The 71,668-nt window shown below is 47.2% G+C and overlaps 7 non-coding genes across 7 annotated transcripts; 5 read left to right on the plus strand and 2 right to left on the minus strand.

Annotated features, from left to right (window-relative positions):
* Window positions 1-6,422: 6,422 nt before the first annotated feature.
* On the minus strand, window positions 6,423-6,496 carry trnai-aau (transfer RNA isoleucine (anticodon AAU)). Its single transcript has one exon. It is a non-coding gene; the product is annotated as a tRNA-Ile (tRNA).
* Window positions 6,497-17,718: 11,222 nt separating this feature from the next.
* trnaq-uug (transfer RNA glutamine (anticodon UUG)) lies at window positions 17,719-17,790 on the plus strand. Its single transcript has one exon. It is a non-coding gene; the product is annotated as a tRNA-Gln (tRNA).
* A 4,665-nt stretch (window positions 17,791-22,455) lies between these two features.
* trnaq-uug (transfer RNA glutamine (anticodon UUG)) lies at window positions 22,456-22,527 on the plus strand. The gene has a single exon. It is a non-coding gene; the product is annotated as a tRNA-Gln (tRNA).
* A 606-nt stretch (window positions 22,528-23,133) lies between these two features.
* Window positions 23,134-23,205, plus strand: trnaq-uug (transfer RNA glutamine (anticodon UUG)). Its single transcript has one exon. It is a non-coding gene; the product is annotated as a tRNA-Gln (tRNA).
* Window positions 23,206-23,811: 606 nt separating this feature from the next.
* Window positions 23,812-23,883, plus strand: trnaq-uug (transfer RNA glutamine (anticodon UUG)). The gene has a single exon. It is a non-coding gene; the product is annotated as a tRNA-Gln (tRNA).
* Window positions 23,884-24,489: 606 nt separating this feature from the next.
* trnaq-uug (transfer RNA glutamine (anticodon UUG)) lies at window positions 24,490-24,561 on the plus strand. The gene has a single exon. It is a non-coding gene; the product is annotated as a tRNA-Gln (tRNA).
* Window positions 24,562-58,849: 34,288 nt separating this feature from the next.
* On the minus strand, window positions 58,850-58,924 carry trnan-guu (transfer RNA asparagine (anticodon GUU)). Its single transcript has one exon. It is a non-coding gene; the product is annotated as a tRNA-Asn (tRNA).
* Between the last annotated feature and the right edge of the window lie 12,744 nt (window positions 58,925-71,668).

The raw sequence follows: 71,668 nt of genomic DNA on the forward strand, positions 1-71,668 counted from the left end.
CTGTGAGATGTCAAACCGAGGCTGTTGCTCTGTGTGTCTGTTTCTCTCTGTGTGTCTTTATCTGTCTCTTTTTCTCTGTCTCTCTTTGTCTCTTTCTCTCTCTATGTCCGTCTCTTCTGACTCATTCTCACTCTGTTCACAGCTGGACTGTTGCTCTGACAGATTCTGTATCTGTTAGTTCCTCATTAATATAGTTGTGAGTATCCTCGCCTATCACGCAGTATACTGGTGTTCAATTCACCGACGGGGAGAACGCTTTTGAACATCCCCAATTTTAAACCTTTGGGCAGCTCCTTAAAATGCTCCTTTTTGAAGAGAAAATAGTTAACTAAATGAATTTTAAAAGATGTACTGGCATATGAAGAAATGTATAACAACTTCCTGCACCATTTCCTCCCTTTTGCGTGGGGCACGGAGGAGGGAGAGAGTGACAGAGAAAATGAGATTAACAAGGTTACGCACAAAAAGCTGAGGTTTGGGACTATGCACGACTGCTCTTTCAAAGAGACAGCACAGGCACGAAGGGCCGAATGGCCTCCCACGGTGCTGAAAGCATCCATCAATCCATGAAACTCAGATGGATATCAGAGACATACACACACAAAGAGAGCACACACACATGCCTGTGTCTGTGTGTGTTTGAGCATTTGTCCCAAGCACTGCATAACTACTTCCTCTACCAGGTCCGTGATATTATAGCGGTGAGTATTCAATTCCCCGACTGCTTCTCTCTGTCTGTGTGTCTCAGACTCTCTCTCTCTCTCTGACTCTCTGTGGTCTCTTAGTTCCTCACTCAGTGGCCTACTGAGCAGTAAGTAATAGGGGACACAGATTTAAGGTTTTGTCCAAGAGATACAGGGGGGATGTGAGGAAAAGCTTTCATATGCAGTGAGTGGTGAGGACCTGGAACTCGCTGCCGATGGAAGTGTTGGAAGTGGAGACACTCAATGTTGTCAAGGGGAGACTTGATAGGCACTTGGGGGAAATAAACTTGCAGGGCTACGGGGATAGAGCGGGGGAATGGAACTGACTGGATTGCTCTACAGATTGCCTGCACAGACTCGATGGGCCGAATGGCCTCCTTCTGTGCCGTGTGACTCTGTGATTCTATGACTCTATTACCTGCATTTGTAGACTGCGGTTCTTTCCTGTGATGTTCTTACTACAGCTCATGGAGCAGAGTTCCCGTAGTGTAGTGGTTTTCACATTTGCCTAACACGCAAAAGGTGACTTGGCCTGGAGGGTGTTGCACGGAGCAGTCCCGTGCAATATGGTTTTAAATAGGTTCACGGACTCCCAGGCCGCCTGCCTTTTCTGCGGCCTGGAGGAGTCCGTGTTTCATGTCTTTATGGAGTGTGAGAGGGTGCAGCCCCTCTTTCACTATTTGAAGGGTCTGCTCCTCGATGTTTGGCTGCACTACAGTCTCACGCTCCTGATCTTTGGTCACCCGGTGCGGAGGGGAGCGGGCAGATCGGAGGACCTCCTCATAGAACTGCTCCTGGGCCTGGCCAAACTTCCATCAATTGGTCCAGGCAGCGGGCGGTCGAGGGGGTCATTCGGCCCAATTGCCTGCCTCTCTTCCACGGCCATGTTCGCACCCGGGTGGCCCTGGAGATGGAGCATGCTTGAGTCCTTCCGTGACCGGTGGGCGCCACGGGGAAGGAGTGCATTATTTTAGTTACAGTCTATTTGTTTATGTACTCATCAAAAGAGTACACGCGAAAGGTCCCGTTAGAAACCAGGCAGAAACATTTTGTAAAATATTCCCCATTAAAATTGAATTAATATCAAAAAGTTGAATTAATTTTGTGATTAAATATGAATAAAATAAAATATCTCATAAAACACATGTATTTTCTCTGTACAATTCTGGACCATCAGCAGCAGTAGAATTGTATTCAACCACAATCTGTAGCCTCCTGGCCTGGCAGATCCCTCACTCTACCATTACCGTCAAACCAGGGGACCAAACCTGGTTCAATGAGATGTGTGGAAGAGCAGGCCAGGAGCGGCACCAGGCGCACCTAAAAATGAGACCATTCCAAACTGGTGAAGCTGGATATGGAACCAAGGCGGGCCAATGCAGCTGAGATACAGATTATCCAGGATCTAATTGAATGAAGGAAAAGGGCTGAGGGGCTGAATGGCCTCCTCATGTTCCTATTAGTCTGTCACCATTAAGAAAATGTTACGAAATGTCTTTCTCGGATCCCAGTGGATGATCTCATACTCACCGACATTGTACCCAGTGCTACAGTTTATCCCATGATCTTGCAGCCAAAATACACATTTTGAAAACCTGAAACTACATCTCGGGGTGGGCTTGAACCACGAACTTTTTGTTTAATACCCAAACGCGCTAACCGATTGCACCACAGACACGTATAGTCAGAGTTAGTACAACATATACTAAAGCCGGAGTTTACCGAGATAAAGCCTCAGGTCACCAAGCGCAAGACTCTGTTTACTTCCCCAAATTAAAGAAATGTAACATTCATTGTCGGAACATGGAAATAGTCGCTGAAAGAAAATCCGTTTAACAAATTGATTTGAAAACCCGCTTTGAGCCATTAGATCAGTTGATCAACCAATGGTGACGGTGAGATATTAACATGGTGTCTGGGTTTCTCACAACTGTTGGAATCTTCCCACGAGTTATTTTGCTGTTGTATTTGTTCATCAATGTGATATACACGTGGTCGCTTCACTGTGTGCCCCGGGAACCAGATACACCAGAGCACAGGCCAATGATGGGACTCTGCCCTGTCTGCGGGTCAGTAACACATTTGTGTGGGGCTCAGCAACATTCTGGGTGAGATCAGCACACTGAGCGCAGTCCGGGAACGGATCCTGATCACACCCTGCTCTGAGTGGCTGCACTGTGTCAGAACATCAGTACAGGCCGGATATGAAGCCTGGGCCCTTCCTAATCTTGGGATTCAGTGACACACTGCTTGAGATGGAGTAACACACCACAGGCCGGGGATGGAGCCTGGGCCCTTCCTAATCTGTGGGATTCAGTGACACACTGCTTGAGATGGAGTAACACACCACAGGCCGGGGATGGGGCCTGGGCCCTTCCTACTCTGTGGGGCTCAGTAACACACTGCTTGAGATGGAGTAACACACCACAGGCCGGGAATGGAGCCTGGGCTTTCCCTGTGCTTTGTGGAGCTCAGTACAACACCGGTTGCAATAAACTAACAAGCCTAAGGCCGAGGAAGGAAACTGATCACATTCTGTGGTGTGGGGCTCAGTAGCGCACTGGGTAAGATCTGAAAACTCTGCTCACAAGCGGAGTCCCTGGGTCGGAGCCATCCAGCTGCCTCCCTGCAACAGACCGGGAGCAGGGACTGAGGTTGTTGTTTCAATGTTTTAAGCTGATTTCACAGGCGATCCCCAGCTCTGAATCCCCCAGCAGAGAATTCAAGGAGAGTTTGATGTAAATGAGATTCAACAACAGGATCCGAACATTACTCCTTGATTCGGGACTCTGCTGTCTCTCCAGCATCTCGCTGCTGAAGATTGATTTTGATATAATTTCACCTTGTCTCGGGATCAGTGCGGCTCAGTGAGACTTCGGCCCGCCCAGCACCGAGAGAGACAACATCCAGAGAAAAACACAGGAGGCAATCCTGCACTTGGTGCCGTGCTTTCGCGGACACGTCTGTTGTGTTCTCCTCTAAAAAATAGAACTTTGTCCGAACAGTTTGCCTCGCGCGGAAAGATCAGGGTGCGTTGTATGGTGGCAATTCAAGCAGCCCCAAAACGCACTGTTCCCTGACCGGGTATCAAACCCGGGCCACGGCGGTGAAAGCGCCGAATCCTAACCACTAGACCACCATGGAAGCTGCAGCCAGCCGCCTGGCAGCAAGCACATCAACGCAGCTTTTCATGCCTGCTCCTTTGCAATTCAGATCCTTTCGCGCCAGGCAAACTGTTCAGACAAAATGATATTTTTTACATGAGAACACAAAAGACGTGTTCGCGAAAGCTCGGCACCAAGTGCGGGTAGGCATCCACTTGAAATCGATTTCCTTCAGTGTTTTTCTCTGGATGTTGTCTCTCTCGGTGCTGGGCGAACAATTCATTGATGCATTTGTCCTGAACTGAAGCCTTTTGCCCATCTCGCGTGGTCAGAGCTGCTCTGTCTGTCTATTACCTGCCTGTGACCCTTATCGGCAACATGCCGCCTGTTCAACTTTCAACAGCAAACCCAGAAAGACAAATGAACAGAAAGATGTGTCTCTCAGCCCCGGTGGCAAAGGATGTTAATCCAAATATATCCCCCGTGAGAGTCTGTGTGCATTGGCTTCCTTATAAAGTTTGTATTGGAAATGTGCGGGAAAAGCGTAAAATTATGAAAACATGCTGATGGCCAGTACGGGGATCGAACCCGCGACCTTGGTGTTATTAGCACCACGCTCTCACCAACTGAACCAACGGGCCACAACGCTCCCGTTAACGAGGCTCGAACCCAGGCTGGGAGATTGTCTTTCAGCCTCACACTGGGTGACCGAGTTACTGCACAAACATTGAACACACCACATCGCTTAAACATTGTTAACTGTTCGTATATACAACTGGGCAGAGTGTAAATCCAAAGTAACAGAAAGACAGCTCTATGGTCTAACAAACCTCATTCTAAAATTTATTATCGCACCACAGCCCCTCCCACAAACACTGTCCCGGTATAAAAGCAGACGGCGGGACCCCGACTGAATTCAAACCTGCAGCGGACGGTTGGAGCAGGATCCAGCATGTCCGATGTGGTTTCACTCCCATTCGTTTGGGAAACGCGGCATCAGGAGCGTAAAATTTCTCCTCATTCGCTCCTCTTGTACTGAAGGAGACAGAAAGTAACTAAAACCTGCCGAAACCCAGGATCGAACCAGGGACCGCTCTCCCAACTGAGATATTTTGGCTTCACATCAAATGCAGTATTCTGTCGTTCTTTTGGAGGATTTTCTATCCCCGGGTGGAATTGCCACTCTCGCTCATTCCTCACTTCGGGCAATGTGACCCGACCAGATCTCGGAGCTCAGGTTGTGTTAATGTAAAGCTGCAGTGTTGATAAAGATACAAAGCTGACACAGCACGGGGGACCTCACCGTGTTGGACACAGCGTGAAATGCAATGACATGTTCAAATAAAGTTACAGAGCACAACACATGTGTAAAATTCCCTGTTCTTTTCTCCACACTGATGGGTTGTGAAGGGAGAGACGGGCCGAAGTCTCACTGAGCCGCACTGATCACGAGCCAAATCAAGTTCAATCTTCAGCTGCAGGTATGGTGCTGAGCCCCACACAGAAGTGAAAATGCCCGTGGTTCTTAGCTCCTCACACAGTGGGCTACTGAGCAATACAGGAAGGGCTAATGAACATCTTAATGCTCAAGTTATCACGGGCCACGGACTCTCTGATTCCAGGCTTGCACACGTTGGTAAGTTTCAAAATTTGCATTTTTCACACTGGCAATGAATTAATCGATAGCCGTGCTTGTGATAAGCTAAGTTTGTTAGGGAGATGCAGTGGGCAAGAAGATACATGGAAGACTGATAAAAACCGTGACTGCCCTGACACTGTGAGCTGCATGTTAAACATTGGCAACATTTAAAGTCAGCCAGTCTAAATTTGACAGAAATCAATTCCTGCTGACTTTGAAACAGCACACATTTTACAGAAATCAGGGATGTGTATTTTGTATCGCTGTATGAAGAGTGACGTTGAGCAGCGGTGTGGAAAATTGAATCAGGGGCGGAGCATTGTTCCGTAAGGGTGCGTTGCATGGTGGCAATTTAAACAGCCCCAAAACGCACTGTTACCCTGACCGGGAATCGAACCCGGGCCGCGGTAGTGAGAGCCCCGAATCCTAACTACTAGACCACCAGAGAAGCTGCAGCTAGTCTCCTGCCAGCAAGCACATCAACGCAGCTTTTCATGCCTGCTCCTTTGCAATTCAGATCCTTTTGCGCCAGGCAAACTATTCGGACAAAATTATATATTTTACATGAGAACACAACAGATGTGTTCGCGAAAGCACGGCACCAAGTACGGGTAGGCATCCACTTGAAATCGATTTCCTCCTGTGTTTTTCTCTGGTTGTTGTCTCTCTCGGTGCTGGGTGAACAATTCATTGATGCATTTGTTCTGAACTGAAGCCTTTTGCCCATCTCGCGTGGTCAGAGCCTCTCTGTCTGTCTATTATCTGCCTGTGACCCTTATCGGCAACAGGCCGCCTGTTCAACTTTCAACAGCAAACCCAGACAGACAAATGAACAGAAAGATGTGTCTCTCAGCCCCGGTGGCAAAGGATGTTAATCGAAATATATCCCCCGTGAGAGTCTGTGTGCATTGGCTTCCTTATAAAGTTTGTATTGAAAATGTGCGGGAAAAGCGTAAAATTATGAAAACATCCTGATGGCCCGTACGGGGATCGAACCCGTGACCTTGGCGTTATTAGCACCACGCTCTCACCAACTGAGCTAACCGGCCACAACGCTCCCATTGGCCAGGCTCGAACCCAGGCTGGGAGATTGTCTTTCAGGCTCACACTGGGTGACCGAGTTACTGCACAAACATTGAACACACCACTGTAAGGATTCTGGGGGCTTCGTTTAAACTGGTTTAAGGTAATCTACCTGGCCAGCAGTCTTTTTGCTGCTGCACTCTAAACCAATTTACAAACAGCGTTTTCGAATCGCTACCCCTTCTTTAGTTCTGAGTGGAGGAACTTATAATTAATGATATTAACGGAACACGTGGTTTGGATGAGAGAAAAAAATATCAATCTTTATTAACTAAAAGAAACTACAATCACAATATCAAACTATCCCACACGAACACAGTCAAATTGTAAAACTATATATCAAGGGGCTACACACGGCAAAAACGAGGGATACAATGGCTACAATGTATTTAAACAACCTTAGCAATTCCCTTAAATCACTATCCCCCCTTTAACACCTGCTAGGTTGCCTTGTGTGGAGTCAGAAACTCTGCCGACATGTGGTCCAGCGAAGAGAGAGAGAGCTCACCTATGGTCCCAGGAAGTCAAGAGCCAAGAGCCAAAAGAGCGAGCTGGCTGCTCAGCCCTTTTTTAATACCTGGTGAGCCCCTCACATCCTGCCTTGCAAGGGCTGTGTGCAAAATTAACCCCAAAGCTGTGATAGGCTAACTCAAAGTGGTTAGATTGAGTTAATGTGATTTTCAGAGCTCCCTTTGCTGAAACAAAAGGGAGATACATCTGCTCTATAGTCCAGTACTGGGTGATTGGAAACCCATTCAAGATACAAAGAGTCTCTTCTGCAGTTTAGGTGTATCCACTCGATATACAAACAAATGCTAATAGCATTCAATTGCTTTATAAACAAAGCAATGTCCTTTGTCTTCATTGAACCTTACCTCCAGACACAGAAAGCTGCATTCCAAACCTCTTTTGTCATTCGGCCATGTGGTGTGACAGCCATTTTATCCCTGGAAATTTAAAAGCACAACGCCCAGGGATACTTTAATCAAAAAACATGAATCTTCAGAACTGTAAATTATTGCGAATTCTTACAGTCCGCCCTTGGATACTTGCAGCTTGCTTGTAGTATCCTCTTGAAGAAATGAGCAATGATTTCTGACGCCCCACAAACAACCATCCCCTGTATTTACCTAATAGCTATTTGCCACTGATCCCCGTCCCGTCTATTCCCCTTAAATTCAAGAAAAAAAACCATGGTACGGTAGGCATCTTACAGATACTTCAGTTTTCACTAAGGGGTCTCATACCCCTACACACTTGTAAAATTATACAGTGTAAACCAAATTTACAATCACCTTTTTTTTTTACATCATAAGTTATTACAAAATGTTGCAATCTTAGTTACACAATGTACTCAAAAATTATCGCAAGCACGGAGAGGGTCCTACGCCTCTGCTCAACTTGGAGTTGTCACAAACTGGTCCCAAGCACGGAGAGGACCTCATGCTTCTGCTCAACTTGGGGCTGCAACATAAAATACAAAAAATCATTAAACAACATGCTTATGAAACCCGATCATCACGGGCCGATGATGGGTCGCGAAATTCGAGTGGGTATTGCTCCTCCCACTCGGGCAGTAAAAGTACCTTCCACCCCCCTTTGATCAGCTTAAACTTTAAAACAGGCAGAATGGATTTAGCGACCAGCCTGCTCCGACAGCCCCGAGCCGTTCCCTTGTCCTTTTGTGGAGGTGGGGTACCCCTCACGTTTAAAAATACCTTCCACAGACCGAGACCGGGGAGTATGGGATCTCATGACTCCCAGTCCCTCCCCCTCCCGTCTTCCCTCAACTGGCTGCAGAAAATGATGGGTGCCTGTGTGGCTGCACTCTCTGGCCCCACACTGATCCGGCCACCCACTCATCCTTCCCAGCCACACTTATCCTCTTTGCCCATGGGCCCCCGGGTGAGTTCCTCCCTCGCCCGACCGCACCCACGTGACTCTTGGGTCTCCCCCTCCTCTATACAATCATTCCTGGGCCATCACCACCCACCCCCGAGGAACGCGTCCCTATGACCAGGCGCCCGCGCTTCCCCATCGTGACTCCTCAACAGCGAGGTCTCCCGCACGTGAACTTCGGTCAGGATGGTGCTGGGTTGGGGGCCGTGCCCCACCCAGCTGGGGCCATCTCCTCCCCGTAGGAGGAGTAGGCAAGTTCCTCCAGACTCTGTCCGGTTTTTCCCGAAGATCGCTGTGGGGTCTCCTGGATTCGTCCAGTGGCGAGGTGATCCCCAACATTCCGTATCTTCATTCGATGTCCAGCTCGGGCTGGGCAAACATGGCTGCTTCATTTTCCCATCTCCTGCAAAAACTTGAAAGGGACATGGAGCCAGGTCTCACTGACCTGCTGCCTTAGGTGGAGACATGGTCGGGTCCCTCGACCTCGGACCAAAAATACAAACATTTGGCACACATGTAAACTTAAACTCTTTGCTTAAACTTAAAACTAGTTAAATCAACAAAACTTAAAATACCTTAAAAGCACGCTATATACACACACATAGCTATAAATACAAATGCCGCCCGTCTCCGGACGGCCAGTCTAATCTCTGGCACTGTCGCAGATTCCTGCTGGCTGCAGCGAAGCTGGACTGCCTCCTGGCTCTGGTCCCTCGCAGCTTATGGCTGTTGAGTGGGGACCCCTGTTCTTTGGCTTCTCCCTGGCTCGGTAAACCGCCTTAAACACTGTAAAGTGCGTGACCATGCTTTCTTAGGCTGGGGCACCCGCTGAGACCTTCTGAGGGGTGTCTCTATGGGGGAAACTTTGGCTGGCGGACCCTGAGCTTGGGTCTCAGCCCCAGCTGGCTGGGAACCTTCTCCCCCATGTCCAAATAGCCCACACTGTATAATGTACCTGGCAGCCTGCCGGTGCAAATCCCTCTCTGGGTTTGTCTACTCTTCCCTGCCCACTCCTGTGCTGGGGGCAGGTATACTCTCACCACCCGCTGCTGGTGGCTGGAAATTTTCCTCCCCATGTTTAAAACCTGGTGTCAGCTCCTTCCCTTTGTCTCCTACCACCCCATTGTCCACCCCTCCTTGCTGCCAGAGCTCCTCAAAACCCGGAGCTGTGGGCTGCTGTCTTGGGATCTCTAATTCCCTAGCCAGCCTTTCCCTGGGTGATGCCTGTGGGGCGGTTTGATTTGGGCTGCCAGTAAAATCCAGCTGACCTGCCTTTGGGCTGATCACGCAAATCATTCCCCTTGCTGCCTTTAAAGCCACGTTAAGACTTTCTATCTCTGCCCTACAGGGGCCATGATCTGCTTCACCAAACCTGGCATTCTCTTCCCGCAGTCTCATCTCACTGTCCCTCGCCTCTGTGACTTCCTGCACAAGGCGCTCTATAAATGCCTGGCATTTCGTGACCTCTAGTGTGAGGCGTGCATTCTCTTCCCGCACCCTCAAACCACTAGCTCTGGCCTCTTTAAACTCCTCCTGCTCTCCCATCACACACTTCCTAACCCAGCCACCTATACCCCGATAGGTGAGCCGACACGCTGCTGCTAACATTCGCAGGGCTACCCACATACTGAAAACAACGAGAGAAACAAGAGCTGATGCTTTCACCAGATCCAGACCACTTATTAAATCAAAAACTGCCTCCACTCCTACCTGGCTCGCCATTGTAAGGATTCCGGGGGCTTCTTTTAAACTGGTTTAAGGTAATCTACCTGGCCAGCAGTCTTTTTGCTGCTGCACTCTAAACCAATTTACAAACAGCGGTTTCGAATCGCGACCCCTCCTTTAGTTCTGAGTGGAGGAACTTATAATTAATGATATTAAAACGGAACAAGTGGTTTGGATGAGAGAACAAAAATCAAACTTTATTAACTAAAAGAAACTACAATCACAATATCAAACTATCCCACACGAACACAGTCAAATTGTAAAACTATATATCAAGGGGGTACTCACGGCATAAACGAGGGATACAATGGCTACAATGTATTTAAACAATCTTAGCAATTCCCTTAAATCACCATCCCCCCTTAACTCCTGCTAGGTTGCCTTGTGTGGAGTCAGAAACTCTGCCGACATGTGGTCCAGCGAAGAGAAAGAGAGAGAGAGAGAGAGCTCACCTATCGTCCCAGGAAGTCAAGAGCCAAGAGTCAAGAGAGCGAGCTGGCTGCTCAGCCTTTTTTTATACCTGGTGAGCCCCTCACATCCTGCCTTACAAGGGCTGTGTGCAAAATTAACCCCAAAGCTGTGATAGGCTAACTCAAAGTGGTTAGATTGAGTTAATGTGATTTTCAGAGCTCCCTTTGCTGAAACAAAAGGGAGATACATCTGCTCTATAGTCCAGTACTGGGTGATTGGAAACCCATTCAAGATACAAAGAGTCTCTTCTGCAGTTTAGGTGTATCCACTCGATATACAAACAAATGCTAATAGCATTCAATTGCTTTATAAACAAAGCAATGTCCTTTGTCTTCATTGAACCTTACTTCCAGACACAGAAAGCTGCATTCCAAACCTCTATTGTCATTCGGCCATGTGGTGTGACAGCCATTTTATCCCTGGAAATTTAAAAAGCACATTGCCCAGGGATACTTTAATCAAAAAAACATGAATCTTCAGAACTGTAAATTATTGCGAATTCTTACAAGAGGCTGAGCCTATCATCTGATGACGAGAACAATAAATCAACCGTCATTGATTCAGGCAGCAAGCGGTCCAGTAACCGTGGTTGGTATGCAGATGCCAAGCTCGTATGTCCCAAATTTCCAGCAGCTGGGACAACAAGAATTCAGGTTCTACCGAGATTTGAACTCGGATCGATGGATCATAAAATCCAGAGTGCTCACCATTGCACTATGGAACCGTTGCTGAAAAGTTTTTTAGATTCTTTTCTCAAAATCAACAACATTACCGTCTCCACCATTATACGTTGTCTCGGCCTGGTCTCATCCTTAACTTCAGCTTGCCCACTTGCCCCTCTGCTAAGCCTCGGTTCTGAGCAAGTCACACAGCTGCCTTGATGGCTATCGGTTCACAAATCTCTGCTTCTTTTTCACACTGCTCATAGCAGCTTGTATTGCAGTCCTGCCAGGAAAAATGAGTATAATCTTTGCAAGGCACTGCTGCACGAATGAAAAGCTATTGTTAACTTTTTTCGAGAATACGAAGTGCAATGCCTACGTTTCAAGCAGCACTGCTTTCAATTTCAACAATTATGCCAGCTGAATGCAGCTTGCAAAGAAAATGTTGAGCAATCTGCTTTGCAGTCAAACGAAGCACTGGACAACACACATCTTTCTGCCCCGCTTATTTGGAACTGGGAATGAGAGGTTCAGCCTATCATCTCATGTCGAGAACAATAAATCAACCGTCAATGATTCAGGCAGCAAACGGTCCAGTAACCGTGGTTGGTATGCAGATGCCAAGCTTGTACTGTAAGTGTTGGGGGCTTCTTTAAGCTAGTTTAAAGTACTTTTCCTGGTCTTGCAGCCTTTGCCTGCACCAGACCAATTCCAATAAAACCAATTTTAAAACAGTGGTTCCGAATTGCTACCCCTCCTTTAGTTCTGAGTGGAGGAACTTATAATGAATGATATTAAAACGGAACATGTCGTTTGGATGAGAGAAAAAAATCAAGTTTTATTAACGAAGTAAACTACAATCCAAAGAATAAATTATATCACACGAACACATTAATTACATTAAAACTATATAACAGGGGGGTTGCAGACGGCGAAAACAATGGATAAAATAACTACAATGTTATTTAAACAAGCTTAGCAATTACCCTCAAATCACCACCCCAAACTCCTGCTAGGTTACCTTGTTGAGGAGTCAGAACACCCAGCTCACCTTTGGTGCAGCGAAGTAAGAGAGAGAGATAGCTTCTCAGCCGCTATCTTTATACCTGGTGAGGCCCCTGCTGTTCTGCCTTGCAAGGGCTGTGAGCAAAATTCCCCACCCAAAGGGTCCAATACACAAGAGAAAGCTGTGATTGGCAAACTCAAAGCGGTTAGACAGGGTTAATGTGTCTTCCGGAGCTCCCTGGGCTGAAACAAAAGAATGCAACAGCCCTATTGTCCAGTGCTGGGTGATTTAAAACCCATTCAATTGTTAAACATTTCCCATTCAAGGTACAAAAGTATCTTTTGCAGTTTAGATGTATCCACTCGATATACAAACAAATGCTAATAGCATTCAATTGCTTTGTAAACAAAGCATTGTCCTTTGTCTTCAGCCATGTGGTGACCGCCAATTTTATCCCTGGAAATTTATAAGCACAACGCCCAGGGATTCTTTAATCAAAAAAAATTGATCTTGAGAACTGTAAATTATTGCGAATTCTTACAGTCCGCCCTTGGATACTTCCATCTTGCTTGTAGTATCCTCTTGAAGAAATGAGCAATAATTTCTGACCCCTCACAAACAACCATCCCCTATATTTACCTAATAGCTATATGCCACTGATCCCCGTCCCATCTATTCCCCTTAAATTCAAGAAAAAAAACCATGGTACGGTAGGCATCTTACAGATACTTCAGATTTCAATAAGGGGTCTCATAACCCTACACGCTTGTAAAATTATACAAGGTAAACCAAATTTACAATCACTTTTTACATCATAACTTATTACAAAATGTGGCAATCTTAGTTACACAATGTACTCAAAATGATCCCAAGCACGGAGAGGGTCCCCCGCCTCTGCTCAACTTGGAGTTGTCACAAAACTGGTCCCAAGCATGGAGAGGATCCGACGCCTCTGCTCAACTTGGGGCTGCAACACAAAATACAAAAAATCATTAAACAACATGCTTAAATGAACCCCGATCACGTGCCGATGACGGGTCGCAAAATTCGAGTGGGTATTGCTCCTCCCCCTTTGATCATCTTAAACTTTAAAACAGGCAGAATGGATTTACCGACCAACCTGCTCCGCCAGCCGCGAACCGTTCCCTTGTCCCTTTGTGGAGGCGGGGTACCCCTCATGTTTAAAATTACCTTGGCACAGACCGAGACCGGGGAGTATGGGATCTCATGACTCCCAGTCCCTCCCCCTCCTGTCTTCCCTCGACTGGCTGCAGAAAATGATGGGTGCCTGTGTGGCGGCTCTCCCTGGCCACACACTGATCCGGCCACCCACTCATCCTTCCCAGCCACACTTATCCTCTTTGCCCGTGGGCCGCTGGGTGAGTTCCTCCCTCCCCCGACCGCACCAACACGACTCTTGGGTCTCCCCCTCCTCTATACGATCTTTCCCGGGTCATCACCACTCACCCCCGAGGAACGCGTCCCTATCACAAGGCGCCCGCGCTTCCCCATCGTGACTCCTCAACAGTGAGGTCTCCCGCAAGTGAGCTTCGGTTTGGATAGTGCTGGGTTGGGGGCAGTGCCCCACCCAGCTGGGGCCATCTCCTCCCCGTAGGAGGAGTAGGCAAATTCCTCCGACTCTGTCCGGTTTTTCCCGAAGACCGCTGCGGGGTCTCCTGGATTCGTCCAGTGGCGAGGTGATCCCCAACATTCCGTATCTTCATTCGATGTCCAGCTTGGGCTGGGCGAACATGGCTGCTTCATTTTCCCATCTCCTGCAAAAACTTGAAAGGGACATGGAGCCAGGTCTCACTGACCTGCTGCCTTAGGTGGAGACATGGTCGGGTCCCTCGGCCTCGGACCAAAAATACTAATATTTGGCACACATGTAAAATTAAACTCTTTGCACTTTAACTTAAAACTAGTTATATCAACAAAACTTTAAAATACACCTTAAATGCACGCTATATACACACACATAGCTATAATACAAATGCCGCCCGTCTCCGGACAGCCAGGCTAATCTCTGGCACTGTCGCAGATTGCTGCTGGCTGCAGCGAAGCTGGACTGCCTCCTGTCTCTGGTCCCCCGCAGCTTATGGCTGTTGAGTGGGGACCCCTGTTCTTTGGCTTCTCCCTGGTTCGGGAGACCGCCTTAAACACTGTAAAGTGGGTGACCATGCTTTCTTAGGCTGGGGCACCCGCTGAGACCTCCTGAGGAGTGTCTCTATGGGGGAAACTTTGGTTGGCGGACCCTGAGATTGGGTCACAGCCCCAGCTGGCTGGGAACCTTCTCTCCCATGTCCTAATAGCCCGCATTGTATAATGTACCTGTCAGCCTGCCGGTGCAAGTCTCTCTCTGGGATTGTCTGCTTTTCCCTGGAAACAAGTCACAGTTCCTGTTTTTGTAGGCTGTGAGCTTCAACTTGCATGGACAGCAAACTCATTTTCCCTCACCCAGGTGGCTTTAACTGGGGATTTTGGACCTGCCTTTTTCCTGGGGCCAAAACTATCCCCTGTATGCCTCCCTTGTCCCGGATTTCTGCTGCTGGGCCTGCTCTACAGGGGTCCCAGAACTCTCCTTTCCTGTTCCCTGGCTTAAACAGCTTACTCTGAATATGAATGGCTCCTCCCCCCACACAAGCCACAGTGCTTGCCTGTGAACTCGAACTTGCTGTGGGCTGAGGATTCCTATTCTCAGGCTCACTTCTCACGGGCGGACCGTACCTCCATTGTTGGAGGAGGTACACTGGTCCTTGTCCCCACCTGCCTAGCGGGACCTGCTGGTATTCTCCTACCACCCCATTGTCCACCCCTCCTCGCTGCCAGGGCTCCTCAGAACTCGGAGCTGTGGGCTGCGGTCTTGGGATCTCTAAATCCCTATCCAGCCCCGTTATGGATGCTGCCTGTGGGATGGTTTCACTAAACCTTTGGGCGCAGGCCAGCAGATAAGCTGTCCTTACTTCCCTAAACCTTTCCTCCTGCTCTTTTACTTCTGAGATGAGGCGGGCATCCTCTTCCCGCAGTCTCATCTCACTTTCCCTGGTCTCAGTGACTTCCTGCACCAGGCGCTCTATAAATGCCTGGCATGTCTCAAACTGGGACTCCCGATTCTTGGCCTCTTTAATCTCCTCCTGCTCTCCCATCTCACCCTTCCTAGCCCAGCCACCTATACCCCGATAGGTCAGCTTACACACTGCCACTACCTTCCACAGGGCTGCCCACAGACTGAAAGCAAGAAAGACAATAACTGATGCTTTCTCTCGATCCAGACCACTCATCATATCAAAAACGGCCTGCAGTCCTGCCCGCGGTCACCATTGTAAGGGTTGGGGCTTCTTTAAACTGGTTTAAAGTAATTTTCCTGGTCTTGCAGCCTATGCCTGCACTCAGACCAACTCCAATAAAACCAATTTTAAAACAGCGGTTTCGAATCGCTACCCCACCTTCCAGCTCTGACTGCAGGGCTTATAATTATTGATATTAAAACAGACACGTAGTTTGGATGAGAGAAAAAAATCAAGTTTTATTAACTAAAAGAAACTATAATCAAAATATCAAACTATACCACACAAACACAGTAATTACAGTAAAACTATATAACAGGGGGTTGCAGACGGCGAAAGCGAGGGATACAATGGCTACAATGTTATTTAAACAATCTTAGCAATTCCCTTAAATCACCACCCCTTAAATCCTGCTAGGTTGCCTTGTTGAGGAGTCAGAAACTCTGCTCGCCTGTGATCCAGCGAAGTAAGAGGCCAGATAGCTTCTCAGCCGCTATCTTTATACCTGGTCAGGTCCTGCCGTTCTGCCCTGCAAGGGCTGTGTGCAAAATTCCCCGCCCAAAGAGTCCAATACACAAGAGAAAGCTGTGATTGGCTAACTCAAAGTGGTTAGACTGGTTAATGTGTCTTCCGGAGCTCCCTGGGCTGAAACAAAAGAGAATGCAACAGCCCTATTGTCCAGAATGCTAAGTGATTTAGAGCCATTCAATTGTTAAACGTTTCCCATTCAAGGTACAAAAGTCTCTTCTGCAGTTTAGATGTATCCACTTGATATACAAACAAATGCTAATAGCATTCAATTGCTTTGTAAACAAAGCATTGTCCTTTGTCTTCGGCCATGTGGTGACAGCCATTTTTATCCCTGGAAATTTAAATGCACAACGCCCAGGGATTCCTTAATCAAAAAAATTGATCTTCAGAACTGTAAATTATTGCGAATTCTTACACAATGATGGTTGATTTATTGTTCTCGACATCAGATGATAGGCTCAACCTCACATTCCCATTTCCAAATAAACGGGGCAGAAAGATGTGTGTTGTCCAGTGCTTCGTTTGACTGCACAGCAGATTGCTCAACATTTTCTTTGCAAGCTGCATTCGGCTGGCATAATTGTTGAAATTGAAAGCAGTGCTTCTCGAAACGTAGACATTGCACTTCGTATTCTCGAAAAAAGTTAACAATTGCTCATCTTTTGTGCAGCAGTGCCTTGCAAAGATTATTCACATTTTACCTGGCAGGACTGCAATACAAGCTGCTATGAGCAGTGTGAAAAAGAAACAGAGATTTGTGAACCGATAGCCATCAAGGCAGCTGTGTGATTTACTTAGAACCGAGTCTTAGCAGAGGGGCAAGTGGGCAAGCTGAAGTTAAGGATGAGACCAGGCCGAGACAAAGAAAAATGGTGGAGATGGTAATGTTGTTGATTTTGAGAAAAGAATCTAGGGAACTGTTTAGCAAAGGTTCCATGGTGTAATGGTAAGCACTCTGGGCTCTGAATCCAGCGATCCGAGTTCAAATCTCGGTAGAACCTGAATTCTTGTTGTCCCAGCTACTGGAAATTTGGGACATACAAGCTTGGCATCTGCATACCAACCACGGTTACGGGACCGTTTGCTGCCTGGATCAATGACGGTTGATTTATTGTTCTCGACATCAGATGATAGGCTCAACCTCTCATTCCCAGTTCCAAATAAGAGCAGGAGAAAGATGTGTGTTGTCCAGTGCTTCGTTTGACTGCACAGCAGAATGCTCAACATTTTCTTTGCAAGCTGCATTCGGCTGGCATACTTGCTGAAATTGAAAGCAGTGCTTCTTGAAACGTAGGCATTGCACAACGTATTCTCGAAAAAAGTTAACAATTGCTTATCTTTCGTGCAGCAGTGCCTTGCAAAGATTATTCACATTTTACCTGGCAGGACTGCAATACAAGCTGTTATGAGCAGTGTGAAAAAGAAACGGAGATTTGTGAACCGGTAGCCATCAAGGCAGCTGTGTGATATACTCATAACCGAGGCTTAGCAGAGGGGCAAGTGGGCAAGCTGAAGTTAAGGATGAGACCTGGCCGAGACAAAGTATAATGGTGGAGACGGTAATGTTGTTGATTTTAAGAAAAGATTCAAATGAATTGATGAGCAAAGGTTCCATGGTGTAATGGTGCGCACTCTGGACTTTGAATCCAGAGATCCGAGTTCAAATCTCGGTGGAACCTGAATTCTTGTTGTCCCAGCTGCTGGAAATTTGGGACATACAAGCTTGGCATCTGCATACCAACCACGGTTACGGGACCGTTTGCTGCCTGAATCAATGACGGTTGATTTATTGTTCTCGACATCAGATGATAGGCTCAACCTCTCATTCCCAGTTCCAAATAAGAGGGGGAGAAATATGTGTGTTGTCCAGTGCTTCGTTTGACTGCACAGCAGAATGCTCAACATTTTCTTTGCAAGCTGCATTCGGCTGGCATACTTGCTGAAATTGAAAGCAGTGCTTCTTGAAACGTAGGCATTGCACATCGTATTCTCGAAAAAAGTGAACAATTGCTTATCTTTCGTGCAGCGGTGCCTTGCAAAGATTATACTCATTTTACCTGGCAGGACTGCAATGCAATCTGCCATGAGCAGTGTGAAAAAGAAGCTGAGATTTGTGAACCGATAGCCATCAAGGCAGCTGTGTGATTTGCTCAGAACCGAAGCTCAGCAGAGGGGCAAGTGGGCAAGCTGAAGTTAAGGATGAGACCAGGCCGAGGCAAAGTATAATGGTGGAGATGGTAATGTTGTTGATTTTGAGAAAAGAATCTAGGGAACTGTTCAGCAAAGGTTCCATGGTGTAATGGTAAGCACTCTAGACTCTGAATCAAGCGATCCGAGTTCAAATCTCGCTGGAACCTGAATTCTTGTTGTCCCAGCTGCTGGAAATTTGGGACATACAAGCTTGGCATCAGCATACCAACCACGGTTACAGAACTGTTTGCTGCCTGAATCAATGACGGTTGATTTATTGGTCTCGACATCAGATGATAAACTCAACCTCTCATTCCCAGTTCCAAATAAGAGGGGGAGAAAGATGTGTGTTGTCCAGTGCTTCGTTTGACTGCACAGCAGAATGCTCAACATTTTCTTTGCAAGCTGCATTCGGCTGGCACACTTGCTGAAATTGAAAGCAGTGCTTCTTGAAACGTAGGCATTGCACATCGTACTCTCGAAAAAAGTTAACAATTGCTTATCTTTCGTGCAGCAGTGCCTTGCAAAGATTATTCACATTTTACCTGGCAGGACTGCAATACAAGCTGTTATGAGCAGTGTGAAAAAGAAACAGAGATTTGTGAACCGGTAGCCATCAGGGCAGCTGTGTGATTTACTCAGAACCGAGGCTTAGCAGAGGGGCAAGTGGGCAAGCTGAAGTTAAGGATGAGACCTGGCCGAGACAAAGTATAATGGTGGAGACGGTAATGTTGTTGATTTTAAGAAAAGATTCAAATGAATTGATCAGCAAAGGTTCCATGGTGTGATGGTGAGCACTCTGGACTTTGAATCCAGCGATCCGAGTTCAAATCTCAATGGATCCTGAATTCTTGTTGTCCCAGCTGCTGGAAATTTGGGACAAACAAGCTTGGCATCTGCATACCAACCACAGTTACGGGACCGTTTGCTGCCTGAATCAATGACGGTTGATTTATTGTTCTCGACATCAGATGATAGGCTGAATCTCTCATTCCCAGTTCCAAATAAGCGGGGGAGAAAGATGTGTGTTGTCCAGTGCTTCGTTTGACTGCACAGCAGAATGCTCAACATTTTCTTTGCAAGCTGCATTCAGCTGGCATACTTGCTGAAATTGAAAGCAGTGCTTCTTGAAACGTAGGCATTGCACTTCATATTCTCGAAAAAAGTTAACAATTGCTCATCTTTCGTGCAGCAGTGCCTTGCAAAGATTATTCACATTTTACCTGGCAGGACTGCAATACAAGCTGCTATGAGCAGTGTGAAAAAGAAGCAGAGATTTGTGAACCGATAGCCATCAAGGCAGCTGTGTGATTTGCTCAGAACCGAAGCTTAGCAGAGGGGCAAGTGGGCAAGCTGAAGTTAAGGTTGAGACCAGGCCGAGACAAAGTATAATGGTGGAGATGGTAATGTTGTTGATTTTGAGAAAATAATCTAGGGAACTATTCAGCAAAGGTTCCATGGTGTAATGGTAAGCACTCTGGACTCTGAATGCAGCGTTCCAAGTTCCAATCTCGGTGGAACCTGAATTCTTGTTATCCCAGCTGCTGGAAATTTGGGACATACAAGCTTGGCATCTGCATACCAACCATGGTTACGGGACCGTTTGCTGCCTGAATCAATGACGGTTGATTTATTGTTCTCGACATCATATGTTAGGCTCAACCTCTCATTCCCAGTTCCAAATAAGAGGGGGAGAAATATGTGTGTTGTCCAGTGCTTCGTTTGACTGCACAGCAGAATGCTCAACATTTTCTTTGCAAGCTGCATTCGGCTGGCATACTTGCTGAAATTGAAAGCAGTGCTTCTTGAAACGTGGGCATTGCACGTCGTATTCTCGAAAAAAGTTAACAATTGCTTATCTTTCGTGCAGCAGTGCCTTGCAAAGATTATACTCATTTTACCTGGCAGGACTGCAATGCAATCTGCCATGAGCAGTGTGAAAAAGAAGCTGAGATTTGTGAACCGATAGCCATCAAGGCAGCTGTGTGATTTGCTCAGAACCGAAGCTCAGCAGAGGGGCAAGTGGGCAAGCTGAAGTTAAGGATGAGACCAGGCCGAGGCAAAGTATAATGGTGGAGATGGTAATGTTGTTGATTTTGAGAAAAGAATCTAGGGAACTGTTCAGCAAAGGTTCCATGGTGTAATGGTAAGCACTCTGGGCTCTGAATCAAGCGATCCGAGTTCAAATCTCGGTGGAACTTGAATTCTTGTTGTCCCAGCTGCTGGAAATTTGGGACATACAAGCTTGGCATCTGCATACCAACCACGGTGACAGAACTGTTTGCTGCCTGAATCAATGACGGTTGATTTATTGTTCTCGACATCAGATGATAAACTCAACCTCTCATTCCCAGTTCCTAATAAGAGGGGGAGAAAGATGTGTGTTGTCCAGTGCTTCGTTTGACTGCACAGCAGAATGCTCAACATTTTCTTTGCAAGCTGCATTCAGCTGGCATACTTGCTGAAATTGAAAGCAGTGCTTCTTGAAACGTAGGCATTGCACATCGTATTCTCGAAAAAAGTTAACAATTGCTTATCTTTCGTGCAGCAGTGCCTTGCAAAGATTATTCACATTTTACCTGGCAGGACTGCAATACAAGCTGTTATGAGCAGTGTGAAAAAGAAACAGAGATTTGTGAACCGGTAGCCATCAAGGCAGCTGTGTGATTTACTCAGAACCGAGGCTTAGCAGAGGGGCAAGTGGGCAAGGTGAAGTTAAGGATGAGACCTGGCCGAGACAAAGTATAATGGTGGCGACGGTAATGTTGTTGATTTTAAGAAAAGATTCTAATGAATTCTTTAGCGACGGTTGCATGGTGTAATGGTGACCACTCTGGACTTTGAGTCCAGCGATCCGAGTTCAAATCTTGGTGGAACCAGAATTCTTGTTGTCCCAGCTGCTGGAAATTTTGGACATACAAGCTTGGCATCTGCATACCAACCACGGTTACGGGACCGTTTGCTGCCTGAATCAATGACGGTTGATTTATTGTTCTCGACATCAGATGATAGGCTGAATCTCTCATTCCCAGTTCCAAATAAGCGGGGGAGAAAGATGTGTATTGTCCAGTGCTTCGTTTCATTGCACAGCAGATTGCTCAACATTTTCTTTGCAAGCTGCATTCGGCTGGCAAACTTGTTGAAATTGAAAGCAGTGCTTCTTGAAACGTAGACATTGCACTTCGTATTCTCGAAAAAAGTTAACAATTGCTTATCTTTCGTGCAGCAGTGCCTTGCAAAGATTATTCACATTTTACCTGGCAGGACTGCAATACAAGCTGCTATGAGCAGTGTGAAAAAGAAGCAGAGATTTGTGAACCGATAGCCATCAAGGCAGCTGTGTGATTTACTCAGAACCGAGGCTTAGCAGAGGGGCAAGTGGGCAAGCTGAAGTTAAGGTTGAGACCAGACCGAGACAAAGTATAATGGTGGCGACGGTAATGTTGTTGATTTTAAGAAAAGATTCTAATGAATTCTTCAGCGACGGTTGCATGGTGTAATGGTGACCACTCTGGACTTTGAGTCCAGCGATCCGAGTTCAAATTTGGTGGAAACAGAATTCTTGTTGTCCCAGCTGCTGGAAATTTTGGACATACAAGCTTGGCATCTGCATACCAACCACGGTTACGGGACCGTTTGCTGCCTGAATCAATGACGGTTGATTTATTGTTCTCGACATCAGATGATAGGCTGAACCTCTCATTCCCAGTTCCAAATAAGCCGGGGAGAAAGATGTGTATTGTCCAGTGCTTCGTTTCATTGCACAGCAGATTGCTCAACATTTTCTTTGCAAGCTGCATTCGGCTGGCATACTTGTTGAAATTGAAAGCAGTGCTTCTTGAAACGTAGACATTGCAATTCGTATTCTCGAAAAAAGTTAACAATTGCTTATCTAGCGTGCAGCAGTGCCTTGCAAAGATTATTCACATTTTACCTGGCAGGACTGCAATACAAGATGCTATGAGCAGTGTGAAAAAGAAACAGAGATTTGTGAACCGATAGCCATCAAGGCAGCTGTGTGATTTACTCAGAACCGAGGCTTAGCAGAGGGGCAAGCTGAAGTTAAGGATGAGACCTGGCCGAGACAAAGTATAATGGTGGAGACGGTAATGTTGTTGATTTTAAGAAAAGATTCAAATGAATTTATCAGCAAAGGTTCCATGGTGTAATGGTGAGCACTCTGGACTTTGAATCCAGCGATCTGAGTTCAAGTCTCGGTGGAACGTGAATTCTTGTTGTCCCAGCTAGTGGAAATTTGGGACATACAAGCTTGGCATCTGCATACCAACCACGGTTACGGGACCGTTTGCTGCCTGGATCAATGACGGTTGATTTATTGTTCTCGACATCAGATGATCGGCTCAACCTCTCATTCCCAGTTCCAAATAAGAGGAGGAGAAAGATGTGTGTTGTCCAGTGCTTCGTTTGACTGCACAGCAGAATGCTCAACATTTTCTTTGCAAGCTGCATTCGGCTGGCATACTTGCTGAAATTGAAAGCAGTGCTTCTTGAAACGTAGGCATTGCACATCGTATTCTCGAAAAAAGTTAACAATTGCTTATCTTTCGTGCAGCAGTGCCTTGCAAAGATTATTCACATTTTACCTGGCAGGACTGCAACACAAGCTGTTATGAGCAGTGTGAAAAAGAAACAGAGATTTGTGAACCGGCAGCCATCAAGGCAGCTGTGTGATTTACTCAGAACCGAGGCTTAGCAGAGGGGCAAGTGGGCAAGCTGAAGTTAAGGATGAGACCTGGCCGAGACAAAGTATGATGGTGGAGACGGTAATGTTGTTGATTTTAAGAAAAGATTCAAATGAATTGATCAGCAAAGGTTCCATGGTGTAATGGTGAGCACTCTGGACTTTGAATCCAGAGATCCGAGTTCAAATCTCGGTGGAACCTGAATTCTTGTTGTCCCAGCTGCTGGAAATTTTGGACATACAAGCTTGGCATCTGCATACCAACCACGGTTACGGGACTGTTTGCTGCCTGAATCAATGACGGTTGATTTATTGTTCTCGACATCAGATGATAGGCTCAACCTCTCATTCCCAGTTCCAAATAAGAGGAGGAGAAAGATGTGTGTTGTCCAGTGCTTCGTTTGACTGCACAGCAGAATGTTCAACATTTTCTTTGCAAGCTGCATTCGGCTGGCATACTTGCTGAAATTGAAAGCAGTGCTTCTTGAAACGTGCGCATTGCACTTCGTATTCTCGAAAAAAGTTAACAATTGCTTATCTTTCGTGCAGCAGTGCCTTGCAAAGATTATACTCATTTTACCTGGCAGGACTGCAATGCAATCTGCCATGAGCAGTGTGAAAAAGAAGCTGAGATTTGTGAACCGATAGCCATCAAGGCAGCTGTGTGATTTGGTCAGAACCGAGGCTTAGCAGAGGGGCAAGTGGGCAAGCTGAAGTTAAGGATGAGACCAGGCCGAGACAAAGTATAATGGTGGAGATGGTAATGTTGTTGATTTTGAGAAAAGAATCTAAAGAACTCGTCAGTAGCGGTTCCATGGTGTAATGGTGAGCACTCTGGACTTTGAATCCAGCGATCTGAGTTCAAATCTCGGTGGAGCCTGAGTTCTTGTTGTCCCAGCTGCTGGAAATTTGGGACATACAAGCTTGGTATCTGCATACCAACCACGGTTATGGGACTATTTGCTGCCTGAATCAATGACGGTTGATTTATTGTGCTCGACATCAGATGATAGGTTGAACCTCTCATTCCCAGTTCCAAATAAGCAGGGGAGACAGACATGTATTGTCCAGTGCTTCGTTTCATTGCACAGCAGATTGCTCAACATTTTCTTTGCAAGCTGCATTCGGCTGGCATACTTGCTGAAATTGAAAGCAGTGCTTCTTGAAACGTGCGCATTGCACTTCGTATTCTCGAAAAAAGTTAACAATTGCTTATCTTTCGTGCAGCAGTGCCTTGCAAAGATTATACTCATTTTACCTGGCAGGACTGCAATGCAATCTGCCATGAGCAGTGTGAAAAAGAAGCTGAGATTTGTGAACCGATAGCCATCAAGGCAGCTGTGTGATTTGGTCAGAACCGAGGCTTAGCAGAGGGGCAAGTGGGCAAGCTGAAGTTAAGGATGAGACCAGGCCGAGACAAAGTATAATGGTGGAGATGGTAATGTTGTTGATTTTGAGAAAAGAATCTAAAGAACTCGTCAGTAGCGGTTCCATGGTGTAATGGTGAGCACTCTGGACTTTGAATCCAGCGATCTGAGTTCAAATCTCGGTGGAGCCTGAGTTCTTGTTGTCCCAGCTGCTGGAAATTTGGGACATACAAGCTTGGTATCTGCATACCAACCACGGTTATGGGACTATTTGCTGCCTGAATCAATGACGGTTGATTTATTGTGCTCGACATCAGATGATAGGCTGAACCTCTCATTCCCAGTTCCAAATAAGCAGGGGAGACAGACATGTATTGTCCAGTGCTTCGTTTCATTGCACAGCAGATTGCTCAACATTTTCTTTGCAAGCTGCATTCGGCTGGCATACTTGTTGAAATTGAAAGCAGTGCTTCTTGAAACGTAGGCATTGCACTTCGTATTCTCGAAAAAAGTTAACAATTGCTTATCTTTCGTGCAGCAGTGCCTTGCAAAGATTATACACATTTTACCTGGCAGGACTGCAATGCAAGCTCAATCAATCAAATCAAATCAACAATTGTCATTGTTAGTGCACAAGTGCAGTGCAACGAAATGTAGGCTTGCGGCTCCCGAGAGTGTACAATTTGGATTAGGACACTTAAACATTCAACATACATTTATACATTTGGCTTGCAGTGAATTAGCATAAATATGACCATAATAAAGTGCATTGGCAGATATGCAGGCTTTAGTGTTTATTTGTGGAGTTCAGTAGGATGACAGCCCTGGGAAAGAAGCTGTTCCTAAATCTGGTAGTACGGGTGCGAATGCATCTGTAGCGTCTTCCAGATGGTAGGAGGGCGAACAGACTGTGGCTGGGGTGGGTAGGGTCTTTGATGATGGACCATGCCCTCCGTAGGCAGCGTTTCTGATATATATGCTCTATGGTCGGTAGCCGGGTGCCGGTAATGCGTTGGGCAGTTTTGACTACCCGCTGCAGGGCCTTCCGGTCATGGGAGCTACAGCTGCCATACCATACCGTGATACAGTTTGTCAGGATGCTCTCTATAGTGCAGCGGTAGAAGTTAGAGAGGATCAGGGGTGACAGATTACATCCCTTCAGCCTCCTCAAGAAATATAGGCGCTGCTGGGCCTTCTTCACCAGAGAGGAGGTGTTGAGGGACCAGGAGAGGTCTTCCGTGATGTGGACTCCGAGGAACTTAAAGCTGGCCACCCTTTCCACCTCCGCCCCATTGATGTGGATGGGGGTGTGACTTCCGCCTTTGGACTTCCTGAAGTCCACGATTATTTCCTTTGTTTTCTTGGTGTTAAGAGCCAGGTTGTTGTCGGCGCACCACTTCACGAGATGCTGGACCTCCTCCCTGTAGGCTGACTCATCGTTGTTGGTGATCTAGCCTACTACCGTGGTGTCATCTGCAAACTTGATGATGGTGTTGGAACCATTAATAGCCACACAGTCGTGGGTGAAGAGGGAGTAGAGGAGGGGGCTCAGCACACATCCTTGCGGGGCCCCCGTGTTCAGGGTCAGGGCGGGGGGAGGTGTGGTTACCTAATTTGACAGACTGGGGTCTGTTTGTTGGGAAGTCCAGGGTCCAGTTGCAGAGGGAAGTGTTCAGGCCAAGAGTTTGGATTTTGGTGGCCAGCTTGTTGGGGACGATAGTGTTGAATGCTGAGCTGTAGTCTATAAACAACATTCTGACGTAGGTCTCCTTACCATCTAGGTGATTCAGTGCCGAGTGTAGAGCAGTTGTGATTGCATCCTCCGTTGATCTGTTTGCACGATAGGCAAACTGGTGTTGGTCAAGGGAGGCAGGGACACTGGCTTTGATGTGGGCTAAGACCAGTCTCTCGAAACACTTCATTATGATGAATGTGAGTGCGACAGGTCGATAGTCGTTCAGACACGTCACAGCCGCTTGTTTAGGCACAGGAATTATGGTGGCGGTCTTGAAGCATGTAGGGGCTACTGCCTGGGCCAATGACAGATTGAAGATGGCGGTGAAGACATCAGCCAGCTGATCAGCACATTCCTTGAGTACCCATCCAGGGATGCTATCCGGTCCAGCAGCCTTTCGTGTGTTCACTCTGCGTAGAGCGCCCCTTACGTCGGAGGTCGACAGAGTGAGCACCTGGTCTTCCGGGGGTGGCAAGGCTTTGGTAGCCGGCTCCTTGTTGTCCCTGTCGAAGCAAGCGTAGAAGTTGTTAAGCTCCTCCGGAAGGGAGGCGTCGCTGACCGGGGGACTGGTGTTTTTGTCCTTGTAGTCAGTGATGGACTGGATGCCTTGCCACATGCGCCGGGGGTCCGAGTTGTTGCGGAAGTGATCCTCTATCCGCAGTGTCTGTTTCCTTTTGGCAGTCCTGACACCCTTTTTTAGGTTGGTCCTAGCTGCACTGTAAGCCGCCGCGTCGCCAGATTTAAATGCTGCGTCGCGTGCTTTCAACAGTGAGCGGACCTCTCTGTTCATCCAGGGTTTCTGGTTGGGGTATGACCTGATATTTTTGTGGGTCGTGATGACCTCGACGCAGCTGTTGATGTAGAATAGCACTGTGGATGCGTATTCCTCGATGTCATTATGGGCAAACATGCCCCAATCAGTGCGTTCGAAGCAATCCTGAAGCTTCGATACTGCCCCCTCTGGCCATACTTTCACTGCTCTCATTGATGCTCTCTCTCTTTTGATGAGCGGTTTGTATGCCGGGGCTAGAAACAGGGAGAGGTGGTCAGACTTCCCAAGGTGGGGGCAGGGAATGGCCTTGTAAGCGTCTACAATGCTCGTGTTGACTTGATCCAGTGTGTTCTCCCCTCTTGTGGGGCAGGAGACATTCTGGTGGAATTTCGGTAGTACAGTTTTTAGGTTTGTTTGATTGAAGTCCCCCGCGACGATAAAAGCTCCGTCTGGGTGCGTAGTTTGTTGTTCGCTGATGGCCCTGTAGAGGTCCTTCAGTGCTAGTTTGGCATTAGCGTGTGGTGGGATGTAGACTGCAGTGATGATAACATTCGTGAATTCCCGAGGCAGGGAGAAGGGTCTGCACCTTACCATGAGGAATTCCAAATCAGCCGAGCAGGATCTTTCAATTATATCAGTGTTAGTGCACCAGGCATTGTTGGTGTAAATGCACAAACCGCCTCCCTTGCTCTTACCGGAGTCTGCAGTTCTGTCGGCGCGGAAGACCGTGCGTCCTTCCAGTTGTATGGTGGTGTCAGGGATGCCATTGTTCAGCCAGGTTTCTGTGAAGATCATGGCGCAGCATTCCTTTGTCCTTTTCTGTGTGGTGAGATCCAGTTTGATCTCATCCATTTTGTTCTCCAGTGACCTGACGTTGGCCAGGAAAATACTTGGGAGGGAGGGTTTGTGTGGGGCCCTCTTCAGCCTGTTTTGGATCCCTGCTCTCTTACCCCGCTTCTGCTTGCGTTCCCTGCGCTGACTTCCGGCTGGGGAAGGACGCCACGCTGGTCCCGGGGGTCAGGCGATGTCAGGAGGCAGAGCGATGTCGCCGAATTTAAGCTTCACACAGTCGGCCCCAATGTCTAGGAGCGTCTGCCGGCTGTACAGTAGGTCAGCCTTTAATTCCCGGATCAGCAGAGTCTAGAAGAGACTCAGGTGGACGGTGAAAACGTTCAGTCTCGGGAGAGACAAAGCCACTGCGTCTGTGCGCACCGCCGTTTTTAAGCTGCCATGAGCAGTGTGAAAAAGAAGCTGAGATTTGTGAACCGATAGCCATCAAGGCAGCTGTGTGATTTGCTCAGAACCGAGGCTTAGCAGAGGGGCAAGTGGGCAAGCTGAAGTTAAGGATGAGACCAGACCGAGACAAAGTATAATGGTGGAGACGGTAATGTTGTTGATTTTAAGAAAAATTCGAATGAATTCTTCAGCAACGGTTCCATGGTGTAATGGTGAGCACTCTGGACTTTGAATCCAGCGATCCGCGTTCAAATCTCGGTGAAACCTGAATTCTTGTTGTCCCAACTGCTGGAAATTTGGGACATACAAGCTCGGCATCTGCATACCAACCACGGTTACTGGACTGTTTGCTGCCTGAATCAATGACGGTTGATTTATTGTTCTCGACATCAGATGATAGGCTCAACCTTTCATTCCCAGTTCCAAATAAGCGGGGCAGAAAGATGTGTGTTGTCCAGTGCTTCGTTTGACTGCACAGCAGATTGCTCAACATTTTCTTTGCAAGCTGCATTCGGCTGGCATACTTGTTGAAATTGAAAGCAGTGCTTCTTGAAAGGTAGGCATTGCACTTCGTATTCTCGAAAAAAGTTAACAATTGCTTATCTTTCGTTCAGCAGTGCCTTGCAAAGATTATACATATTTTACCTGGCAGGACTGCAATACAATCTGCCATGAGCAGTGTGAAAAAGAAGCTGAGATTTGTGAACCGATAGCCATCAAGGCAGCTGTGTGATTTGCTCAGAACCGAGGCTTAGCAGAGGGGCAAGTAGGCAAGCTGAAGTTAAGGATGAGACCAGGCCGAGACAAAGTATAATGGTGGAGACGGTAACGTTGTTGATTTTGAGCAAAGAATCTAATGAACATTTCAGCAACGGTTCCATGGTGTAATGGTGAGCACTCTGGACTTTAAATCCAGTGATCCTTGTTCAAATCTCGGTGGAACCTGAATTCTTGTTGTCCCAGCTGCGGGAAATTTGGGACATACAAGCTTGGCATCTGCATACCAACCACGGTTACTGGGCTTTTGCTGCCTTAATCAATGACGGTTGATTTATTGTTCTCGACATCAGATGATAGGCTCAACCTCTCATTCCCAGTTCCAAATGAGCGGAGCAGAAAGATATGTGTTGTCCAGTGCTTCATTTGATTCCACAGCAGATTGCTCAACATTTTCTTTGCAAGCTGCATTCGGCTGGCATACTTGTTGTAATTGAAAGCAGAGCTTCTTGAAACGTAGGCATTGCACTTCATATTCTCGAAAAAAGTTAACAATTGCTTTTCTTTAGTGCAGCAGTGCCTTGCAAGGCTTATACACATTTTATCAGGCAGGACTGTAATACAAGCTGCTCTGAGCAATGTGAGAAAGAAGCAGCGTTTTGAGAACCAAGATCCATCAAGGCGGCTGTGTGATTTGCTCAGAACCGAGGCTTAGCAGAGGGGCAAGTGGGCAAGCTGAAGTTAAGGATGAGACCAGGCCGAGACAAAGTTGAATGGTGGAGACATTAATGTTGTTGATTTTGAGAAAAGAGCTAATGAAATCTTCAGCAACGGTTCCATGGTGTAATGGTTAGCACTCTGGACTCTGAATCCAGCAATCAGAGTTCAAATCTCGGTGGAACCTGAATTCTTGTTGTCCCAGTTGCTGGAAATTTCGGACATACAGGGTGAAGGCATCTGCGTACCAACCACGGTTGCTGGACCGTTTGCTGCCTGAATCAATGACGGTTGATTTATTGTTCTCTGTTGTGTATGTACCTTTAAGGGAATAACTGGTCTTAGACTGCAGTACTGGCAGTGACCACCCCTGTATAAAAGGCCCTAGCAGGCTTCTGTAGTTTCAGTTTCAAGCTGCCTCTTGTTCAGTAAAGTACCTGTTAAACTGTTCTCCTGAAGTGCGTGTATTATTGAGGTGCAGACTTTACAGTGGCGACGAGTAAGTTCGAACTCACCTGCAGTGTGGCATCATCTCACGGGGATCTCACCTGAAAGGAAGGTCCTGGAAGGTCGTAGTCTGAGCAACGGGCGCCGACCGAGGGCAACCGCCCAAAGAATCCATCAGTGTTTGGAGAATTGCGGAAGAGACTGTGGTTCCAGCGAATCGTGCTGGAAGCAGGTAGCGCGCTGACCCTTCCGGACTGTGGTGCGCTCAAGCTCGATTGAGAGGCTCTACAAATCGGGCAATTCAAACAGCCCCAAAACGCACTGTTCCCTGACCGGGAATCGAACCCGGAGCGCCGAATCCTAACCAGTAGACCACCAGGGAAGCTGCAGCAAGCCTCCTGCCAGCAAGCACAGCAATGCAGTTTTTCCTGCCTGCTCCTTTACAATTCAGATCCTTTCGCGACAGGCAAACTGTTCGGACAAAATGACATTTTTTAGACGAGCACACAAAAGACGTGTTTGCGAAAGCACGGCACCAAGTGCGGGTAGGCATCCACTTGAAATCGATTTCCTCCTGTGTTTTTCTCTGGATGTTGTCTCTCTCGGTGATGGGCGAACAATTCATTGATGCATTTGTCCTGAACTGAAGCCTTTTGCCCATCTCGCGGGGTCAGAGCCGCTCTGTCTTTCTCTTACCTGCTTGTGACCATTATCGGGAACAGGCCGCCTGTTCAACTTTCATCAGCAAACCCAGAAAGACAAATAAACAGAAAGATGTGTCTCTCAGCCCCGGTGGCAAAGGTGCAGTGGATGTTAATCCAAATAAAACCCCCGTGAGATTCTGTCTGCATTGGCTTCCTTCTAAAGTTTGTATTTTATATTTTCGGAAAGACCATAAAATTAGGCTGATGGCCCGTACGGGGATCGGACCCGCGCCCTTGGCGTTATTCACCCCCCCGTGCTCAGTGCTCAGCAGAGTCGGCAGCACGAAGTTGGCAAACTGCCTGCAGTCCTCCGAACGGGCCTGTGTTGCGAGCCCATCCCGATCCCCGCACCCATTCTCGGGGAAAGGAATTTCTCGGCCTATCTCCTATTGATAAACTCACGGTCTGCTCGAGCACAGAGCTCTCAGCCTTTACTCACTGATCTTCACAAGAGTTGATTGTGTTTTGTAAATCTCTCACTCGCTCTCCTCGTGGTCAAACACAAAGTTTACCTGCTGTGTTTTCCAGCAGCCAGTAAGTTGATTTGAAAAGGCCATTGTGACAGGGTTTGGGCTCTGAATCCAGTCACAGATCGGGTTGTGATGCCTTGTGGCTCAAGCGGTCACCTGACCTGCCAGCTGATGACCTCACTGCTGATGATGACTGATGTGCCTGAATAATCCCGAGACTCGATGTTAGCGAAACAAAACAAGGCTTTTATTAACTTAGAAGATAACACGCAGTGGAGAGAGGTATCTTCCCTGGAGGTCTGCAGTACTGGCTGTGAGGCCAGACTGAGCTGGCTTACATAGAGGCCAGGTATGGGCGGAGCCCTACACACAACACATTCCATACATTCCAATACACAATACAATGGTGAGGAGAAACCTGAAACCAACCACAGTCACAGGCAATACAATGGTAAGGGGGAACCTGAAACCAACCACAGTCACAGGCAGTGATGAATGGAATATTTAATCACATTCACCCCTTCTATAGATTTAGTCTGTTCGGGGGTTTGGTAGTCCTCTGCGACCGACGTGGCTGTTGTGGTGTCGCGGGTGTCGGCTGGGTGTCCCCGGTGGCCTCCTGGGTCTCTGCCGGGGGTGCCGCCAGGGTTGTTGAAGGGGTAGTTGGTGGGGGTGCCGTTGGTCGATGTTCTTCCGGGGGTGATGAAAGAGTAGTGGGTGGGTAAGAGTTGCTGTGGTTGTTGTTGCTGCTATTGCCGTGGTTGTTGTCGTTACCGGCTGGGGCGACATCTTTTATTGACACGGTGTCCTCCCTTCCGTCGGCGTGCCGGACATACGCGTATTGGGGGTTGGTGTGGAGTAGGTGCACTGGCTCCACGAGAGGGTCCGTCTTATGGCCCCTCACATGCCTTCGCACGAATACCAGACCCGGGGTGGAGAGCCATGACGGCATGGATACGCCTGAGGTGGATTTCCGGGGGAAGCTAAACATTCGTTCATGAGGCGTGGCATTAGTGGCAGTACACAATAGTGACCGTATCGAATGGAGCACATCTGAGAGGACTTCCTGCCAGCGGGAGATAGGGAGGCCCTTGGTCCTTAGAGCTAGAGTGACTGCTTTCCATACTGTCCCGTTCTCTCGCTCCACTTGACCGTTACCCCGGAGGTTGTAGCTGGTGGTACGGCTCGTGGCGATACCCCTGGACAGCATGTACTGGCGTAGCTCTTCACTCATGAAGGACGCCCCCCTATCCGTGTGGATGTAGCTCGGCATACCGAACAGGCAGAACAGGCTGTTGAGGCATTTAATGACCGTGGCGCTGGTCATGTCTGGGCAGGGGAAGGCGAATGGGAACCGGGAGTATTCGTCCACAATGTTCAGGAAGTAAACATTGCGGTCGACGGACGGGAGGGGGCCCTTGAAATCTAAGCTGAGCCGCTCAAAGGGCCGTGTAGCTTTGATTAAGTGGGCTCTATCTGGGCGGTAGAACCGAGGCTTGCACTCAGCGCAAGTGCGGCAGTTCCTGGTCAGAGACCGAACTTCCTCAATCGAGTAGGGTAAGTTGCGGGACTTTATGAAGTGGAACAGCCGCGTGACCCCTGGGTGGCAGAGGTCGTTGTGGAGGGTCTGTAGCCGATCCCCGGTGGCGCTGGCACACATCCCTCGTGAGAGGGCATCTGGGGATTCGTTAAGGGCCCCTGGCCGGTAAATGATGTCATACTCGAAGGTGGAGAGCTCGATCCACCACCTAAGAATCTTATCATTTTTGATCTTCCCCCTCTGTTTGTTATTGAACATAAACGCTACCGACCGCTGGTCGGTAAGTAGGGTGAAGCGTTTGCCGGCTAGGTAGTGGCGCACTGCCTCCACGATGGCTTGGGCCTCCTTTTCCACGGAGGAGTGTCTGATCTCGGGCCCTTGGAGGGTCCTCGAGAAGAAAGCTACGGGCCGCCCCGCCTGGTTGAGGGTGGCCGCCAAGGCAAAGTCAGACGCATCACTTTCCACTTGAAATGGAGTGTTCTCGTCCACTGCCTGTAGCGTGGCCCGCTCAATATCCTGCTTAATGCTTTTGAAGGCGGCGTGGGCCTCAGCAGAGAGCGGAAAAGAGGATGCTTTCAAGAGGGGGCGGGCTTTGTCGGAGTAGTTGGGGACCCATTGGGAATAATAAGAAAATAACCCCAGGCACCTTTTCAGGGCTTTGGGAGTGTTGGGCAGGGGCAGCTCCCGTAGGGGGCGCAATCGGTCGGGGTCTGGTCCGATTTCCCCATTCTCCACCACGCTGCCTAGTATGCAGAGGCGCGTGGTGTTGAAAACGCACTTGTCCTCGTTGTAGGTGAGGTTGAGTTTTTGTGCGGTTTTCAGGAACCTCTCGAGGTTCGAGTCGTGATCCTGCTGGTTGTGACCGCAGATGGTGACGTTGTCGAGGTAGGGGAAGGTTGCCTGCAAGTGGTGGTCATCGACCATGCAATCCATCTCCCTCTGGTAGACCGAGACCCCATTCGTCACCCCAAAGGGGACTCTGAGGAATTGGTAGAGGCGTCCGTTCGCCTCGAAGGCGGTGTACGGGCGGTCCTCTGGTCTGATAGGGAGCTGGTGGTACGCTGACTTGAGGTCGATGGTGGAGAACACCCGGTATTGGGCGATTTGGTTCACCATTTCTGATATGCGGGGTAGCGGGTAGGCGTCTAGTTGGGTGTACCTGTTGATCGTTTGGCAAAAGTCGATCACCATCCATTTCTTCTCGCTACCCCTTACCACCACCACTTGGGCGCGCCACGGGCTATTGCTGCATTCAATAATGCGCTCTTTCAGGAGCTTGTCTACCTCGGTTGCGATAAACCGCCTGTCCTCCCAGCTGCACCTCCTGCTTTTGGTCGCTATTGGCCGGCAGTTAGGGGTGAGGTTCGCGAATAGCGAAGGCGGCTTTACCTTCAGGGTAGCCAGGCCGCACACTGTGAGGGGCGGCTGGGACCCACCGTACTTGAGCGTGATGCTTTGGTGGTTGCACTGGAAATCCAGGCCCAAGATCACGCTCGCGCATAGATTCTTCATGATTAATACTTTAAAATTATCGTATACAGTCCCGTTAACGGACAATTGTACCGTGCAGTAACCCAGAATGGTCGATGTCTGGGTTTTATCAGCCATAGAGATGGTACCCCGAGTAGGGACCACCTTCAGGGAGAGTTGTCGTGCCAGTTCCGGGTGGATAAAACTCTCCGTGCTTCCACTGTCAATTAAACATTTAACCCCGCACCCGTTTACCTCGATGTCCACCATTGATTTGGATAGCGGGTGGGGCCTGGTCTGGTCCACTGTGACCGATGCCACTGTAGGGCCCTGATCGAGACAAGGTGGCGTCCGCGCTGTCTGCTCACAAGATGGCGACCCCACGAGGTCGGGCAAGATGGCGTCCAAGATGGCCGCTCCCACGGCGCACACGCGGCGGTGGCGGGTTTTGGTTTTCCAGCGGGGTTCCCTCTGCACACCTTCCCAAAGTGCCCCTTCTTACCGCACTTAAAGCAGGTGGTGCCTTTCGCCGGGCACAGGTTTCTGGTGTGCTTTGGCTGCCCGCAGAAGTAGCAGTTGGGTCCCCGACGCGTCGCGGCTGTCGTAGGGCTTCTGGGGGGGAGAGCGGGGCCCCGACGGTGTCGGGCTGCTGGGCGGGGAAGATGCCTTCCAAGATGGCAGCGCCCTTGGTGCACACGTGGCGGCGTGGACGGCACGGGCTGAAGAGTAGGCGTCCGAGTTTCTCTGGGCCACATCCAGTGATCGCGCGGTGTCCGCAGCCTGTTTCAGGTCCAATCCCGTTTTTTCCAGCAGTCTTTGCCGGATGTAAGTGGAGCTGAGGCCTGTGATAAAGGCATCGCGAACAAGCTCGTCAGTGTACACTGCGGCTTTTACATCTCGGCACTTGCAGTCTTTGCCAAGCATTTTCAGGGTGCCTAGGAACTCCTCCACCGATTCCCCAGGTCGCTGTGCGCGAGTGGCGAGCAGATGCCTAGCATAAACCTCATTCGTAGGCTGCTGGTAATGCGCCTTTAAGATGTCGCAGGCGGCCAGGTACGTGTCGGCGTCTTGGATGAGGGGGTAAACCCGGTGGCTTACCCAATTCCGCAGAATTCCGAGTTTCATACTCGCAGCGTCCGTAGCGTCTTTGACGGCTGCGGAATTGTCCAGGAAGAATTCCATACACATAAACCAGTGTCCGAAGCGTGCTGATGCGTCCGGAGCATGCTGATCCAAATCCAAACGTTCGGGTTTCAGGAGTTGATCCATTGTGTTGAAAAATAAGTTAATAAAATTGATGTGCCTCAATAATCCCGAGACTCGATGTTAGCGAAACAAAACAAGGCTTTTATTAACTTAGAAGATAACACGCAGTGGAGAGAGGTATCTTCCCTGGAGGTCTGCAGTACTGGCTGTGAGGCCAGACTGAGCTGGCTTACATAGAGGCCAGGTATGGGCTGAGCCCTACACACAACACATTCAATACATTCCAATACACAATACAATGGTGAGGAGAAACCTGAAACCAACCACAGTCACAGGCAATACAATGGTAAGGGGGAACCTGAAAGCAACCACAGTCACAGGCAGTGATGAATGGAATATTTCATCACAATGACCTCATAATTAACCCCATCGTACAGCTGTGGGTTGATGTTTAAATTGATGTAAAAATATTTCCCTGAAAGCCAATCAAATCTAATCGACATAAACTAGTTGATGTTATGAATTTGTGCTCCCAGTGGGAATTCCTGCAGAGTCTGCTGGTGTTCCTCTCCCCAATTACCCACAGGAAGCTTTGTGTTCAGAGTCTGTACTCATTACATCGACATTACACAGTATTATTACACGGCCACATCTAAAACTGGACACATTAATAGGGAGACAACAGTGTGAATCGTAGGGTGGGGGAGAGAGGGAGAAAGAGAGGGAGGTGGGAGGGAGAGAAAGAGAGGGAGTGGGGAGGGAGAGAGAGGGGGAGGGAGAGAGAGCGGGGAGGGAGTGAGAGAGAGGATGAGCGAGAGAACGGAGGTAGAGAGAGAACGGGTTCGGGAGAGGGGGCGGGAGAGAGAGGGGGCGGGAGAGAGAGGGGGCGGGAGAGAGAGGGGGCGTGAGAGAGAGGGGGCGGGAGAGAGAGGGGAGGGAGAGAGAGGGGAGGGCGAGAGAGAGGGTGAAGAGAGAGTGAGAGGGGGTGAGATGGTGATAAACGTGGTGGTAAACGCTTCAGCCGTGTTTTTGCACTCACGTGCTGGGCTCCGCCATCATTGAGGATGGGGATATTCATGGTGCCTCCTCCTCCCGTTAGTTGTTTAATTGTCCACCACCATTCACGACTGAATGTGGCAGGACTGCAGAGCTTTGGTCTGATCCATTGATTGTGGGATCACTTCACCCTGTCTATAGCATGCTGCTTCCGCTTTTTAGCACTTCATTTTTGGTATGCCTGCTGCTACTCCTGGCATGGTTTTCTGCAATCCTTATTGAACCAGGCCAGGCCTTGGTGGTACAGATTGTGGTTGAATACTATTCTGCTGTTGCTGATGGCCCACAGCGCCGCATGGATGTCCAGTTTTGAGCTGCTAGATCTGTTCTGAATCTGTCCCAATTAGCACGGTGGTGGTGCCACACAACATGATGGAGGGTGTTCTTGGTGTAAAGACGGGCCTTCGTCTCCTCAGTGACTGTGCGGTGGTCGCTGCTGCCAATGCTGTCATGGAAAGATCCATCTGCGACAGGTAGATTGGTGAGGATGAGGTCAAGTAGGTTTTTCCCTCATTTTGGTTCTCTCACCACCTGCCGGAGGCCCAGACTGGCAGATATGTCTTTCCGGACTCAGCCAGCTCAGTCAGTAGTGGTGCTACCGAACCACTCATGGTGATGGACATTGAAGTCCCCCACCCAGAGTACTCTCAGTGCTTCTTCCAAGTGGTGTTCAACATGGAGGAGCACTGATTCATCAGCTGAGGGTGGGAGGGAGGTGGTAATCAGCAGGAGGTTTCCTTGCCCATGCTTGACCTGAAGCAACGAGACTTTTATGGGGTCCGGAGTCAATGTTGAGGACTCCCAGGGCCACTCCCTCCCGACTGTGTACCACAGTGCCGCCACCCCTGGTGGGTCTGTCCTGCCGGTTGGACAGGACATACCCAGGGATAGTGATGGAGGAGTTTGGGGCATTGGCTGAAAGGTATGATTCTGTGATTATGACTATGTCAGGCTGTTGCTTGACTAGTCTGTGTCACAGCTCTCCCAATTCTGGCACAATTCCCCAGATGTTGGTGAGGAGGACTTTGCAGGGTCGACGCGGCTGTGTGTGCCGTTGCCGTGTTCTTAGCTGGTGCCGAGTTCGATGCCGGGTGGTCCCTCCGGATGGAGCAAGTTTAAAACACACGAGAGAAAGACACACACTGAAAGGGACAGACTTTTATCACAGCAGGGGGGAGTGTGAAGCAGGAATTTCGACTGCTCGTGTGGAGAAGAGACAAACGTTGTCTTTGCAATAAAGGTTGGAAGCGATCAAACATCCAAGGCTTCCCGAACAAATGAGAACCACTGTATCATCAGGGTACACACAGGGAGGGAGTGATGGTTTATGATTCCCACACGTGTCCCAATATGAAAAATATAAGAATACAGCAATCTGAAGCTCAGAGTAATAAAAAAAGGGGAACTCTTCAAATCGACTCTTTGAGGAGCAAAGCCGGTATCTCTGGGGTGTGTGAGTTTTATTGGTACCGATATCACATATACACTGCATGGAAGGGGTTATATTTCAGTATCTGATTGATTATAACTTTATTGAACGAAGTCAAAGGTTTTTTCACTGTTTCCCTTCACCTCGAACTTGTATTGGAGATAAAGGATGTTTGACAATATCCTGTAATACATCCACACGGGAGATAGGAATATATGACAATCTCCTACAGCCAAGGACAAAGTGACTGAGCACGGAGAGAAATGTGAGTTGATTAGAGAGAGGCAATATGGATGTGTAGAGGGCAGGTCATGTCTAACGAACCTCATTGAGTTTTGAGGAATTAGCTGAAGTAGTAGACAGAGGAATGTCTGTGGATATGTTGTATATGGACTTCCAGAATGGATTCAATGAGGTTCCGTATAAGAGACTGTTAGCTAAAATTAAAGGTCATGGAATTGAAGGCAAATTATTGGGCTCGTTAGGAGATTGGTTAGGCGGTGGGAGACAGAGAGTAGGGACAGTGGAAATGTACTCGAATTGGAAGGAAGTGACTTGTGGTGTCCACAAGAATCTGTGCTGGGGGTCAACTATTCACTATATTTATTAATGACAGTGATAACATAATAGCGAACCATATATCCAGGTGTGCCGATGACACAAAGATAGGTGGCACAGTAAGTAGTGCAGAGGGGAGCATAAAATTACAAAGAGACATTGATAGATTAACTGAGTGGGCAAAACTGTGGCAGCTGGATTTCAACACAGTTAAATGTGAGGTCATCCATTCTGGACCAAAGAAAGACAGATGTGAGTATTGTTTAAATGGTGGAAAGCTGGGAACAGTGAAGGTGCAAAGACATTTAGGGGTTTGTGTAAAGAGATCACTAAAATATAGTGATCAGGTACAAAAAATAATCAACAAAGCCAATGGAATGTGAGCCTTTGGCCTAGAAATTGGGTTGTGGCGCCAAAGTGGTGCAAAAGTCGCCTGAGCGCAGGATTTAGTGCAGCGATCGTAGTAATACCGATCGCCAGAAATTCAGTTTCAGTGCCCCTCGAGGGACACGGGGCGAGACTCGAGGCGCTCCGCGTCCCTCTTAGGGCGCTGAAACTGATTATCGCAGAGCAACGTGCCGCAGCGCCACACACTGCGGCACAGCACGTTGCGGTACTGCAGGCCTTCCTCCCACTGTTAAGGGGGAGGTGCCTGCAACAGCGCGAACACCAATCGCGAGAGCTGGGAAATGAGCCCGGCACCAAGGAGAAGTGCCAGGCTCTCGGGAAACAGCTGGCAATGCCGCGGGGGGTGGGGTTAGGAGGCCGGGGACGGAGGTGCTGACAGGCGGCCGCCCCGCACCTCCACCTTAACTTGCGCCACTGCCGGCACAGTAAGGCCCCGTGAACCGGGTGCGGGTAGCGAGCGGCGCAACTGCGCCGTTCGCTACCAAATATCGCGAACGGGGCACTGCGCACATCGATGACATCATCGGTGGCGGCGCAGCGCAACAGGCTAACGCCACCACTAGCGCCCCTCCTGAATATCGCGGGAGGTGCAGCCAGTGGCGCTACAGCCACTGCCTCCCTCTTTAGGTGCTAACAGGTGGCGCTACTCACCCAATTTCTCCCCCTTTATATCGAGAGGGCCAGAATACAAGGGGGATTGCTGGAGCTTTACAAAGCCCTGGTTAGATCTCATCTGGAGCACTGTGTACAGTTCTGCTGGAATTCTTTGAGGAAGTAACTGGTAAAATAGATGGGGGAGAGCCAGTGGATGTGGTGTACCTTGACTTCCAGAAAGCCTTCGATAAGGTTCCACACAAAAGATTATCATGCAAAATTAAGGCTCATGGGATTGGGGGCAAAGTATTAACGTGGATAGAGAACTGGCTGGCGGATAGAAAACAGAGAGTTGGAATAAACGGCTCGTTTTCGGAGTGGCAGGCAGTGACCAGCGGGGTGCCGCAAGGATCTGTCCTGGGACCCCAGCTGTTCATATTATATATAAATGATCTGGATCAGGGAATTGGATGCAATATTTCCAAATTCGCTGACGACACTAAACTAGGAGGAGGGGTGGGCTCTGATGAGGATGTCAGGAGGCTACAGTGCGATTTGGACAGGTTGGGGGAATGGGCGGATACGTGGCAGATGCACTATAATGTGGATAAATGCGAGGTTATCCACTTTGGGGGTAAAAACAGGAGGGTAGATTATTATCTAAATGGCAATAGATTGGGAGATGGGGAAGTGCAGAGGGACCTGGGTGTTCTTGTGCACCAGTCACTGAAGGAGAGCATGCAGGTGCAACAGGCGATTAAGAAGGCAAATGGTATGTTGGCCTTCATATCAAGGGGGTTCGAGTATAGGAATAGGGATACCTTACTACAGCTGTACAAGGTGCTGGTGAGACCGCATCTGGAGTATTGTGTACAGTTTTGGTCGCCCCATCTGCGGAAGGATGTTCTTGCCATGGAAAGAGTGCAACGGCGATTCACCAGGCTGATACCTGGAATGGCGGGAATGACCTACGAAGAGAGATTAAATAGTTTGGGCTTGTACTCACTGGAGTTTAGAAGATTGAGAGGGGATCTCATCGAAACATATAAAATTATGGCAGGCCTGGACAGGCTGAATTCAGAGAGAATGTTTCCAATGGCCGGGGAGCACAGAACCAGGGGCCACAGTCTAAAAATAGCGGGCAAATCATTTAAAACAGAGATGAGGAAGAATTTCTTCACTCAAAGAGTGGTGAGCCTGTGGAATTCCCTGCCACAGAGGGCTGCGAAGGCTAATTCAATAAATATTTTCAAGAGAGAATTGGATATATTTCTGAAGGCTAAGGGGATTAAGGGTTACGGAGAAAAGGCGGGGACGGGGTACTGAACTGGTAAGATCAGCTATGATCTCAGACGAAGATCAGCCATGATCTCATTGAATGGCGGAGCAGGCTCGAAGGGCCGAATGGCCTACTCCTGTTCCTATCTCTATGTATCTATGGATAGATAGAGAAAACCTTTTTCCACTGATGGAGGAGTCTCGGACAACGGGTAATAACCTTAAAATCAGAGCCAGGCCATTCAGGAGAGAATTTAGGAAACACTTCTTCACACAAAGGGTGGTAGAAGTGTGGAACCCTCTCCCACAAAAAGCAGTCGATGTCGGCTCAAATAATAATTTCATATCTGAGGTCGATAGATTTATCATCGCCAAGGGTATTAAGGGATCCGGAGCTAAGTCGGGTGGATGGAGTTAGGACACAGATCAGCCACGATCTCATTGAATGAAGGAACAGGCTCGATGGGCTGAAGGGCCTCTTCCTGTTTCTATGTCCTGTGCTTCTCATATTCCACATCAGGGCAATAGGGATATATGACAATATCCTCCAATACCTCAATAAGGGCAATAGGGATATATGACAATATCCTCCAATACCTCAATAAGGGCAATAGGGATATATGACAATATCCTACAATACCTCAATAAGGGCAATAGGGATATATGACAATATCCTCCAATACCTCAATAAGGGCAATAGGGATATATGACAATATCCTACAATACCTCAATAAGGGCAATAGGGATATATGACAATATCCTACAATACTTCAATAAGGGCAATAGGAATATATGACAATATCCTCCAATACCTCAATAAGGGCAATAGTGATATATGACAATATCCTCCAATACCTCAATAAGGGCAATAGGGATATATGACAATATCCTCCAATACCTCAATAAGGGCAATAGGGATATATGACAATATCCTACAATACTTCAATAAGGGCAATAGGAATATATGACAATATCCTCCAATACCTCAATAAGGGCAATAGGGATATATGACAATATCCTACAATACCTCAATAAGGGCAATAGGGATATATGACAATATCCTCCAATACCTCAATAAGGGCAATAGGGATATATGACAATATCCTCCAATACCTCAATAAGGGCAATAGTGATATATGACAATATCCTCCAATACCTCAATAAGGGCAATAGGGATATATGACAATATCCTCCAATACCTCAATAAGGGCAATAGGGATATATGACAATATCCTCCAATACCTCAATATGGGCAATAGGGATATATGACAATATCCTCCAATACCTCAATAAGAGCAATAGGGATATCTGACAATATCCTACAATATCTCAATAAGGGCAATAGGAATATATGACAATATCCTTAATCCCTCAATAAGGGCAATAGGGATATATGACAATGTCCTACAATCCCTCAATAAGGGCAATAGGGATATATGACAATGTCCTACAATCCCTCAATAAGGGCAATAGGGATATATGACAATGTCCTACAATCCCTCAATAAGGGCAATAGGGATATGTGACAATGTCCTACAATCCCTCAATAAGGGCCATAGGGATATATGACAATATCCTACAATACCTCAATAAGGGCAATAGGGATATATGGCAATATCCTCCAATACCACAATAAGGGCAATGGGGATATATGACAATATTCTACAAAGCTTCGACATGAGGGTAATACAACAACAACTTGTATATATATAGCATCTTTAACGTACTAAAAATGGTAAAAATTCCCAGGATGATTCATTGGAGCATTTCAGACAAAATTTGACACCAAGCCACATTAGGGTAAATGGCCAAAATGTTGTTCAAAGGTTTAAAGGAGGAAAGAGAGGTAGAAAGGTTTAGAGAGGAAATTCAGTGCTTAGGGCCGAGGCAGCTGAAGGCACGGCCACTAATGGAGGAGTGATTAAAATCAGGGATGCTCAAGAGGCCAGAATTAGAGGAGCACAGATACCTCGGAGGGAGTTTTGTGGGGCTGGAAGAGATTACAAAGATAGGGAGGGGTGAGGCCCGGGAGGGATTTGAAAACAAGGATGAGAATTTTAAACTGAGCCGTTGCCTAACCGGGAGTCAATGTAGGTCAGCGAGCACAGGGATGATGGGTGAACGGGACTTGGTGCAATTTGGACATGGGCAGCAGAGTTTTGGATGACCTGCAGTTTACGGAGGGGAGGTGGGACGCTGGCCAGGAGAGCGTTGGAATCGTCAAGTCTAGAGGTAATAAAGGCAATGGATGTTTGAGGTATATCCCATATCATACAATACCTCCACTGAACAGGGAAAGCAATATGATAATTGATGTAAGAAAACTACTGGGCACTTGGTCTAAGCATTAAACAAAGCTTTAATCAAATGTTTTACAAGATGGATGTCCAGTTGTGTCCTTCACTAGTTCCTGTTACGTATCTCCTGCGCAAGTTGGGCCCGTGCCCGAGTTTTCATACTCTCCCTGGATAGCGCCAACCGCAGGCCGCTCAGTTGATTCATGTCAACAATATCTATGATACCCCCACATACGGCCACTAAGCATGTATGACAATATCCTGCAATGTACCCACAGTAGAAAAACATGTGGAAACAGAAAACGTAATAAAGAATAGTCAGGATGGATTTCAAAAGGGAAGGTCATGCATGACCAACCTTATTCAATTCTGTGAAGTAGTAACAAAGAGAAGACAAGGATAATACAGTAGATGTAATAGATTAGGATTTTCCAAAGGCCTTCGATAAGGTACCGCATCGTAGACTCATGACTATGGCCAGAGCATGTGGAGTCAGGGGACCGGTAGCAGAATGGATAGCAAGCTGGCTGCAGAATGGAAAACAGAGAGTCGGGGTTAAGGGGAGCTACCCTGACTGGAAAATGTTGGGAAGTGGTGTTCCAAAAGGATCAGCGCTGGGACCACTGTTCACAATTTACACAAACGATTTGGACTTGAGAATCGGAAATACAATTTCAAAATTTGCAGATGACACCAAATTGGGGGAGTTTAGTTAATACTGAGAATGACTGCGACAATATACAAGAGAACATTAATAAACTTGCAGAATAGACGTGTAATTGTCAAATTAATTTCAATATAGATAAGCGAGAGATTTTACATTTTCAAAGGAAGAATAAGGAGGCCACAGACTGCTTGGAAATTAATAGTCTAACTGGGGCAGATGAGCAAAGGGATCTGGGGGACAGATACTCAAATCACTAAAAGTAGCGACCCAGGTTAATAAGGCCAAAAAAAACAAACCAAGTCCTTGAGTTCGTTTCTAAAGGGATCGAATTGAAAGCAGACAAGATTTGTTAAACTTGTACTGAACCTTGGTTAGACCACATTTTACTTTAATTTCACAGTTCTGGTCTCCATATTATAAAAAGGATGGAGAGACACTGAAGAAGGTGCAAAATAGATTTACAAGGATGATCCCAAAACTAAGAGGTTATAATTATCAGGAAAGGCAGAACAGGCCTGTAGAAAAGAGAGGGCTGAGGGGTGAGCTCAGAGTTCTATAAGATTATGAAAGGGTTTGATAGGGTAGACGTGGAGAGATTCTTCCACTTGTGGGGGGAGACCAGAACTAGGCTCCATAAATACAAGCTGGCCATTAATAAATCCCACCGGGAATTCAGGAGAAACTTCTTTGCCCAGAGAGTGGTTAGAATGTGGAACTCGCTCCCACAAGGAGTAGTTGAGGCGAACAGCACAGGCCCATTTGAGGGGCAGCTTGATCAGCAGCTGAGGGTGAAAGGAATAGAAGGAGATGCTGAAAGGTGAGGTGAAGAGGGCTGGGAGGAGGCTGTGTCAATCACAAACACCGCCATAGACCAGTTGGACCCAATGGCCTGTTTCTGTGCTGTAAATTCAATGTAATTCAGGGCAAAAGTGCGATAGGAATGTATGACACTAGCTATAATAACAAAGAAAGTACTTTTGAAGTGGAGTTGCTGTTGTAATGTGGGAAACGCAGCCGCCAATTAGTGCACAGCAAGCTCCCACAAACAGCAACGTAATAATGACGAGATAATCTGTTTCTGTTATGTTGGTTGAGGGATAAATATTGGCCAGGACCGCTGGTCATCCTCGAAATAGTGCCATGGGATCATTTACATCCACCTGAGAGAGTAGACGGGATCTCGGTTTAACGTCTCATCTGAAAGACTGCACCCCCGACAGTGCAGAACTCCCTCAGCACTGCACTGGAGTGTCAGCATAGCTTTATGTGCTCAAGTCTTTGGAATGGGACTTGAAACCACAACCTTCTGAGAGAGAGTGAGTCTGAGAGACAGTGTGTGAGAGAGTGAGTCTGAGAGAGACAGTGTGTGAGAGAGTGAGTCTGAGAGACGGTGTGTGAGAGAGTGAGTCTGAGAGACGGTGTGTGAGAGAGTGAGACTCAGAGGCAGTGATGAAGTCCAACTCCACCTTCAGTTTGCCGGTGCAGTTTTCGGTCGCCTGAGGAAGAGCATGTTTGAAGACCAGGACGTCGAACCCGGCACCAAGCTCATGGTCTACAGAGCAGTCGTGATTCCCGCCCTCCTGTATGCTTCAGAGATATGGACCATGTCCAACAGGCAACTCAAAGCCCTGGAGAGGTACCTCCAACGCTGCCTCCGCAAGATCCTGCAAATCCATTGGCAGGATAGGCGCATGAATGTATGTGCTCTCGCTCAGGCAACATCCCCAGTATTGAAGCTTTGACCACGCTCGATCAGCTCCGATGGATGGGCCACATCGTCCGCATGCTCGATACGAGACTCCCAAAACAAGCGCTCTACTCGGAGCTCTGACACGGCATGAGAGCCCCAGGTGGGCAGAGGAAACACTTCAAGGGCACCCTAAAAACCTCCTTGAAAAAGTGCAACATCCCCACCGACACCTGGGAGTCCCTGGCCCAAAACCAGACAAAGTGGAGGAGAAGCATCCGGGAAGGCGCCGAACACCTCGAGTCTCTTCGACGGGAGCAAGCGGAAGCCAAGCGCAAACAGTGGAAGGAGCGCACGTCAACCCAGGCACCACACCCACCCACCCCTTCAAGCACTATCTGCCCCACCTGTGACAGAGACTGTAGGTCCTGCATTGGACTCATCAGTCACTTGAGAACTAATTATCAGTAATGAAGCAAGTCATCCTCTGTTCCAAGGGACTGCCTAAGAAGAAGTGAGAGTCTGACAGAGACCGTGTGTGAGAGAGAGACCCAGAGGCTGTGTGTGAGAGAGTAAGTCTGACAGAGACAGTGTGTGAGAGAGAGAGTCTGAGAGAGACTGTGTGAGAGTGAGTCTGAGAGAGACCGTGAGAGACCAGCTATTCACAATATATATAAATGAGCTAGACGAGGGAACTAGATGTATTATCTCCAAGTTTGCAGCTAACACAAAGCTGGGTGGGCATGTGTGCTGTGAGGAGGATGCCGAGAATCTCCAGTATGATTTGGACAGGTTGGGTGATTGGACAGAAGCATGGCAGATGCAGTACAACGTGGATAAAAGCGAGGTTATCCACTTTGGTGGCAAAAACAGGAAGGCAGATTATTATCTGAATGGCAATAGATTGGGAGAAGGGGAAGTGCAAGGAGACCTGGGTGTCCTTGTGCACCCGTCGCTGAAGGTAAGCATGCAGGTGCAGCATGCGGTTAAGAAGGCAAATGGTATGTTGGCCTTCGTAGTGAGAGGATTCGAGTACAGGAACAAGGATGTCTTGCTGCAGTTGTACCGGGCCTTGTTGGGACCACACCTTGAGTATTGTGTGCAGTTTTGGTCGCCTTATCTGAGCAAGGATGTTCTTGCCATGGAGGGAGCGCAGTGAAGATTCACCAGACTGATACCTGGGATGGCAGGAATGACGTATGAGGAGAGATTGGATCGATTGGGCTTATACTCGCTGCAGTTTAGAAGAACGAGAGGGTATCTCATTGAAACATATAAAATTCTAACAGGACTGGACAGACTAGATGCAGGAAGATGTTCCCGATGGCCAAGGAGTCCAGAACCAGGGGTCACAGTCGAAGGATAAGGGGTAAGCCATTTAGGACTGAGATGAGGAGGAATTTCTTCACCCAGAAAGTGGTGAACCTGTGGAATTCTCTACCACAGAAGGCAGTGGAGGCCAATTCATTAAATATATTCAAGAAGGAGTTGGATATATTTCTTAAGGCTAAAGGCATCAAGGGATATGGGGAGAAAGCAGGGACAGGGTACTGAATTTGGATGATCAGCCATGATCTCATTGAATGGCGGAGCAGTCTCGAGGGGCCGAATGGTCTACTCCTGCTCCTATCTTCTATGTGTGTGAGAGAGTGAGTCTGAGTGAGATAGTGAGAGAGATTGAGGCTGAGAGACAGTGCGAGAGAGCGAGTCTGAGAGAGCCAGTGCGAGAGAGAGCGAGTCTGAGAGAGACAGTGTGTGAGAGAGAGTATGAGAGAGAAAATGTGTGAGAGAGCGAGTCTCAGATAGACAGTGTGTGAGAGAGAGAGTCTGAGAGACAGTGTGGGAGAGAGTGAGTCGGCGAGTCCGAGAGAGGGCGAGGGCGAGTCCGAGAGAGGGCGAGGGCGAGTCCGAGAGAGGGCGAGGGCGAGTCCGAGAGAGGGCGAGGGCGAGTCCGAGAGAGGGCGAGGGCGAGTCCGAGAGAGGGCGAGTCCGAGAGAGGGAGAGGGCGAGTCCGAGAGAGGGAGAGGGCGAGTCCGAGAGAGGGAGAGGGCGAGTCCGAGAGAGGGAGAGGGCGAGTCCGAGAGAGGGAGAGGGCGAGTCCGAGAGAGAGAGGGCGAGTCCGAGAGAGAGAGTCCGAGAGAGAGTCCGAGTCCGAGAGAGAGTCCGAGAGAGAGAGTCCGAGAGAGAGAGTCCGAGAGAGAGAGTCCGAGAGAGAGAGAGAGAGTCCGAGAGAGAGAGAGAGAGAGAGAGTCCGAGAGAGAGAGTCCGAGAGAGTCCGAGAGAGAGAGAGTCCGAGAGAGAGATAGTCCGAGAGAGAGATAGTCCGAGAGAGAGATAGTCCGAGAGAGAGAGAGAGTCCGAGAGAGAGAGAGAGTCCGAGAGAGAGAGAGAGTCCGAGAGAGAGAGAGAGTCCGAGAGAGAGTCTGAAAGAGACAGTGTGTGAGAGAGTGAACCTGAGAGAGACCATGTGTGAGTGTGAGTGTCGGAGAGAGACAGTGTGTGAGAGAGAGTCTAAGAGACACATTGTGTGAGAGAGTGAGTCTGAGAGAGACAGTCTGTGAGAGAGAGTCTGAGAGAGAGAGTGTGTGAGAGAGTGAATCTGAGAGACAGTGTGAGAGTGAGTCTGCGAGAGACAGAGTGTGAGAGTGAGTCTGAGAGAGACAGTGTGTGAGAGAGTGAGTCTGAGAGAGACAGTGTGCGAGAGTGAGTCTGAGAGAGACAGTGTGTGAGAGAGTGAGTCTGAGAGACAGTGTGAGAGAGAGTGAGTCGGAGAGAGACCGTGTGGGAGAGAGTGAACCAAATCATTAAACAATGCAAAGAAACCTACCTGGAACATTGGAACAAAATAACCGAAAACCAAAGCAGATTAGAATGTTACCGGGCCCTAAAAAGAGAATATAAACTGGCAGACTACCTCACGACCATCAGAGACACAAAACAGAGACAGACCCTCACCAGGTACAGACTAAGCGACCACCAACTGGAAATTGAAAAAGGCAGATACAAGAAATCCTGGCAGCCTAGAGAGAATAGAATATGCGATCAATGTCTGGCTGGCGAGGTTGAAACAGAAATGCATTTCCTCCTAAAATGCGAAAAATTCAACACATCAAGAAACATATTATTCAACAAGCTAAGCCAAACAACCCCAGATTTCAAGGAATTGGATGATCTGTCAAAATTGAGATTAGTCCTAGGAGAAGGAGACAGACCATACCTTGGGGCTAAATATGTAACAACATGTCACAACCTGAGGACTGTTTAAAAGTAAGACTGTTTAAAATTAATATTGAACGTACCAAATGAAGTAGAAAGACTGTTTAAAAATAATATTGTTTAAAAGTAATATTGTATATACCCAACAAATGTCAAATCGATTGACACCTACAGAATGTTGGAAAACTGTACCTTTTTGCTATGTAAGCTTTGGCAATATGGTTCTCTGTAAACTTTCATGCCAATAAAGCATTTGAACTGAACTGAACTGAACTGAGTCTGAGAGAGACAGTGTGCGAGAGTGAGTCTGAGAGAGACAGTGTGTGAGAGAGTGAGTCTGAGAGAGACAGTGTGAGAGAGAGTGAGTCTGAGAGAGACAGTGTGTGAGAGAGAGTCCGAGAGAGAGAGTCCGAGAGAGAGAGAGTCCGAGAGAGAGTGAGTCCAAGAGAGAGAGTCCGAGAGAGAGAGTCCGAGAGAGAGAGAGAGTCCGAGAGAGAGAGTCCGAGAGAGAGAGTCCGAGTCCGAGAGAGAGAGTCCGAGAGAGAGAGAGTCCGAGAGAGTCCGAGAGAGAGTCCGAGAGAGAGTCCGAGAGAGAGTCCGAGAGAGAGAGAGTCCGAGAGAGAGAGAGAGTCCGAGAGAGAGAGAGAGTCCGAGAGAGAGAGACCGAGAGAGAGTCCGAGAGAGAGAGAGTCCGAGAGAGAGAGAGTCCGAGAGAGAGAGTGTGTGAGAGTGTGAACCTGAGAGACAGTGTGAGAGAGTCTGCGAGAGACAGAGTGTGAGAGTGAGTCTGAGAGAGACAGTGTGTGAGAGAGTGAGTCTGAGAGAGACAGTGTGAGAGAGTGAGTCTGAGAGAGACAGTGTGTGAGAGAGTGAGTCTGAGAGAGACAGTGTGTGAGAGTCTGAGAGAGACAGTGTGTGAGAGAGTGAGTCTGAGAGACAGTGTGTGAGAGAGTGAGTCTGAGAGACAGTGTGAGAGAGTCTGAGTCGGAGAGAGACCGTGTGTGAGAGAGAGTCTGAGAGAGACATTGTTTGAGAGTGAGTCTGAGAGAGAGTGTGTGAGAGAGAGTCTGAGAGGTAGTGTGTGAGAGTCAGTCTGAGAGAGAGTGTACGTGAGATAGTGAGTCTGAGAGTGAGTCTGAGAGAGTGTGTGAGAGAGAATGAGTCTGAGAGACAGTGTGTGAGAGAGTGAGTCTGAGAGAGACATTGTGTAAGAGAGTGAGTCTGAGAGAGACAGTGTGTGAGAGTGAGTCTGAGAGACAGAGAGTGAGAGAGTGAGTCTGAGAGAGACAGTGTGTGAGAGAGTGAGTCTGAGAGAGACAGTGTGTGAGAGAGTGAGTCTGAGATACAGTGTGTGAGAGAGTGAGTCTGAGAGAGACAGTGTGTGAGAGAGTGAGTCTGAGAGAGACAGTGTGTGAGAGTGAGTCTGAGAGAGACAGTGTGTGTGAGAGTGAGTCTGAGAGACAGTGTATGTGAGAGTGAGTCTGAGAGAGATAGTGTGTGAGAGAGTGAGTCTGAGAGAGACAGTGTGTGTGAGAGTGAGTCTGAGAGAGACAGTGTGTGAGAGAGTGAGTCTGAGAGAGGCAGTGTGTGGGAGAGTGAGTCTGAGAGAGACAGTGTGTGAGAGAGAGTCTGAGGGACAGTGTGTGTGAGAGAGTGAGTCTGAGAGAGACAGTGTGTGAGAGAGTGAGTGTCTGAGAGAGACAGTTTGTGAGAGAGTCTGAGCGAGACAGTGTGTGAGAGTAAGCATCTGAATGAGGTAGGATCGGAAAGGGAGGGAGTGCGAGAGATGGTGTGGATACAAGAGTGAGAAGGAGCGAGACTAGGGGCGACAAAGGGGAGAAACAGTTTTAATTAAGGACAGAGAAAAGGGGAAAAGTGTCTGTTTGTGTCCGAGAACTAAGTGCTAAAGAACGTGAGAGGTTGGATAGGAGGGAGAGGGAGAGGGAGAGAAACAGAATGGGGAAATAACAAAAAACTGAGTTGTGGTTAACAGCTGTTTTTTGCACTGGAAGGATTTAAACAGTGGTGATCCCCAGGGGTCAGTGTGGGCACCATAGCTTTTCTCAATATATATGGATATGATTGACCTGAATTTGGGTGTTTGGAGCACAATATCAAACATTGCAGCTTCCACAAAGGAGTGAGGTAACCATGAAGAGGACTGTAGACAACTTCAGGAGGAGAGAGACAGGTGAGCAGATTGGACAGGTCGATGTCAGATGGAAATTAATGCAGAGATGTGAGGTGAGCAGAATAAGGAGAGGAAATAGACACTATACGGTAAAACTGTAAAAGGAGTGGAGGAGCAGAGAGATTCAGGGATTCAGATACACAAATCTTTAAAAGTGGGAGGCAAGTTGATAAAGCTATTTTACATAATTCCACATGGAATCTGAGGATTTATAAATAAGGGCACAGAGTATAAATGGAGAGTTAATGCTACACCTGGACACATCATGGGTTGGTCCACAGTCAGAATATTGTCTCCAGTTTTTGGTGCATTACTTTAGTAAGAATGTCGGGGCCATGGAGAGGTGCAGAAGAGATTCACTGAGATGATCCCAAGGACGGGAGACTTCACAGAACTTTTCTTACGAGAAGAGACGTTGAAAAGGGGGTCAGATAATGGGGTTCAAAATTTTGAAAGGTGTTTTGATCAAGTAACTGATAAAAAATTATCACCGCTGGTTAGTGAGTCGGTAACCAGAGGATATCAATTTAAGACCAAAATAATTAAGTGCCAGGTTGATTTTTCCTTTTCTACACAATGTCTTCCTGAACACATTTACAGTCTCATTACTGTTTGTCAAACCTCCTACTTTTGTGCCATCAGCAAATATTCAGATTGTGAAAATCCAAACAGTCTCTGTATAGGGAGAAGAAAAGTGGGCCCAGCACTGAGCCCTGGGGTAACCACTTCCAACCCTTCACCAATCTGAGCAACTCCCATTAACACTGAGCCTCTGTTTCCGATCCTCAGCCAACTTTCTCCCCGCACTGTTCCACTTCCTTTTAAACTGCCCACCTGAACAGAGTGGCCATTACCCACTCAACTTCCCCAATATAAATTGGGATAGTCAGAGGGTGAAAGGCTTGGAGGGAGCAGAATTCTTAAAGTGCATCCAGGAAAGCTTTTTGAGCCAACATGTAGAAAGTCCTACAAGAGAGGGGGCGGTACTGGACCTAATTCTAGGGAATGTAGCCGGGCAGGTGGTGGAAGTGTCTGTAGGAGAGCATTTTGGCGATAGTGACCACAATTCGGTGAGATTTAAGGTGGTCATGGAAAAAGACAAAGACGGCCCGGAAATCAGGGTTCTAAATTGGGGGAAGGCCGATTTTAATAAGATAAGACAGGATCTGGCAAAAGTGGACTGGGAGCAGCTACTTATAGGAAAATCCACATCAAAACAGTGGGAGGCTTTCAGAAGGGAAATAGAGAGAGTACAACACCAACATGTTCCTGTAAAGGTCAAGGGTGGGACCAACAAGCAAAGGGAACCTTGGATGACAAAGGATATACAAAAATGCATTAGGAAAAAAAGGGGGGCTTTTGGCAGTTACAAAAGACAAAAGACGGTGGAAGCCCTAGAGGAGTACAGGAGGTGCAGGGGCATACTTAAAAAGGAAATTAGGAGGGTGAGGAGGGGCCATGAAATAACACTGGCGAGCAAAATAAAGGAAAATCCTAAGATGTTTTATAAGTATATTAAGGGCAAGAGGATAACCAGGGAAAGGGTAGGGCCCATTAGGGACCAAAGTGGCAAGCTGTGTGTAGAGCCAGATGAAGTAGGTGGGGTTTTAAATGAATTTTTTGCCTCAGTATTCACTATGGAGAAAGACGATGTAGATATAGAAGTCGGGCAAGGGGACTGTGACATACTTGAACATATTAGCATCGAGAGGGAGGAGGTACTAGCGGTTTTAGCAGGCCAAAAAGTGGATAAATCCCCAGGTCCGGACGAGATGTATCCCAGGCTGTTGTGTGAGGCAAAGGAGGAGATTGCAGGGGCTCTGACACAAATTTTCAGAACCTCTCTGGCCACAGGGGATGTACCAGAGGACTGGAGAACAGCTAATGTAGTACCATTATTCAAGAAGGGTAGCAGGGATAAACCAGGGAATTACAGGCCAGTGAGCCAAACATCTGTGGTAGGGAAATTATTGGAAAAAATTCTGAGGGACAAAATTAGTCTCCACTTGGAGAGGCAAGGATTAATCGGGGATAGTCAGCATGGCTTTGTCAAGGGTAAATCATGTCTGACCAATCTGATTGAATTTTTCGAGGGGGTGACTAGGTGTGTGGATGAGGGAAATGCTGTGGATGTGGTTTACATGGACTTCAGTAAAGCTTTTGACAAGGTCCCGCATAGGAGACTGGTCAAGAAGGTAAGAGCCCATGGGATCCAGGGGGCCTTGGCGCGTTGGATCCTAAACTGGCTGAGTGGCAGGAGGCAGAGGGTGATGGTCGAAGGTTGCTTTTGTGACTGGAAGCCTGTGTCCAGTGGGGTACCTCAGGGATCGGTGCTGGGTCCCTTGCTGTTTGTGATCTACATTAATGATTTGGATGAGAATGTAAAGGGTATGATCAGTAAGTTCGCGGATGACACGAAAATTGGTGGGGTGGTAAATTGCGAGGAGGAAAGCCTCAGGCTGCAGGACAATATTAACGGGTTGGTCAGATGGGCGGAAAAGTGGCAAATGGAATTTAACCCGGAAAAGTGCGAGGTGATGCATTTTGGACGGACAAATAAGGCAAGGGAATACACAATGAGTGGTAGGACCCTAGGAAGTACAGAGGGTCAGAGGGACCTTGGTGTACATGTACATAATTCCCTGAAGGCAGCGGAACAGGTAGATAAGGTGGTTAAAAAGGCTTATGGGATACTTGCCTTCATTAGCAGAGGCATAGAATATAAGAGCAGGGAGGTTATGATGGAGCTGTACAAAACGCTGGTGAGGCCACAGCTGGAGTACTGTGTGCAGTTCTGGTCACCTCACTATAGGAAGGATGTGATTGCTTTGGAGAGGGTGCAGAGAAGATTCACCAGGATGTTACCTGGGATGGAGCGCCTCAGCTATGAAGAGAGACTGGACAGGCTGGGGTTGTTTTCCTTGGAGCAAAGAAGGCTGAGGGGGGACCTGATTGAGGTGTACAAAATGATGAGGGGCATAGATAGGGTAGATAAAGAGGAACTTTTCCCCTTCGTAGGGGGGTCAATAACAAGGGGGCACAGATTCAGGGTAAGGGGCAGGAGATTTAGGGGGGATTTGAGGAGGAACTTTTTCACCCAGAGGGTGGTTGGAAGCTGGAACTCACTGCCTGAAAGGGTGATAGAGGCAGGAACCCTCACAACATTCAAGAAGCATTTGGATGAGCACTTCAAATGCCATTGCATACAAGGCTATGGACCAAATGCTGGAAAATGGGATTAGACTGGGCAGGGAGGGATGGGCGGCGCAGACACGATGGGCCGAAGGGCCTCTTTCTGTGCTGAAAAACTCTATGACTCTATGACCCCGGGGATCCCAATTACCTGAACACTGTTGTTCGCCATGTCCCTGATTTCACTTTGCGTCCTTCACAGTCTCATCAAATTGTCTCGGTGCCTCCTGGCCATGTGATCATCCAAAGCGGTTTCCAGTCGGAATTAAGTATTTTCCAGAACATTTCTTCAACACCGGTGAAAATCCCTTCTCAAAATTCCTGGAAGTTCCAGCACGACTTCTCCTGTGGAAAAAAGAGACATTGGGTTAGGGGACGGAACAATTAAGGACCGTTCTGAAGTACTCGGTGTCGGCCTTGGCTCATTGGTAATACTCTCTCGCTTCTAGAATCATAAAGGTTGTGTGTTCAAGCCCCCCTCCAGAGAGTTCAGCACAAAATCCAGGCTGACATTGCAGTGAGGTGCTGAGGGAGTGCCGCACTGTCGCAGCTGCCGTCTTTTGGATGGGACATTAACCCGAGGCCCTGTCTGGCCTCTCAGGTGGGCGTAAAAAATCCCCCGGCACCATTTCTAAGAAGAGTGGCCGAGTTCTCCCCGGGGTCCGGGGTCAATATTTCTCCCTTGATCAACATCACTAAAGTGGATTATTTGGCCATTGGCCACAGTGCTGTTTGTGGGATCTTTCTGTGCCCACAGTGCTGTGTGTGGGGTCTTGCTGTGCCCACAGTGCTGTGTGTGGGATATTGCTGTGCCCACAGTGCTGTGCCTGCCGCATTTCCTGAAGTGAGCTCCCTTCACAAACCCCCCCATTGTGTGTGAGGCGATGGGGAAATGCAGGTTTTCCCGGGCTCCCGCTATCCCCGCCCTCCCTCTAATCTCAGCGACCGCCCGCTCTCTGACCGGAGACTGGAGCCGCCCCCTCACCCCTGACCCTCGGCCCCGGAGCGAACCGCCAATCAGCGGCCTTCTGACGTCAGCCAGCATTGTGGCGTCACTCGCCGCCCGGTCGCCATCTTGCTGTGACCCAGCTCACTGCGCATGCGCGCTGTTTACGGCCATATAACCGCGCGATTAAAAGGGAAAGTGTCGTCAATTTCCAGCAAAATCACCGCTCACTGTTAACGGAGCAACTGAAAGTTTGTCCCGCGCCGCAGAGAGAAAGCGGCGGCACATGGGTGCCTCAGGTGCGCATGTGCGAGCTCAGCCCCCAGAGTGCAGTGCGGCCTGTGTCACAGAGATAGGGCCCTTTCGCTGTCGCTCGGCATTGTGGGAGTTGCACTCCGCCATTGCTGCCCTGCTACAATTCAATTCGAGAGCGTTAGAATGAAGATCTAAAGGTCCCTGGTTCAATCCAGGGTCTCGCCAATTTTGTTTAATTTGTTTCTCCTTCACCGTAAGGGGCGAGAATCAGGAGAGATTTTCCGATCTTGAACTCGCGCCTCCCAGACCAATAGGATGAGGGGACCAAATGTTGTATACAAAGCTGGATGGGAATGTAAGTTGTATGTAAGCTGATGATACAAAGTTGTTAGGAGGATGTTGGTAGGCTTCAGGGGGATATAAACAGGCTAAGTGAGTGGGCAAGAACATGGCAAATGAATATAATCTAGAGAAATGTGAAGTTATCCACTTTGGTAGGAAAAACAGAAAAGCAGAGTATTTTTGAAATGGTGAGAGATTGGGAAATGTTGTTGTTCAGAGGGACCTGCGTGTCCTTGTAAACGAATCATGGAAAGTTAAGCAAGCAATTAGGAAACCAAATGGTATGTTGGCCTTTATTACAAGAGGATTTGAGTATAAGAGTAAAGACTTCTTACTGCAATTATATAGGACCCTGGTGAGACCATACCTGAAGTTTTGTGCACAGTTTTGATCTCCTTACCTCAAGAAGGATATACTTGCCATAGAGGGAGTGCAACGAAGGTTCACCAGACTGGTTCCTGGGCTGGGTGTATTGTCCTATGAGGAGAGATTGAGTAGACTAGGCCTATATTCAATTCAATTCAATTCAATTCGAATCACTTTATTGGCATGACAAGGTACATCTTATGTTGCCAAAGCATCGAAAAACATTCATGGTTGTACACAAAAATACAGATCTATCCATACAGTGCATAAACATATATCCTCTAGAATTTATAAGAATGAGAGATGATCTCATTGAAACATACAAAATTCTTACAGGGCTTGACTGGTTGGATGCAGTGAGGATGATTCCCCTGGCTGGGGGAGTCGAGAACCAGGGGTAACAGTCTCAGAGTAAGGGGTTGGCCATATAGGACTCAGATGAGGAGACATTTCTTCACTCAGAGAGTGGTGAATCTTTGTAATTCTCTACCTCAGGGGGCTGTGGAAGCTCAGTCGTTGACTATATTCAAGACAGAGATCGATAGATTTTTGAATATTAAAGGAATCAATTATGTTCTTACGATATGGGGATAGTGCAGGAAAGTGGAGATGAGATAGAAGATCAGCCATGATCTTATTGAATGGCGGAACAGGTTTGAAGGGCCAAATGGACTACTCCTGCTCCTATTTCTTATGTTCTTATATGTAAACCACATCTGACCCTCTGGATCCGGCTTCAGCCGCCGGTTGCGTGTTCGAGTCCGGTTGTGGTGACAGCGGCTCAGGGTCATGCTGGCTAGTTTTATATCGGGACAGTGTTTGAGGGAGGGACTGTTCAGCGGTGGTGTGATAATAACTTTCAGAATTAAGTTTAATAGATTAAAGAGCTCTTTTTCTGTTACTTTCGATTTACACTCTGCCCAGCTTTATGTACGAACAGTTAAGAATGTTTAAGCGATGTGGTGTGTTGATTGTTTGTGCAGTAACTCTGTCACCCAGTGTGAGCCTGAAATACAATCACCCAGCCTGGGCTCGAACCTATCCAAGGGGAACTTTGATTGACGGTTACCTCGATTGCTGAGAGTGTGGTGCTAATAATGCCAAGGTCACGGGTTCGATCCCCGTCCGGGGCATCAGAATATTTTCAGCAACTTACGGTTTTTCATGAAATTTAAAATACAAACGTTATAAGGAAACAAATCCACACCGAATCTCAATGAGGAATTATTTGGATGAACATCCATTGCACCTTCGACACCGGGGCGGAGAGACTCATAGACCATGGAATTATAGATAGATACGGCACAGAAGGAGGCCATTCGGCCAATCAAGTCAGCGCTGGCACATTGAAAGAGCTCTCCAATTAGTCCCACTCCCCTGCTCTTTCCCCACAGTCCTGGAAATTTCTCCTTTTCAATAGTAAACCAATTCTCTTTTGAAAGTTACTATTGAATCTGCTTCCACTGACCTTTCAGGCAGCACATTCCCAATCACAATAACTCGCAGCGTAAACAAATTCTCCTCATCTCCCCTCTGGTTTTATAGCCGGTTATCTTCAATTAGTGTCCTCTGGTTACCGTCCCTCCTGCCACTGGATTCTCCTTATTTTGAAAACCTCCATTAAATTTCCTCTTAAACTTCTGAGGAAAAGAATCCCAGCTTCTCCATTCTCTCCATATACCTGAAGTCCCTCATCCCTGGGCCCACTCTGTTCGACGTCAAACTGAGGATCTCGCTCTGCGTGTCCGTCTCTCTCTCTTTGTCTCTGTCTCTCTCTATGTCCATCTCTTCTGTGTCCTTCCCACTCTGTTCACAGCTCGACTGTTGCTCTGACAGATTTTGTATTTGTTAGTTCTCCTTAGTAGAGTTCTGAGTATCTTTGCCTGTCACGAGAGAGACCGGGCTTCATATTCCGCGATGGAAAGGATGCTTATTAACATCCCCAATTTAAAACCTTTGGGATGCTCCTTGGACTAGTTAACAGAAAAAATGAATAGGGGACACAGATTTAAGATTTTGGGCAAGAGATATAGGGGGGATTTGAGGGAAAACTTTTTGACGCAGCGAGTGGTGAGGACCTGGAATTCACTGCCGACGGAAGTAGTGGAAGCGGAGACACTCAGTTTTCAAGGGAAGGCTGGATAGGCACTTGAGGGAAATAAACTTGCAGGGATACTGGGATAGAGCGGGGGAATGGGGCTGATTGGATTGCTCTACAGAGAGCCAGCACAGACTCGATGGGCCGAATGCCTTCCTTCTGTGCCGTGTGGCTCTGTGACTCTATGATTCTATTACCTGCATTTGTAGACTGCGGTTCTCTTCTGTGATGTTCTAACGACAGCTCATGGAACAGAGTTTCCGCAGTGCAGTGGTTCTCACATTCACCTAACACACGAAAGGTCCCATTAGAAACCGGGCGGAAACATTTTGTAAAATATTCCCCATTAAAATTAAATCAATATGAAAAAGTTGAAATAATTTTGTGATTAAATATCAATAAAATAAAATATCTCATAAAACACGTGTATTTTCTCTGTACAATTCTGGACCATCAGCAGCAGTAGAATTCTATTCAACCACAATCTGCAGCCTCCTGGCCCGGCAGATCCCTCACTCTACCATTACCGTCAAACCAGGGGACCAAACCTGGTTCAGTGAGATGTGTAGAAGAGCAGGCCAGGAGCGGCACCAGGCGCACCTAAAAATGAGACCATTCCAAACTGGTGAAACTGGATATGGAACCAAGGCGGGCCAATGCAGCTGAGATACAGATTATCCAGGATCTAATTGAATGAAGGAACAGGGCTGAATGGCCTCCTCATGTTCCTATTAGTCTGTCACCAATAAGAGAATGTTACGAAACGGTTTTCTCGGGTCCCAGTGGATGATCTCAAACTCACCGACATTGTACCCAGTGCTGCAGTTTATCCCATGATCTTGCAGCCAAAATGCACATTTGGAAAACCTGGAAATGTTAAAACGCCGTCTACTGGGTGGGCTCGAACCACCAACCTTTCGGTTAACAGCCGAACGCGCTAACCGATTGCGCCACAGAGACCTGTTGGGGAATTAATTACAACATATACTAAAGCCGGAGATTACCGAGTTAACATCTCAGGTCACAGATAGCAAGATAACGACTGTCCAGTCTCCGTTTACTTGTCCAAATTAAAGAATGTAACATTTATTGTCGGAACATGGAAATAGTCGCTGAAAGAAAATCCGTTAAACAAATTGTTTTGAAAACCCGCTTTGAGCCATTAGATCGGTTCATCTACCAATGGTGACGGTGAGATATTAACATGGTGTCTGGGTTTCTCACAACTGTTGGAATCTTCCCACGAGTTCTTTTGCTGTTGTATTTGTTCATCAATGTGGAGATCAGATATACACGCGGTCGCTTCACTGTGTGCCCCGGGAACCAGATACACCAGAGCACAGGCCAATGATGGGACTCTGTCCTGTCTGCTCTATATGGAGGTCAGTAGAAACTGAATGAGAACAAAGAACCTACCACAGCCCGCAAAGCCGAAACAGCTTAGTTGGGCGAGCGTTAGATTGACGATCCCGGAATCGGCAGGTTTTAGTTACTTTTTGTCTCCTTCACTATGAGGAGCGAATCAGGAGAGATTTTTCGGATCTGAACCCGCGTTTTCTAAAGGAATGAGCGTGAAACCGCATCTGAGCCGGGGATTCGGCTCCAGCCGCTGGCTGGGGGTTCGAATCTAGTCGGGGTCTAGCCGGCTGTTTTTATACCGGGACTGAGGGAGGGGCTGTTCAGCAGTGGTGCGACAATAATTTTTAGAATGAGGTTTGTTAAACTAAAGAGCTCTTTTTCTGTTACTTTTGATTTACACCCTGCCCAGTTGTATATACGAACAGTTAACAATGTTTAAGCGATGTGGTGTGTTCAATGTTTCTGCAGTAACTCGGTCACCCAGTGTGAGTCTGAACGATAATTCCCCAGCCTGGGTTCAAACCTGGCCAATGGGCGCTTTGTGGCTGGTTAGTTCAGTTGGTGTCGAGAGCGTGGTGCTCATAACGCCAAGCTCGCGGGTTCGATCCCCGTATAAACCATCAGGATGTTTTCATTATTTTATGCTATTTCTAAATATTTAAAATACAAACTTTATAAGTAAACCAATCCACACAGAATCTCACGGGGGCTTTATTTGGAATAACATCCATTGCACCTTTACCACCGGGGCTGAGAGACACATCTTTCTGTTGATTTGTGTTTCTGGATTTGCTGATGAAAGTTGAACAGGCGGCCTGTTCCCGATAATGGTCACAAGCAGGTGAGAGACAGACAGAGCGGCTCTGACCCCGCGAGATGGGCAAAAGGCTTCAGTTCAGGACAAATGCATCAATGAATTGTTCGCCGGCACCGAGAGAGACAACATCCAGAGAAAACCACAGGAGGAAATCGATTAATCTAAAACGTTGTAAATATTTCCCGTGCTTGATGTCTCTCTATTCAATCGCCAAACTTTCAGTGCCGGAGAAATAATTCCAGTTTAAATCGTTCAGTTCGAGAATGGCAGCGGAAAGAAACTCAAATGAACTAAAAACTGCCGAATCCCGGGATTGAATCCGGGACCATTATTAAATCTGTGGAGAGAAAAACAGAGTTAACGTTTCAGGTCGATGACTGTTCGTCTGACGGTAACTCTGTTTCTCTCTCTACAGATGCTGCCTGACCTGCTGAGTATTTCCAGCAGTTTCTGTTTTTATTTCCAATTTCCAGCATCCGCAGTATTTTGCTTTTGTACTTTTATAAATCTTCAAGTCGCTCCTCCCAACTGAGCTATTGCGGTTACGGAGCAAGCAACAGTGCGTCATCCTCTCGGAGGGAAAGGGAAGGGTCTGTGTCCTGAACCCGCCGCGTTTACATCAACCATCTAATTCACCTGCAGGCTGGAGGAGCAGAGGAATCTGGAGGGAAAGAAGTGATAGGAGCAGAAGGAGAAGACATTGGAAACTGGCAGAATCTTGTGTCTGACTGTTGTTTCAAATGATGCAGCACAGCCCTGCCTGGATTTGTAGTTTTCCCAGGAGCTGCATTGTTCGGTGCGTGAATTTTAGACATGGAAACATGTACATCAGGAGCTTGTGGTAATATTTCACCTCACTGTGTATTTCAAGTTGATGCCTACCCGCACTTGGTGCTGTGGTTGCGCGATCATGTCTTTTGTGTTCTCACCTGAAATGTTATTTTGCACAAACAGTTTGCCTGGCGCAAAGGAGTTAATAAGGGGACTTAGACTGAAATTGGCGGGGTTGTTGCGGTGGGTGAAATATGGTGACGATCTATGGTTATTATCCGAGGCGACGCTGCAGGATCATTTAAAGATCTCCCGCGGATCCACTGAAACTAGTTGAATGTGCAGCTTTGAGAGGGGCTTTCTGCACCATCAGGGCAGGAAACGGGAGTGAGGGAGGGACACTGTCGGTATCTGTGCTGAGTGTGAGTCTGTGCAGAATTGTACAGAGAAAATATACGGGTTCGTTGAGATTTTTACTGATATTGATATTTAACCACAAAATCAGTTCTTCCATTTTTTTATATTAATTCAATTTTAATGGGGAAGATTTTCATAATGTTTCCGCCTGGTATCGAACCGGGAACTATTTCGTGCGCGAGGGGAATGTGATAGTCACTACACTGCAGAAACTCTACCGCCGTTGACTGTAGCAAGAGCATCACAGAAGTGAACTGTGGTTTACAAATGCAGGTCCGGGATTAACTTTTGAATTCATGCACTTTATTATCTGAATTTCACAAAACTCATTAAACTCTGTAAAAAGATGAACAATTGTTCGAATTGATGAATCGACTTTCTGTTTCAGACTGAAGGAAATCCTAACATGGTCACCGAGTGACAGGCAAAACTTTTTTAAGTGTTTTGTCTTTTGCTTGTGATGAATTTTCACCAGTTCTCATTTTACAGACGGTATTTGAGGAGTTGATTAAAAATGTTCAGTGTTTATCACACCGGGAATCTGGTGCAGCCGTTGTTCAGTTTAACAGGGACCGACAATTGTCGCCGCTTTTACACGGGGGAAGAAACTCGCCCCTGGAGGTTCAACTGGAGCAAGATCCAAAATCATTCATCCCGCCCTGGAGCGGAACCGGGGGCATTTCTGGTGTAAGGCGAGCGGGATAATTGCTACAGTCCCGAAACCTCTGCTCAGTTTGTCAGCCGCGAGTCAGAAGGATGTGTTAAGGGAGAAGGTGACCCGCTGACTCACCTCTCTCTGCACTGATTGAGATTGTGTCGCTTCTCCGTCAAACAACATCACTTCTGTTCCACACTGAAGGCTCTCAATCCTTCTCCTCCGCTCGCTTTCTATTCAAGTAATTGGACAATGAATCAGTAATAAGGTTCCCTCGGGCTTTTGCTGGTGGATTTACTGATAAACCGGGGAATTGAGAGGAAACTGGAGCACAGGCAGGGTCCTTGCGACAGACCAGTCCGGCTAGCCCAGTCGGTGGAGTGTCGGATACTTCATCCCCACGGCGGGGATTTTGCGCTTAAGATTTTTGGGCTGATTTTAAAGGCGATTCCCAGCTCGGTCAATGAGTGTTTCATATAAATGTGGTTCAACAAAGTAAGAAAATCTCTCCTTGATTCCGGAATCTTGTCTCTCTCCAGCCGCTCGCTGCTAAAGATTGAACTGACTTTAATTTCACCTTGGCTCGGGGTCAGTGCGGCTCAGTGGGACTTCGGCCCGTCTCTCCCTTCAAAACCCATCAGGGCCGAGAAAACAACGGGGGATTTTACACACGTGTTGTGTTCTGTAACTTTTTATAAACACTTCAGTGTATTTCACTCTGTGTCCAAGACTGTGAGGTCTTCCCTGGTGTGTCAGCTTCCGGTGTTTATAAACACTTCAGATTTCCTGATAATGTTGAATCGCATTTTTTGAAAGAGTCATTGACCGAGAGGTGCCGGGGGATTTAGAGCTGGGGATCGCCTGTGAAACCAGACCAATAATTTGAAACACAAACCGCCCCTGAGATTAAGAGTCTCAGGCTCTACCGACTGAGCTAGCCGGGCCGGTCTGACCCCGCGCACTGCTTGTGTTACAAACCATGAACCAGTTTCCCCTCAATTCCCAGCTTTACCAGTAAATCGGCCAACAAAAGCCCGAGAGAACCTTATTACTGATACTTTATCCAATCACTTTAATATGTGTTTTCTGGTGAGCAACACTTCTGCCGCTGGAAAATGTTCTCCTTATTTACTTTATTAAAACTCTTCATGACATTGAACACGTTGACAAAATCTCCCCTTATCTTCTCTGCTCTGAGGAGAACAACCTCTTCTTCTCCACTACTCCACGGAACTGAATCTCGCATCCGTCCTAAAGCGCAGTGCCCGAATTACACACAATATTCCAAAGGTTTGGTATAACTTCCTTCCTTTTGCCCTCTATGCCTCTGTCTGTAAAGCCCAGGATTCCGTTTGTTTTTCTAACACAGGATAAAATGCTGCGGATGCTGGAAGTTTGAAATAAAAACAGAATTCGCTGGAAATACTCAGCAGCTGTGAATGGTAGGTGAGTTGGAAAAAGCGATATGGCCTCAAAAATGCTGTATAAGGGTTTCATGCTGCAATGGGGAGCATTCTGGACTTTGAATCCAGCGATCTGAGTCTCGGTGGAACCAGGTTTCTTCTTGTCCCAGCTGGGGACAAATAAAACAAATTTTGATCGCAACTGTGTGATTGGCTGCTCAGCAGTGGCAAAGTGTAGACGCTGAAGGTGTGGATGAGAAAAGGCCGGGCCAAAATGGAATGGTGGAGTTAAAATTGTCCAGTTCTTCCAATATTGCTGCTGGACGGGGTTTGCAAGTAGCCTTGAGAGGGCAGTGATGTATCGCCATTGCAGTGCTGGTCCCCGACACATACTCCGTTCCCGAGCCACCGAGTTCATCCCAATCCCTGGCCACTGAGACTGAACCAGACAGCTTGCAACCTTGGTATTTGTCCCCGAGATGAGCTTCTGCGCAAGACGGTCTACTTCCACCTCCGTATCATCGCCCGACTCCGCCTCTGCCTCAGCTGATCTGCTGCTGAAACCCTCATCCTTGCCTTTGTCACCTCCAGACTTGACGATTCTAATGTACTCCTGGAAGGCCTCCCATCACCCTCCCTCCATAAACTTCAGCTCATCCAATCCTCTGCTGCCCGTATCCTAACTCGCACCATGTCCCGTTCACCCATCACCCCGGGTCTCACTCGCCTACATTGGCTCCCTTCAGGCGACAGTTCAGTTTTCAAATTCTCGTCCTTGTTTTCAAATCCCTCCATGGACTCGCCTCCCCCTATCTCTGTAACCTTCTCCAGCCCTACACCCTCTGAGATCTCTGCACTCCTCCAATTCTGGGTTCTTGCACATCCCCGATTTTAATCCTTCCACCATCTTCCGTGGTGGGATTGTGAGCTCAGGTCTCCAGATCATCATGAAGTCTGCGGCTGAGGAACAGTGTGTGGCGGGACCAGCACTGCAATGGTGATTCATCGCTGCCCCCTCAAGGCAAACCTCTCCACCAGCAAGCACTGGACAATTTTCTCCCCACCATTCCACCTTTCCTCTGGAATACTGGTCGATTAAAAAACTCACTGTGCCGCCCTACCTCATAAATAATTGATTGAAGATTCGTTAATGAGCAGCGCAGTCTGAACCAGGATCTGTTAGAACAGTGAATTCAATGTCAAATCAGGCACAGAAAGCGAAATAAAGAGAGCGAAATAAAGGTTGGATTTAGAGAGAGAGAAGAAAAATAGAAAAATGTAAAAACATTTTTATTATATAAAAAATATTCAACAACAATTTATATCTGAAGGAATGAGATTCCACACTTATAAAATATATTTTCAGTGCCAGAGAGGTTATTTGGCAGTAATTAAGACTGTTAAAAAGGGGACTTAGACTGAACTGGTCGGAGTTGCGGCGGTGTGTGAAATATGGTAATGACCTATCATTATTAGCAGAGGCGACTCTGCAGGATTATATTAAGATCTCCTGCGGATCCACTGAAACCAGTCGAATGTGCAGCTTTGAGAGGGGCTTTCTGCACCATCAGGGCAGGAAACGGGAGTGAGGGAGGGACACTGTCGGTATCTGTGCTAAATTTGAGACTGTGAAGAATGGTGTGGGCTCAGATAATATACGGGCTCTATGAGATATTTTATTTTATTGATATTTAATTACAATATGAATTTTTCCAATTTCATATTTATTCAATTGAAATGGGGAAGGTTTCTTTCCAGTTTTGAACCGGGGACCATTTATCGAACATAATGCTTGCGCCCGGGATTGAATCGGGGAGTTTGCACTTGTGAGGTGAACGTAATAACCACTACAATATGGAAACCTCTGTTTAGCTAAATATCCAGAAAGAACTGTTCAGCGAGAAGGTGAAATGCTGGATCCCAGATTCTGGATTCATTACCTTTCAGTAACATTTCTCTGGCCGAAACTGCACAAGTCAAGAATGTTCCTTTCAAAGTCATTAAACTCTCGAATTTCCGCGTCACCCCCGAATCCTCTGAATCAGATGCCTCCAGTTTTTCCACTCAATCAATGTCCCTTTGCAATTCCCTGTTCCCATCCACACTAATTATTGTGCCACTGTCGATCAGTGATAATTGATAGTCAAAGTGATCAGGCCATGCTTGCTCAGTCGGTAGCAGGCTCCTGGGTTCGTGCCCACGTTGGTTGAAGGTTTTTGTTAAACTTTTTGTTTGTTGCTTTTACGGAAAAGCCTCATGAATTAACCGACAATTTTCTTTGTCACAATGAAAGAAATACTAACTGAGGGAGAGTCAACAGTTTAATAATTTGTACTGTTACCTATATCTCATTTTACACACTGTACTTTAGGAGTCTGGTTTAAAATGATCATTGCTGATGACACCAGGAATCTGGGGAACTTTGGTCAAATTGAACAGGACCAGTTATTTCTACCATGCGCACAAAATAGAAGCAGTTCTGAATTTAAAATCCCATGGTGCTGACATTCAGATTAAACGCAGTCAGCGTTGAAATAAAGTGAAAGAATTTTACAGTGAAAAGATTTGTCAGTAAGTATTTGTGCCTTTAATTAAAGTTTGTGGCTTCTGATTCCCGCTCATGTCTCTTCTTCCTCTGTTGAATAAAAAACAAGGGATTTGACATTTGACTGCACTGCGCCTGGTATCTGTGAGCTCATCCTTTATATTGAGCGGTTTTTCACTCTTTGATCGGCGTCAGCTTTAGCTCAGCGGTTACTTCGCAGCACCAACTTTAATTCTAAGTTCGAGCCCTGTTTCACCGCGGGCGCTGCCTGGCGTTTTTTTTTGTCATTTTCAATCTCCTTATTTTACACCGAAACAAATTGCAGCCGTGATTTTAATTTAGCAGAGTGATATTTTTCGAGGGCACCTTTATATGATTCAATAAGCTATTCTGATCCGTAAGTGTGACCGCGTTCGATTCCCGGTTAGGGAAGTAACTTTGACATCACAGGTTTTAATTAATTAAAGCGAAGAAATTTGAGTAAATAAATAACATGCAACTAATGTGAAAAAATAAGAAATGTTTTAATCGCCATTAATTAACCGACAGCCTTCTTTTGCAGAATGAAAAATATTATAATATGGTGACTGAGTGTCAGTCGAAACTTCAGTCATTTATTTTGCTCTTTGCATGTGCTGAACTGTTAACCCATATCTCATTTTACACATTGTAATTTAGGAGAATAGTTTAAAATGTTCATTGCTTGTGAGAGCAGGGATCTGGGGAAACTTTTGTTCAATTAATCAGGACCGTTTTCTTCACAGAAAAAATATTCTCTGACATAGTTTTTTCAGACCAAACACTGACCGATCTTCCTTAGACCCAAAGTGAATGATCTGACACGTGCCCACATTGAACTGCATTAATCACAGTTCAGGGGAGATTTAATAGAGATGTTCAAAATTATGGGGGAAACAGTTTCCACTGGCAGGAGGGTCAGCGGGGCTATGGGGGAAGAGCAGCGGAGTGGGACTAATTGGATAGCTCTTTCAAAAATGCTCCATCAATTGTTCATTTTAATCTGCGATTGATAGATTTTTGTTAACCAAAGGTAATAAGGGATGATTCAAGTCAGTGAGACTCTTTATAATTGTTTCAATCATCATTAATCAACCCACAACATTGTGTTGCTCACTACAGGAATTGCTAACAGGTTTACTGGGTGACAGACAAACTGTAATAACTTAATATAGAATCATAGAATCAGACAGCACAGAAGGAGGCCATTCGGCCCATAGTGCCTGTGCCGGCTCTTTGAAAGAGCAATCCAATTATTCCCACTCCCCTGCTCTTTTCCCAAAGCCCTGCAAGTGTTTCTTTTTCAATTATTTCCCCTTTGAAAGTTAACATTGAATCTGTTTCCACCACCATGTCAGGCAGAAAAATATTGACATTAATATTATCCAAGTCCCATTTCACACAGTGATTTCCATGCTTTGCATGCCATGAACTTTTATCACTTCTGATTTTACACACTCTAATTTAGAAGTTTGCTTAAAAATGTTCGGTGCTTGTGACATCAGCCATTGTTAGATTTAAATGGATTTCAGCCGCTTTCCTTGGAAATCTCTGCCCCAAACTGCTGCTGATGCTCATTCGTTGAGTATATTCAAGGCAGAGATCGATAGATTTTTGGACTGTAGTGGAATCAATGGATATGTGGATAGGCAGGAAAGTGGAGTTAAGGTCGATGATCAGCTATTATCTGATTGAATGGCGCAGCAGGCTCGGGAGCCATATGGCCTACTCCTGCTCCTAATTATTTCATTCTTATTTTCTTATGTCCTTTCACAGGAGAGCAAACTCGCCCCTGGACATGCATGAGGAGCAAGATCCATCAAAATGATTCCGCATATGTGATAGCTCCCACACTGCGGAAACGTCTCCACATTCAGTACCGGGTCAGATGGGAATGCTCAGCGAGCAGGTGAACCGCTGAATCCCACTTTTGAGGGATGTCCCAAAGCGCTTCACAGTGGCGTCAAAAGAAATGAGTTGCACTTAGTAATTAAATATGCAGAATGTCAGAAGTGGGATTTGCACACACGCCTACCAGAAGAGACTGCGACCTAAACGCAGACGCCTTAGACCGCTCCTCAATGCTAGAAAACTCACTTGCTCACTTCTGCATTTAAAATATTTCAGTCCTGGTGCTTGTTCAATGTTTCTCGAAGGCTCAGTGACTGTGTTATCATCTCCCCTGGGGATTTCCTGAGCCTGTGCTCGGTGTATGGGGAGGTTTGGCCCGGGTCACTGGGGTGGACAATAACAATCTGAGCTCTGGAGCTGGGGAAGAGCGAATAATTAATGGGTTTGTTTCCGTGTCTGAAATGTGGTTTAGATCTGTTGGTGTTAACCGAGGCCCGGGCTGCGAGATATTGCATTTTGTTCACTTTAAATCAGAGGAATATCCGCAGTCAGGAGCTGAAAAGGACCAAGAGCTGAAAAAACACAAGAAAAAAGAGAAGAAATGTCAGCAATTGTGATAAACTCTTCAAAGTGTTTTCTGGTAGTTTAGTGGTTCAATTGCTTTAATCACCATTTATTAACTGATAGCGTTGATTTTGCAGAATGAAAGAAATGCTCACACTGAGGGACAGTCGAATCTTCAATAACTAAACTTTAATAATTTGTGAAACTTTATTCATTGATGAAGTTTTATCACCTATCTGATTTTACACACTGTGTATCAATTAATTTCACATAAATAATAGTCTCGAGCATAATGCGCCCGCTCGGGCTCGAAGCGGGGATCTTTCACGTGTTAAGCGAACGTGATAACCGTTAACCTACAACAACTGATACACAACTTCGCCAGAAAGATCTGTTCAGCGAGAAGGTGAAATGCTGAATCCCAGATTCTGGTTTAATTTCCCATCACTAACATTTCTCTGAACAAAACTGCACAAGTCAAAAATGTTCCTTTCAAACTCATTAAAGTCCCTAAATTCCTTCTCCCGAATCTTTTGAATCAGATGCCTCTGATTTTACCCACACAATCTATGTCCCTTTGCAATTTCCTGCTCCCATCCGCACTACTTACTCTGCCACTGTATTAGTGTCGTTAACCTTGGTAATATATGCATATAGAAGACTTTTGGATTACCTTTTATGTTCGTTGTCATTCTATTCTCATACCCTGTATTTTCCCTCTTATTTTCCTTTTCACTTCTCCTCTGAACTTTCTATATTTAGACTGATTCTCAGATATGTTAGGGTAGTCGAAGCCCCCATTATCACTACTCTATAGTTCATAGTCATAGAGTCAAAACGGCACAGAAGGAGGACATTCGTTCCATCAATTCTGTCCTGGCTCTCAGTGGAGCAATCCAGTCAGTCCCATTCCTGCATTCGATCCCCGTACCCCGGTATGTTTATTTCTCTCAAGTGCCTATCCAGTCTCCGCTTGAAAACATTGAGTGTCTCCGTTTCCACCAGTTCCATCGGCAGCGAATGCCAGGTCCTCACCAGTCACTGCATAAAAAAAGTTTACCTAACGTCCCCCCTGTATCTCTTGCCTATTACCTTAAATCTGTGTCCCCGAGTCCATTAACATGAACTAGTGGGAACAGCCTTTCCCCATCTAACCTACCCAAGCTCATCATAATCTTGTACACCTCTATCAAATCACCCCATAACCGCCTTTGTCTTTAAATACTCCTGTGCAGCGCCTTGGGAGGATTTACTACGTGAAAGGTGCTATATAAATACACGTTTTTGTTGTTATAATGAAAAAAAATGCAGCTTCTCCAACCTGTCCTTGTAGCTAAGAACCCCCATCACCGTGACCATTCTGGTAAATCTCCTCTGCTCCCTCTCAAGGGCCTTCACATCCTTCCTAAAGTGTGGTGACCAGATCTGGATGCAGTACTCCAGTTGTAGCCTAACCAGTGCTTTATAAAGGTTCCACATAACTTCGCTACCTTTGTACTCATTACCTTTATTTATGAAGCCCAAGATCCCATATGTTTTTTTTAACCACTCTCTCCATATGTCCTGCCACCTTCAAGGACCTATGCACATTAATTCCCAGGCTCCTCTGTCCCTGCACACTCTTAAAACTGTGCCATGAAGTGTATATTGCCTCTCACTGTTCCTTCTGCCAAAATACATCACCTCACACTTCTCTGTATTAAATTCCATCTGCCACTTGTCTGCCCATTCTGCTAGGCTTTCTATTTCTTGCTGCAGTCGATTGGTATCATCCTCACTGTTTGCTACACACCCACGTTTGGTGTCGTCGGCAAATTTAGAAATTCTACTCTTTATTCCAATATCCAGGCCATTTATAAATATCACAAAAGTAATGGCCCCAGCACTGACCCTTGGGGAACCTCCTCCAGTGTGAATAAACAGCTATTTACCACAACTTGCTGTTTTCTGTCCTTAAGCCAGTTCCTTATCCAAGCTGCCACTGACCACCTATTCCATGAGCATCAATTTTGTTAACCAGCCTTCTATGTAGTACTTTGTCAAACACCTTCCTAAAATCCCTGTGGACAACATCCATTGCATTCCCTCCTGTGCAGTCTTCAGGGAACATCCCCATTTCTGTCCTTATTTTGGATGGAAGGTCATTGATGAAGCAGTTGAAGGTGGTTGGGCCTAGCACACTGCATTTCTTTCTTTTTTAAGCATTTATGGGATCTGGTCGTCGCTGGCAAGGCCAGCATTTATTGCTCATCCCTAGTTGCCCTTGAGAAGGTGGTGGTGAGCCGCATTCTTGAACCGCTGCAGTCCGTATGGTAATAGTGCTCCCACAGTGCTGTTCGGTCGGGAGTTCTAGGTTTTTCACCCAGTGACGATGAAAGATCGATGATATACTTCTACATTAGGAAGGTTTGTGACTTGGAGGGGAACTTAGAAGTGGTGCTGTTCTCATGTGCCTGCTGCCCTTGTCATTCTAGGTGGAAGAGATCGCGGGTTTGGGAGGTGCTGCCGAAGAAGCATTTGCGAGTTGCTGCAGTATATCTTGTAGATGGTACACACTGCAGCCACGGTACACCAGTGGTGGTGGGAGTGAATGTTTAAGGTGGTGGATGGGGTGCCAATCAAGCGGGCTGCTTTGTACTGGCTGGTGTCGAGCATCTTGAGTGCTGTTGGAGCTGCACTCATCCAAGCAATTGGAGATTATTCCATCACATTCCTTACTTGCGCCTTGTACATGGTGGAAAGGATTTGAGCAGTCAGGAGGTGATTAACTCGCCACAGAATACCCAGCCTCTGACCGGCTCTTGTTGCCACAGTATTTATGTGGCTGGTCCAGTTAAGTTTCTGGTTAATGGGGACACCAAGATGTTGATAGTGGAGGATTCGGCGATGGTAATGCCATTAAATGTCAAGGGGAGGAGGGTAGACTCTGGCTTCTTGGAGATAGTCATTGCTTGGCACTCCTGTGGCGCGTATGTTACCGGCCACGTATCAGCCCAAGCCTGAACGTCGTCCAGGTCGAGTTGCATGCGGGCATGGATGGCTTCATTATCTGAGGGGTTCTGAATGGCGCTGAACACTGTGCAGTCATCAGGGAACATCCACAAATCTGACCTTATGTTGGAGGGAAGGTCATTGATGAAGCAGCTGAAGATGGCTGGGCCTAGGACACGGCGCTGAGGAACTCCTGCAGGAATGTTCCGGGGCTGTGATGATTGACCTTCAACCACCACAACCATCTTCTTTTGTGCTAGGTATAACTTCAGCCAGTGGAGCGTTTTCCCCCTGATTCCCATTCACTTCCGTT

Source organism: Somniosus microcephalus, unplaced genomic scaffold (assembly GCF_052327205.1).
Source record: "Somniosus microcephalus isolate GS21.2 unplaced genomic scaffold, FLI_Smic_1.0 scaffold532, whole genome shotgun sequence".
NCBI lineage: Eukaryota > Metazoa > Chordata > Chondrichthyes > Squaliformes > Somniosidae > Somniosus > Somniosus microcephalus.